Source organism: Ailuropoda melanoleuca, chromosome 19, assembly GCF_002007445.2.
Source record: "Ailuropoda melanoleuca isolate Jingjing chromosome 19, ASM200744v2, whole genome shotgun sequence".
Lineage (NCBI taxonomy): Eukaryota > Metazoa > Chordata > Mammalia > Carnivora > Ursidae > Ailuropoda > Ailuropoda melanoleuca.
In genome coordinates this window covers 12,284,156-12,356,244 of record NC_048236.1, presented here as the reverse complement: position 1 = coordinate 12,356,244, position 72,089 = coordinate 12,284,156, and positions in this window count along the sequence as shown.

Genomic DNA, 72,089 nt, shown 5'->3' with positions numbered 1-72,089 from the left:
GCAAGAAATATATGAGACATCTGGGAAAGGGAATTAAACCAGAGATGACTATCACTTCAGGTGAGACTTTTCTGCAGGCCTATTACAAGGAAGCACTAGAGATGGATAAAATAACCCATTCTATATTCAGTAGAATTTACTTTATGTATGTAAGCTTCTCCTTACGAACAAGTAGAAGTGAATAAAGCCACATAAATATTACTTTCAAAACATGGTAGCCTCCCCCTTTATGAAAGCAGGGTCTCAATTCCACCTGTTAAGTCTCTACAGGTTATTTATGGGAGTTCCTAGGGTAGTCTCTGAGGATTACTTATATTCTGCTCAATTGTCTCATTGAATCTTTCTGTGATGTTTATAAGGTTCTAAGTTAAATAACTGGACATCAAAAATGGACATACCTTATCTGTCTATAAGAGTCAAGTTCAAGTCCTTGGAATGTGCAAACCAGACCAGGTAAATACCATGTCTAATGAGATGCTGTCCTAATGAATACCATTTTTGTGGAGGTTTCAAATATTTTGGGTATCATCTGTCAATATATGTTTTATGAAGATTTTGTAATATTTTCCTATACAAGGTGTCCTATTTTTTTTTATTTGCCTGGGTTTCACCAATATTTGATAAATATTTCCTGAGCATCTTCTGTGTGCAAAACTTGCCTAAGTACATGCATTTCTGAGCCAGGTATAATCTCTGCTCTGATGTCTACTGGGAAAGGAGTACAAACAATACTAATTAAAAGAAAAAGGAGAGAAATTCCATATGAAATGTATAAAAATAAATACTTCATAGTTCAGAGAAGGAAAGTACTAGCTTAATCAGTTCTCTAAGAAGACCTCAAAGAGGAAGTGGCATTGAGATGAGCCTTAAAGAATGGGTAAAATGTTTTAAAATTACATTTATGACTTTATTCTATATCACAACTGTTTATTCAATCTAACTTAGAAAAAAATAAGTTTCAAATATATGGAAATAAAATTGCCTATAAGCCTGTCAGTCAAAATTAATTCTACAATTGTAGAGGATTGACTTACTGGTCATAATTTTTTATCCCATTTATTCTTGACCTTGCTATGTGACTTGCACATCCTCTCACCAAAGTTTGTGTATACTTCCCTGTGTCTTGATTGTGGACTTAGCCATGTGACTTTCTTTGGCTGGTGGGATATTAGCAGATGTGACACAAGCAGTGGCTTGAAATGTGCCTGCTCTCTTATACTTCACCCATTGCCATGAGGAAAAAAAAAAAAAGCTAGGTTACTGGACCCAGAGAATAAGAACTCATAAAGATGACCCACTGGACCCAACCAACAAGTTGGAGCCAAATCTACCAGAACCTTTCCTAGATTAGCCAATTCTAATTCTAAACAATCAATAGACATGCAACTGAAAATAATCCATTATTTCTGTAAACTACTGAGTTTGGGGGCTGGTTTCTTATGCAGGATAATTTTGTTAATAGTTAATATGCTGCTTTCTATACTTTCATATCATACTATAAATGCTATTGTGTAATCTGATTGTATCACTGAATATATTTTAATTAACTTAACATTCTGTTACATCATATTAATGTCTGAAGGATTTTTTTTTTTAACCAGTTCTCCCAAGTTGAAAGCTGTACTTGTTAGTTTTAGGTTTGGTTGCAAATCAAAGAAAACCAAGACTCAAAGTAGATTTAACAAGGCAGAATTTTCTTTCTTACATGCAAAAAAGAAATTCTGGACTGGTATGGTGCCACATGATGTCGAATCCCAGGACCACCTTTTTTCTCAAGTTTCGGGATGATGTAGTAAAACTAAGCAAAGGCAAAGAACATTTCCCACAAGAGGCACGTACCCACTTACTTATAGTCAAAGGATAGAACCTTGTTCCATGGCCACACCTACTGTGAGAAAATTTAAGAAAAGTATCCTGTATGTCAGATAACCAAGACCCAGCTAAAAACTAGAGGTTCTATTATCAAGTAAGAATTGGAGAAAACATCATGGATTATAACTGAAACTGTGACACCCAAGTTGTTTTTAGTCTTTGAATATAAAAAATAACATTGTGATTAAATTTATAGCTTTTGACGGGCAGAAATAAGAACATATTAGAGAAGGAAGTGCATGTAGGAAAATTTAGGGACTTGCTTAAGAACAAGTAATAGAATTCTGGGATAGCGTAAAAGTTGCATGAATACATGGAAATAAAACTTATTTTTCCAAAAGTATTTCTAATCTTTTGTGTCCATAAAGATGACAAAATCCTGAGTTCCAACGTCAGTGATAATAGACCCTCATTTCAGATGGTTATCTAATCAGCATATAAAGCATTTACGTTCCCTAAGTAAACGTTAGCCAAACAAATAAAGCCATCCTTGGAAGTTTAACTCCTAGTTAATTTTTTTATATTAAATTAGAAAAGCTTTCTTGGAATAACTGGTTATTTTAAAATGCATGTGAAAAATATGCTATATTTTTAGGTATAGTTTACATTGCTTGTTAAAATAATAACATTTGTAGAATGTTCTATAGTTCATTTTTTGCATAAATGATCTTGTATCATATTGGTAATATATCTGAAAAATGAGCAAAGAGATATTATCTTTTATGCATGAGGAAACAAAAATCTCAAGAAAAGTGTAATACCTTGCCAAAGATCACACAAATAATTAGAATAAAATCTTGGCATTAAGGCTAGAATCTAGGACTTCTGATTCATATTACATCATATTACATTGCTTTTCTATCTGAAACCATAAATGCTTAATTTAAATGTAACTGGATTTACTATGATGCATTCAATGAGAAATAAATAGCAGATCCTTAATTAGAAATTATCAATAATTTAAAATTATTATTCCAAACAGTATTAATATCTAAGTGTTATCAATACAATTCAATTTACCATTACTGATGTGATATATGATCTTGAACAAGCTAGCTAATCAATATCTCCTGATAAGAAATATTATTCTTTTAGTATTTTCTTAACATATATGGCCAAATCATGTAGTCCATCGGTTAAAAAACAAAACAAAAAGCAACAAACAGAAATTCTAAAGTGACCAAGCATTCAGATGGAGTCCAGAAAACTGTGTTGAGCCATCCTTTATCTCAAGTTCAAAACCTTTATTGTGATCTATAAAGAGTCTACATTGAGCAGAAACCAGGAGAAACTGTTATGAACCATCCAGCTCATTCCACTAGTACCTTTGTCATGACACTTTGAGTAGTAGTTCCTTTGACTGTCCCTCTCCAGGTCTTTCAAGAAGACTCTTTGTAATGACATTTTCTTTCTTCTCACATAAATGACCTTGCTTGTCTCCATATACATGTTATCCTCTTAGCATAGTTCAAACCTTTCACTTGATTTGTCAACTGCTCCACTTCTTAAAAATTTTACCCCACTGAGGTGGAAGGATCTTTAAATATATCTGATGAATGCCAGATACAATTAAAAGTAACTCTCAGGGTGAAGCATCAAGATAATTAGGCTTTTTATCTCAGTGAGAGTGAAAGTTTCTCACCCAATTACTTATTTGAAAGTAGTTGGCCTATCTTTCTAAATTTTATTTTAATCATAAAAGTCTGTCAATTACCCAAAATTATGGGTGTGACCTATTGGGGAAAAAAGATATTTCTCTACCTCTCAAGGTTCTTTTGGGTGGTCTAAGAATTGAATTGACATGAGACAGATTAACAGAAGAAAATCAAATTTAATTACCTACATTTGGGGAATTAACATAAACATCAGAGATTTCAAAGACAGTTGGGTGAATGAGGTGTATGTATCATCCTGAAATAAGAGATATGGAGGTAGGGGTCTGGGACTTCAAAGGGCAATTCATAGGAAGATGAAAAAGAGTAAATATTTGGTAAACAAATGTTTGCTGCCAGGCCCTACAGAAACAATGGGACATAAAGAGGAATTTTAAGACTTTCCAAAAGTTCCTCTCTACCACACCTAGTTCGCATTATAGCTAATCCTTGAATAACATGGGTTTGAATAGCATGGGTCCAGTTATATGTGGATTTTTTACAATGCGGTACTATAAATGTATTCTCTCTTCCTTATGATTTTCCTGATAGCATTTTCTTTTCTGTAGCTTTCTTTATTGTAAAAATACAGTATATAATACATTTAACTTACAAAATATGTTTTAATTGACTGTTCATGGTAACAGTAAAGCTTTAAATGAACAGTAGTCATAGTTTTTGGAAAGTCAAAATGCTGCTTTTCCACTGCAAGGGATGGGGGACAGCACCCCTAAACTCTACATTGCTCAAGGATCAACAATATGCAGTTGTTATCTATGGTGATAGTTTCCTTCCTGGAGCAGGTCGTCTACCTAAATTCTTTTACACAGTTAGGGGGAAGGTCAAAGGTTTTTCCTGAGCCTCTATTTCTTAAAAAACAATAAGCCTAAAATAATCCATGTGCCAAAGAGACACAGATTGGGGTGGCAAGTTTTGCTCCCTTACAAGTTCTTACCCTAATTGGATAGGAAAGAAATGAGGTATGGAGGTTTCTCAAAAAATAAAAATAGAAATACCATATGATTCCAGTAATTCCACTATTGGGAGTTTACCCAAAGAAAATGAAAACACTAAGTGGAAAGGATATAGCACCCCTACATTTATTGCAGCCTTATTTACAATAGCCAAGTGCCCTATCAGTAATAAATGGATAAAGAAGCTGTGATGTACACACACACACACACACACACACACGCAATGAAATATTACTCAGCTATAAAAAAGAATGAGATCTTGCAATTTGTGACAACATGGGTGGACATGGAGGTTATTATACTAGGTGATATAAGTCGGACAAAGAGAGACAAATACAATATGATTTCATTTATATGTAGAATCTAAAAAAATATAACAAAACCAACAAAAAACCCCAAATAGACTGAAATGCAGAAAACAAACTGTGGTTGCCAGAAGGCAGACGGGTACGGGTATGGGTGAAATAGATAAAAACGATTAAGCAGTACAAACTTCCAATTATAAAATAAATAATTAATGGAGATGAAAAGTACAGTATAAGGAATATTGTCAGTAATACTGTAATAATGTTGTATGGTGACAGATGGAGATTACACTTACCAGGGGTAAGCACTGAGTAATGTATAGAATTGTTGAATCACCATGTTGTACGCTTTAATATAACATTGTATGTCAACTATACTTCAATAATAAATAAATCGGGATTCATTCTTTTTTTTTTAAAGATTTTATTGATTTATTATTTATTTATTTATTTATTTATTTATTTATTTATTTATTTATTTATCTGAGAGAGAGAGAGGGTGCGCAGGCGAAGGGGCAGAAGGAGAGAGAGGGAAAGAATCTCAAGCAGACTCCCTGCTGGGCACAGAGTTTGATACAGGGCTCCATCTCACCACCGAGAATATGACCTGAGCCAAAATTAACAGGCAGATGTTTATCCAACTGAGCCATCCAGGTGGCCCAGGAGATTCATTCTTTGTTTTAAAGACTTTATTATTTATAGAGCAGTTTAGGTTTACAATAAAATTGAGGAGAATGTACAGAGATTCCCCATATACTCTCTGCTCTCACACATGTATCGACTCCCCAATTATCAACATTACTCACCAGAACGTTATATTCTTTACCAAAGATGAACCTACACTGACACATCATAATTACCCAAGTCCATAATTTGTCTAAGGGTTCCTCTTGGTGTTGAACATTAAATGGTTTTGTACAAATATATAATGATATATATCCAGAACTACACTATCATACATTTTCATTCATAAAAATTCTCTCTGTTCTGATAATTCACCTCTTCTGTCCCTCTCTGTTCCCCTCGCCTGGCCAGCCACTAACCTTCTCATTGTATCCATATTTTGCTTTTTCTAAAATGTCGTATTTTGATATAATATACTACCTAACCTTCTCAGATTGGCTTCTTTCTTTTAATATGCTTTTAAGTTTCCTCCATTTCTTTTAATGACTTGAGAGCTCATTTCTTTTTATTGCTGAATAATATTCCATTATCCAGATGGACCACAGTGAATTTATCCATTTACCTTCTGAAGGAGAGCTTGGTTGCTTCCAAATTTGAGGAATATGAAAAAAGCTGCTATAAATATCAATGTGCAGGTATTTGTGTTAACAGTAAGTTTTCAACTCTCTTGTGTAAATACCAAGGAACAATTATTGGATCATATGGTTAAGATACATTTGGTTTTATAAGAAGCTGCTGAATTGTTTTTCAAAGTGGCTATACCATTTTGTATTTTTCCACCAGGAATGTATGAGAGTTTCTGTTGCTCCACATACTCACTAACATTTTGCTGTTGTCTGTTTTCCAGATTTTGGTCATTCTAATACGTATGTAGTAGTATCTCATTGTTTTAACTTGAATTTCCCTAATGACATGATGCGGAACATCATAGGCTTGTCATATATATATATATATATCTTCTTTGGTAAGGTATCTTCTAATGTTTTATGTCCATTTTTAAGTGAGTTTTTTGTTTTCTTATTGTTGAGCTGTAGGAATTCTCTGTATTTTAGATAACAGCCCTTTATCAGATGTGTTTTTTGAAATATTTTTTCCAGTCTATGACTTGTCTTCTAATTCTCTTGATTCTTTTTTTCTGAGCAGTTTTTAATTTAATTTTAATTTTAATGAAGTCCAATTTTATGAATATGGATTGTGCCTTTGGTGTTGTGCCTAAAAAGGTATCACCATATCCAAGGTCATCTAGATTTTCTCCTATGTTATTTCCTAGGGGCTTTATAGTTTTGTGTTTTACATTTAGGTTATGATTATTTTGAGTTAATTTTTGTGAAGAGTGTAATATCACTGTCTAGATTCAGTTTGCCAGGATGTGAATGTCTGACTGTTCCACCACTATTTGCTGAAGAGACTATCTTTGACTCATTGTATTGCTTTTGCTCCTTTGCCAAACATCAGTGGACTATATTTATGGGAGTCTATTTTAGGATTCTCTATTTTGCTCCATTTATCTGTCTGTTCCTTCACCAATACTACACTACGTTGATTACTATAGCTTTATAGTAAGTCTTGGAATCAGTTTGCATCAATCCTCTAATTTTATACTGCTCCCTACTCTGGGCCTTTGGCCTCTCTGATTAAATTTTAGAACCAATGTGTTTATATACATAAAATAATGTGCTGTGATTTTAACTGGGATTGCACTGAATCTATAGATCAATTTGGAAAGAACTAATCCTGACCATATTTGATCTATCTATGATCATGGAATATCTCTTCATTTATTTAATTCTTTGATTTTATTCATCAGATTTTTATAGCTTTCCTCATAAAGATCTTGTATACATGTTGTTGGATTTATAGCTAATATTTCATTGTGGATTGCTAGTGTAAATGGTACTGTGTTTTTGGTTTCGAATTCTATTTGTCCATTGTTTGCATATAGGAGAGATTTATTTTTACAGTTGAAGGGTTGCAAACATTTTTCTTCCAGATGATAAGATTCTTTAGTAATAAAACTAACTAAATTTGTGTATTGATAACTGTGGCAAAAATCTGCCTGATGAATAAAAATTTTTATTCAGCAAATGTCTACTATAAATGAGCCAATATGTGTAATTTATTAATATTTGGCTAGCATAGAGAGTCAAATAAAAGTCAATTAAAAAGGTAATGATTTGTACCAATCTTGTTGGGACAAAGGAATGAATAACTTGGTCTAAACAGCTATTTTTGTTTTACAAAACAGAAACCAATGCAACTGTACATGATCAACAATACAGCTATATTATTGAGTGCCTTTTTTACAAAAATATTTATTTATTTTAGAGAGAGAGTGTGTGAGCAGAGGGGAGAGGCAGAGGGAGAGGGACAGAAGCAGATGCCCTGCAGAGCACAGAGCCTGATATGAGGCTTGATCCCAGGACCTGAGATCATGACCTAAGCCAAAATCAAGAGTCAGGTGCTTACCTGATTAAGCAACCCAGATGCTTCTATCAAGTGCCTTTTTTTTTTTTACGTAAAATTATGTAACATATTTGATGTTCTTATCGACTTTAAACCCTTGTGATAAAATTAATAATAAATATTTGTTGAGTGAGTAATCAGATACAGGTATAATTTTCATGAGTTTATAATACCAATCAAATATCTAAACTTCAATTTAAAGACCTTCCATTAAACAATATTACTCAACTTGACTTTCCTGTTATTTTCCCCTCATAAATTATCTCCACATAGGACAATATTCTGAAGAAAAAAATATTAAACATACTTCACAAAAAGTCAAATGATGTAATCTTGGAATTAGGGTTCACAAAATTAGCAAATAATAATGTAGGGTTCCCAGTTAAATATAACTTTCAGACAAACAACAAATAAGTTTTAGGTCAAGTATGTCCCAAATATCGCATATGACATACTTATACTAAAAAATTATTTTTCATCTATCTGAAGTTTAATTTAACTGGGCTTGCTATATCTTATGTAACTACTCTACTTGGCATAAAGTTCTCAGTTGGCCATGTTTAATCCAGAGAAATATGTTACAGTGTTGAAAGAATGAGTAGTAGACCGAATGGTCCATTGTTAATAACTCATTTTCCTTCTCCTGCTTATTAAAGTGAGCATTTCCTCGTGTCCATATATTAGCCATCTGCTATTTTCTGCATACATACTCAGCCTCAGAAATTCGTCTCCAATCTCCCTCCCCCTTGCACTGAAGTATAAGCTTCAAAAGGATAGTGTCATCCAGCCATATGTTTTCCAGTATATCCTTAGCTACTAGCACTGTACTTTTACATATAGAAGGCAATGAATAAACTTGTTGAATAAATAAGTAAATTGACCTTTAACTGTTTCTTCTCTGTGCATAAATCCTGAATCTAGATTTCTGTTCCTAGCATCTCTCAAAAGCTCTTCAGAAATGGCTTTCCAAGCACTTACAGGGTATATACAAATGTGTGCCCAGCCACTGATTCAAACTAAAATATCCTCAATTAACTTCTGTGATTCCATCAGTGATTTTATAGTTCCCTGAAGAAAATCTGAAGTTAAAAAAAAAAAAATTCTCTCTTCTCTTTGTTGCCCAGAAGAGCAAACAAAATCTAGGAAGACAATCATGAATAAAAATAACCAAAATGCAAAGTGATAAATACAGCTCTTGGACTATGTCCAAAATGTTATAGAAAAAGAGTAGAGAAAACAATTAATTCTGAGGAATTCAGGGAAAATTTCAGAGGAGGTGATAGTTGAGCAGGGTCTTGGAGATAAATTTTACCAGGCAGGGAAGGGAAGAGAATTACTCTAGGAGAATGGTCTCAATGACTCAAAATCTATTTATAATGTTCTCAGAACCTTCAAGAATCCACTGCAGCCGGAACACAAGTATATATGCATGTACTGGGGGAAGTGGTGGGAGCACATGAGGAACTGAAGATGAAGCTAGGAAATACTTTCACATTTTCACTTATTTACTTTAATATTATTGCTAATTAAAAAAACTTACTTTTCTAATTATAAAGCAATGCATATTTACTGCAGAAGTCTTCATAATCTACTAGCTGGACTCAAGCAGCCCCCTCCTTGTCCCACTTGCCTCTAAACTGGATTACCCTCAATCCACTCTGCATACCATCCCATGATTGCCCATGCTAACTGACTCTTCATGGCACTCTCCTAATTAATGTTACAGATAGGGTGGATGCTGTGCGACAACCTGCAGTTACCATAGCTGATGTTGTTTTTCACAACCTTGCTGCTTAATGAAAATGTCAATGCCCATATGCTTAACTACCAGAGGTTTTAATGAACTGGTCTGAGGAAGCGGACTGGGGTCAATGTAGCTTTTAAAAAACCTTCAGGTGATGCTGATGTTCAGACAGAATGAAAATCACCGAGTTAACTGATAGCTTCTTCTAGTCTCACAAACAACTGAGCATCCACATTTGGTTTGAATATTTCCATCTTCATGAAGGAAGCTAAGCTATTTTCAACCAATTCTATAAAATATTTCTTAACTACACCTAGAAATAGCCTTTGTCTATCTTTACCCACAGAACTAGTTCTACCCTGTAACACTGCAAATGAGTTTATCCTTTTTCACATGACAGCCTAATTTCTTGAACATTTGCTAACATGGTCTTCCTGGGGATTCTTTCCCCTAGCTAAATATAAAGAATTAAAAAAAAAAAAGTAAAACTGATGGTTTGCTGTTGGCTTAGCCCATCCCTGGTTGGACATAGAACTTGTCACATTTATAGCTCAGAAAGATTTACACTTCTAAATGACTTGCATTCCTGAAAGACATAGTTTACAAACAGACTCAGAGAGCCTCAGATCCTTATACAAGCCAGAAAATTCCTTTTCCTTGTTATCAAACACAGGAATGCCTGGCCTATATCAAAACAACTGGAAAAGAATGCAGCTGGAATATTTTACTTTAAATAGTGATTTGAAGGGTAAATACAGAGCAGAAGTACTATAATATACTATACTATAAGCTACAGTAAATATAAAATATAATATTTATGTTGTAACATTTATTCAGCTCTCAAAAAATATCTATGAGATTCTTCTTTGACAGTACCCAAAACTTTCCATCTTTCCATGACAAAGGTTTCCTGTTTCTTAATTATTATGTTCATTCTTTTATGGATGTGTTCCCTTACTTCAACTGTGGTCTGCTCAGTGAGGAAGAGAACGGAACTCTCAATTCTCTTGCTCCAGAGAGAGTCTCTGCCTAATTATGTAGGCTAAGTCTTTGATAACCTGTGTAAAATGTCAGCGATGAGAACAGCCCTACAGATTATGACCACACATCTCTCTTCTGGTTGACACTGGTCCATTAATCATAATCCAGCCCATTACCAATTATTCACAGAGAACAGCCCAAAGCCTGGCAGATATTTAAGATCATATAATTAGGTCCCAAGTTAACCTTTCCTCCTTTATTACCCATATCTTCCTAAAATGGATTCCTTATTAGATCAGTCTACTCATTATCTTTTTAAGTCCTGTCAGGGATATTTCTGTCTGCACAACGCAGTTATATCATTCCCCCTTTAACAGAATGAAGTCTCCTCCCATTCACAGAATCCTTTCTGCCTGTACATACTCTACTCAACATTCAAATACTGGCACAAACCCTGTCTGTACTGTGAGACTGTCCCAGGGTGCTAAAGTTCACAGAACCTTATACTTTCTTTCAACGCTTGTTGCCTTTATTGTCCATAGTGGCAGTTGTAGCAGCAATGACAACAGTAATCATTTACCATTTTATTGAGGCACTGTACTAGGCAAATTCTTATATATCTTTAATCCTGGTAGGTAGCTTTTATTTTAACTGTTTTACCAATGAGGAAACTGAGAGGCAAATAGGCTAAGCAACTTTCCCAGTATGATAAAGCTAGTAAAGAATGATTCAGTTCTTGGTCTGCCTGCTGCTGTAATACCCACTCACCTTACTTCTATGACCTGCTTGGTCCTGAATCATGCACTGACTTGTGTTATTATTTGACTTTGCCATATTTCACATTGTTTATATTTAACTTACAAGCTAATAATTGGGATCATATCAGCTTCATACTTCATACTTATATATTAAGTTTAGCTATACAAAACTCAAGAGTATTTTAAAAGCCTGAAAGAGCCCTAGGAACTCTGTGACATTTGCTACTTGAAGTAAATTTACACCTATTTCTATTCAACTTGTGTCTCTCTTTCTTTGTTGGAATTTAATTACACCTGTTCTAATTAAGGGATTTCATCCAGAGGATATCTACACCCTTTAGAAAATGAGAATTTGACAGAAATGGGTGGAATGTTAGTTGGCCATAATTCTCAGGCAACTTCTTAGAAGTTCTCTTTCCAGTGCCTTCTCTGAATGGTTGGGTTTTTCTCCTTCCATTGTCTCCATATTACCTCCCTGCTTGCTATGGCCAACTTTTATTGGGCTTCTGGCAGTCTTACCTTACCTACGTAGTGTCCTATATACCAGGCCATGCAATTGTAGTTCTGTGTCACGTTCACTCAGAGTTCTGTTCTTTTTTTAAAGTTGTGGTCAAGGGGCGCCTGGGTGGTACAGCGGTTGGGCGTCTGCCTTCAGCTCGGGGCGTGATCCCGGCATTATGGGATCGAGCCCCACATCAGGCTCCTCCGCTGTGAGCCTGCTTCTTCNTGGCACTCTCCTAATTAATGTTACAGATAGGGTGGATGCTGTGCGACAACCTGCAGTTACCATAGCTGATGTTGTTTTTCACAACCTTGCTGCTTAATGAAAATGTCAATGCCCATATGCTTAACTACCAGAGGTTTTAATGAACTGGTCTGAGGAAGCGGACTGGGGTCAATGTAGCTTTTAAAAAACCTTCAGGTGATGCTGATGTTCAGACAGAATGAAAATCACCGAGTTAACTGATAGCTTCTTCTAGTCTCACAAACAACTGAGCATCCACATTTGGTTTGAATATTTCCATCTTCATGAAGGAAGCTAAGCTATTTTCAACCAACTCTATAAAATATTTCTTATCTACACCTAGAAATAGCCTTTGTCTATCTTTACCCACAGAACTAGTTCTACCCTGTAACACTGCAAATGAGTTTATCCTTTTTCACATGACAGCCTAATTTCTTGAACATTTGCTAACATGGTCTTCCTGGGGATTCTTTCCCCTAGCTAAATATAAAGAATTAAAAAAAAAAAAGTAAAACTGATGGTTTGCTGTTGGCTTAGCCCATCCCTGGTTGGACATAGAACTTGTCACATTTATAGCTCAGAAAGATTTACACTTCTAAATGACTTGCATTCCTGAAAGACATAGTTTACAAACAGACTCAGAGAGCCTCAGATCCTTATACAAGCCAGAAAATTCCTTTTCCTTGTTATCAAACACAGGAATGCCTGGCCTATATCAAAACAACTGGAAAAGAATGCAGCTGGAATATTTTACTTTAAATAGTGATTTGAAGGGTAAATACAGAGCAGAAGTACTATAATATACTATACTATAAGCTACAGTAAATATAAAATATAATATTTATGTTGTAACATTTATTCAGCTCTCAAAAAATATCTATGAGATTCTTCTTTGACAGTACCCAAAACTTTCCATCTTTCCATGACAAAGGTTTCCTGTTTCTTAATTATTATGTTCATTCTTTTATGGATGTGTTCCCTTACTTCAACTGTGGTCTGCTCAGTGAGGAAGAGAACGGAACTCTCAATTCTCTTGCTCCAGAGAGAGTCTCTGCCTAATTATGTAGGCTAAGTCTTTGATAACCTGTTTAAAATGTCAGCGATGAGAACAGCCCTACAGATTATGACCACACATCTCTCTTCTGGTTGACACTGGTCCATTAATCATAATCCAGCCCATTACCAATTATTCACAGAGAACAGCCCAAAGCCTGGCAGATATTTAAGATCATATAATTAGGTCCCAAGTTAACCTTTCCTCCTTTATTACCCATATCTTCCTAAAATGGATTCCTTATTAGATCAGTCTACCCATTATCTTTTTAAGTCCTGTCAGCACAACGCAGTTATATCATTCCCCCTTTAACAGAATGAAGTCTCCTCCCATTCACAGAATCCTTTCTGCCTGTACATACTCTACTCAACATTCAAATACTGGCACAAACCCGGTCTGTACTGTGAGACTGTCCCAGGGTGCTAAAGTTCACAGAACCTTATACTTTCTTTCAACGCTTGTTGCCTTTATTGTCCATAGTGGCAGTTGTAGCAGCAATGACAACAGTAATCATTTACCATTTTATTGAGCACTGTACTAGGCAAATTCTTATATATCTTTAATCCTGGTAGGTAGCTTTTATTTTAACTGTTTTACCAATGAGGAAACTGAGAGGCAAATAGGCTAAGCAACTTTCCCAGTATGATAAAGCTAGTAAAGAATGATTCAGTTCTTGGTCTGCCTGCTGCTGTAATACCCACTCACCTTACTTCTATGACCTGCTTGGTCCTGAATCATGCACTGACTTGTGTTATTATTTGACTTTGCCATATTTCATATTGTTTATATTTAACTTACAAGCTAATAATTGGGATCATATCAGCTTCATGGGAACACTTATATATTAAGTTTAACTATACAAAACTCAGGAGTATTTTAAAAGCTTGAAAGAGCCCTAGGAACTCTGTGACATTTGCTACTTGAAGTAAATTTACACCTATTTTATTCAACTTGTGTCTCTCTTTCTTTGTTGGAATTTAATTACACCTGTTCTAATTAAGGGATTTCATCCAGAGGATATCTACACCCTTTAGAAAATGAGAATTTGACAGAAATGGGTGGAATGTTAGTTGGCCAGAATTCTCAGGCAACTTCTTAGAAGTTCTCTTTCCAGTGCCTTCTCTGAATGGTTGGGTTTTTCTCCTTCCATTGTCTCCATATTACCTCCCTGCTTGCTATGGCCAACTTTTATTGGGCCTCTGGCAGTCTTACCTTACCTACGTAGTGTCCTATATACCAGGCCATGCAATTATAGTTCTGTGTCATGTTCACTCAGAGTTCTGTTCTTTTTTAAAAGTTGTGGTCAAAATGTATACTAATGAGTGCTCTTTCTCCAGGTCACCTATCTTCATCACAGCAACTTGCTTGCATTTGATTAGGAGCCTGTTGGAAAGTGTGCTTGATCCAAAGAGTTGACCTGAACGCTAGCATCCCCGGCACTGTACAGATATTTCTGGCAGCAAGATTTTTCAGCCCTCTTAAATAAAGCAACATATACAGCCCCTGTCAAGTGTTCTGCTATAATGACTTAGTTTCATGACTTTTGACAGTAAATAAAGAAAAGAGTATATCTCAGCAGTACTAAAGATGTGAAGAAAGCAGTAGAAAGGCACCAAGGATTGAGATGCCTTCAGTGTTGGAACATTCCACTTTAATAGTAAGTAAAATATATAGTAGGACAGATTCTTCCTTCTCCAATCCCTTGTCAAGAAAGTCAGANACATAGTTTACAAACAGACTCAGAGAGCCTCAGATCCTTATACAAGCCAGAAAATTCCTTTTCCTTGTTATCAAACACAGGAATGCCTGGCCTATATCAAAACAACTGGAAAAGAATGCAGCTGGAATATTTTACTTTAAATAGTGATTTGAAGGGTAAATACAGAGCAGAAGTACTATAATATACTATACTATAAGCTACAGTAAATATAAAATATAATATTTATGTTGTAACATTTATTCAGCTCTCAAAAAATATCTATGAGATTCTTCTTTGACAGTACCCAAAACTTTCCATCTTTCCATGACAAAGGTTTCCTGTTTCTTAATTATTATGTTCATTCTTTTATGGATGTGTTCCCTTACTTCAACTGTGGTCTGCTCAGTGAGGAAGAGAACGGAACTCTCAATTCTCTTGCTCCAGAGAGAGTCTCTGCCTAATTATGTAGGCTAAGTCTTTGATAACCTGTGTAAAATGTCAGCGATGAGAACAGCCCTACAGATTATGACCACACATCTCTCTTCTGGTTGACACTGGTCCATTAATCATAATCCAGCCCATTACCAATTATTCACAGAGAACAGCCCAAAGCCTGGCAGATATTTAAGATCATATAATTAGGTCCCAAGTTAACCTTTCCTCCTTTATTACCCATATCTTCCTAAAATGGATTCCTTATTAGATCAGTCTACTCATTATCTTTTTAAGTCCTGTCAGGGATATTTCTGTCTGCACAACGCAGTTATATCATTCCCCCTTTAACAGAATGAAGTCTCCTCCCATTCACAGAATCCTTTCTGCCTGTACATACTCTACTCAACATTCAAATACTGGCACAAACCCGGTCTGTACTGTGAGACTGTCCCAGGGTGCTAAAGTTCACAGAACCTTATACTTTCTTTCAACGCTTGTTGCCTTTATTGTCCATAGTGGCAGTTGTAGCAGCAATGACAACAGTAATCATTTACCATTTTATTGAGCACTGTACTAGGCAAATTCTTATATATCTTTAATCCTGGTAGGTAGCTTTTATTTTAACTGTTTTACCAATGAGGAAACTGATAGAAATAGGCTAAGCAACTTTCCCAGTATGATAAAGCTAGTAAAGAATGATTCAGTTCTTGGTCTGCCTGCTGCTGTAATACCCACTCACCTTACTTCTATGACCTGCTTGGTCCTGAATCATGCACTGACTTGTGTTATTATTTGACTTTGCCATATTTCATATTGTTTATATTTAACTTACAAGCTAATAATTGGGATCATATCAGCTTCATGGGAACACTTATATATTAAGTTTAACTATACAAAACTCAGGAGTATTTTAAAAGCTTGAAAGAGCCCTAGGAACTCTGTGACATTTGCTACTTGAAGTAAATTTACACCTATTTTATTCAACTTGTGTCTCTCTTTCTTTGTTGGAATTTAATTACACCTGTTCTAATTAAGGGATTTCATCCAGAGGATATCTACACCCTTTAGAAAATGAGAATTTGACAGAAATGGGTGGAATGTTAGTTGGCCAGAATTCTCAGGCAATTTCTTAGAAGTTCTCTTTCCAGTGCCTTCTCTGAATGGTTGGGTTTTTCTCCTTCCATTGTCTCCATATTACCTCCCTGCTTGCTATGGCCAACTTTTATTGGGCCTCTGGCAGTCTTACCTTACCTACGTAGTGTCCTATATACCAGGCCATGCAATTATAGTTCTGTGTCATGTTCACTCAGAGTTCTGTTCTTTTTTAAAAGTTGTGGTCAAAATGTATACTAATGAGTGCTCTTTCTCCAGGTCACCTATCTTCATCACAGCAGCTTGCTTGCATTTGATTAGGAGCCTGTTGGAAAGTGTGCTTGATCCAAAGAGCTGACCTGAACGCTAGCATCCCCGGCACTGTACAGATATTTCTGGCAGCAAAATTTTTCAGCCCTCTTAAATAAAACAACATATACAGCCCCTGTCAAGTGTTCTGCTATAATGACTTAGTTTCATGACTTTTGACAGTAAATAAAGAAAAGAGTATATCTCAGCAGTACTAAAGATGTGAAGAAAGCAGTAGAAAGGCACCAAGGATTGAGATGCCTTCAGTGTTGGAACATTCCACTTTAATAGTAAGTAAAATATATAGTAGGACAGATTCTTCCTTCTCCAATCCCTTGTCAAGAAAGTCAGAGTAGAAGATATTGATCTTCATCATTATATATAAATATTATGTTGTGTGTGTGTGTGTGTGTGTATATATATTAATTTCCTGTGGTTTCTAAATTACATTAAGGTCATAGCCTCTTTTATTTGAAATATTATATGCATTTTAAGACAAGTAATTAGCTAATCCTCAAGCACCCTTGTAAGGCAGTGCCATATAATTAACCTCATTTTACCAAAAATAGTGCTGGGTTAGAAAATATTCTTATCCTTCAAGGTTCTTTTGGCTTGTCTAAGAATAAATTAACATAAGACAGATTAAGAAAATAAAATACAGTTTAATTATGTACATACAAGGGCTCCATAAGAATATGAGGCCTATAGGCAGTCAAGCAATTGAGGCTTATAGGCCATTTAGACCTAAGCAGGAGATAGGGTTTTGAGACTTCAAAAGGGAGGAAGACAATTCACAGGAAGATGAAAAAGAGTAAATGTTCGATAAATCAATATTTGCTGGGACATCCTAAAACAATGGACATAGAGAAGAATTTTAACAAACAGACTTTGCATTATACTGTAGTTATCTATGGTGATACATCCCTTCCTAGAGCAAGTCCTCTATCTAAATTCTTTTAGGCAGTTAGTGGGAAAGTGAAAGGTTTTTTCCTGAGCCTCTGTTTTTTAAAAATAATCACCCTAGGGACGCCTAGGTGGCTCAGTTGGTTAAGACTCTGACTCTTGGTTTCAGCTCTGGTCATGACCTCAAGGTGGTGGGATTGAGCCCACGTGGGGCTCCACACTCAGGGCAGTCTGCTCAAGTTTCTCTCTCCCTCTCCTCCCCCTGCTTATGCATGTTTTCTCTCTCTTTCTCTCTCAAATAAATACATAAATAATATCTTTTAAAAATCAGCCTAAAATAATCCACATTGCCAGACACAAATTTTGGGGTGGCAAATTTTGTTTTCCCGAAACAGTCCTATAGAAAGACCATGGAGAATAACAAAATTAGAAGAACTTCAATGAAGCAGAACTAGAAGAACTTAAATGTAATCTTTATAGTCATGATATTTTCTTTGAATAAATACTAAATCTTAATCTGTTGGTAAATTAGGGCAAGAAGTCTATACTTGGAGAGGATTTGACTCTACATATGAGGTCAATGAAATGCTTGAATGAAATAGCATTGCCAAGTGTTAAATTTGCCATCATAGGTTCTTGTAACGACCCATTGATGTCATCTTCCAGAATAACATATATCCAGAATGTAATTGACACATTCTAACTCAAATTAACCTTTACATCTTCTGATGTAAATTAACCTTCTTATTTTCTGATAAGCCAATTTTACTTTTATTGTTATCTGCAATTTTAAGGAAGGCATATCAATTTTTCTAGGACTAATATTATTACTTTCATGTATTGTATATATTCAAAAGAAAAAATACAGTCCCTCAAACTCATTAATCATTGATTAATATTAAGTTCCTCTTAGTAACATAAATTTTAAAACAATGAACCTCAATGTGATCTATGTATACAACATAGGAGATGCATATTCTTCAAGAACATTCAGCAATTAAGAAAAAACCTTTTGATTGAATGACAGAAATAGTCCTGCCTGCTTGATTCATTATGGATCACTAGTATGAGTCATAAGAACCAAAGCTCAGTTGCAGGTCCATGACATATCACATGACTATGCTGACACTCATCGCTTCCTAACCTCTAATTTCATATTTAACTTTTTCAAGGTAAGATGGATCAGGCATCTGTAGCTATAAGACTTTCAGCAAAATCCTGGAATACATGAAAAATTTTATTGGTGATTTAGAGGCTGCTGACGGTAGGTCATACAAAGTAATAATTTAATGCTGAAGAGACTATCATTTAACTTTTAAAATATTGAGATTAAGATAACCGTGTGGCCTGTCTAGACCTTACGCTTTGTTTTGGGATGGCTGACACTCCAAGAAAAGGTTAAATTCTAGTAATTTTCCATCTGGAAAATTAAAACACCTCCAGTGGTACCAATGGAAAAAGAGAATGTCAAATTTTTGCCTACATTGCATTGATAGATATGTGTGAGGAGAGAGTTGGCATATTTTCTCATTGAATTAAGTGTACTTAACTAACAGGTGAGGAAATTGAACTGTTTACAGTACATGATGTATTTCATGGAAAGACAGGTATTTTAAATAATGAATAAATTCATAAATATGTTAATGATTTTAAGTTGTATCTAATAATGTTTCGCTTTACATCTAACTGATTTTCTCTTCCTCAATCTCTCTAATAAGTTTTCTGCACCAATGGAGGAAAATGATAATATGGATAATCAGAAACAGACATGATTTTTAACGTATCTTTATATTTTGGTGTTTAATTCTGAAACTCAATAAAGGCCTATCTCATATTCTGCTTTATCATAAATCTTCAAGGGCACAGATTCTATTTTATTTGGCTGTATCTCTAGGACATAGCTTAGTGTCTGGCTTATAGCAGCTATTTAAAAATATGCGTTGAGCAAAAGAATATATTCCCCATCTTTGTGAACAGCCACACTAACAAGGTCCATGTTGGCAGAGGAGGAAAGCAGTCCATCCCAAATTACTCAGCTACTAGAGTCTCTATAGTTCACTGCATGCTAGAAACTGACTAGTGTTGGAATTTAGGTCCTCTTGTTATGTGTTTGTTTGAATATTTTACTTTTAAATTTCCAACCAGAGCTGAGAAAAGTATCAGCAGGTTCTTATGTTCTTAGTATCTGCTCTGTTCACTATATTTTACAGCAGTAGTGCTGTGGTAGTGTTTCCAGGATAGTTTTAGTTTAAGTCTTTTCTCACTTTCACTTGCAAAAATTTCCCACTTTGGAAGATCTATTATTTGTTGCACCTCTCTGTGACCTTGAATGTGATCCAAGTTCTTCTAAAGATAAAAAGAACTGAGGTATGGATTCTGATAATAAACTCCCTTAGTGCTGGCACCAAGCCAAAATCATTTCGTCATCTTCTTTCATTTTTTTTGTTTTTGTCAGATGTACATCAAATGCTTATAAATTATGTCTAATTCTATGTTCTAGACCCAATCAATGAATGATAAGCAAAGGGGTAGTAAAACAATGCTATGATATTTACTGGATTGCATTTTTATGAATAAANTAAAACAATGCTATGATATTTACTGGATTGCATTTTTATGAATAAAGACTATCCATTGAGATATTATACTGCATATGTGGTTTTAGTGGTTCACTGAGACATCATGGCTCAGTCACCGCTAGATTATCTGATTTGTAGTTTATTCATACATGATTGGGAGTTCTTTCTTCCAACCAGGAGAAAAGAACCCCATCAGCTGATAACCATATAGGGTTCAGGGCTTACTCCTGTGAGAGTCATTTTCTCCTGATCAGCAGCCACACTCTCCAGTTTAAGTTTTAAAGCATTTGAAGGTCAATTAATAGATTAGTGAGCATTTATATAATGCCTATTATGAAAAATGGAGGCTGGGAAGAAGAACAAAGGCCAAGAAGGAGAAGAGAAGGAAAAAAATGGCTCATATTCTCAAAGATTTTACAATCCAAGAGTTGAAATGAACACACCTAGTCCAAACTAAAGGACTGTTAAAAATGATAGATCAAGGGGCGCCTGGGTGGCACAGCCGGTTAAGCGTCTGCCTTCGGTTCAGGGCGTGATCCTGGCGTTATGGGATCGAGCCCCACATCAGGCTCCTCTGCTATGAGCCTGCTTCTTCCTCTCCCACTCCCCCTGCTTGTGTTCCCTCTCTCACTGGCTGTCTCTCTGTCTGTCGAATAAATAAATAAAAATCTTTAAAAAAAAATGATAGATCAAGGTACTGGGTGGTTCTTTTTATATTTGAAAATACCAAGATTTAAAGATGATAACACTAAGGGTACAAGTTCTTATATTTATCTGTGTGACTTCAGATCTTTGGCCCAGATCTAGTAAACTCTCATGTCTAGGCATTTAAGACATTTTACAATGCAATAAGATAGGTAACTAGACAGGGCAGCCATATTAACTGAGGGTTTTCAGAGTTGTTATTAAGCTAGAGGAGATGCTATGCTAAAAGGAACTTTGTTAATGAAAATGGAAGGAATGGTGACAAAACAAGTTATTTAAGAAGTGAGAGAAAAATAAAATTAGTATTTACTACAAGTCAAGAAGTGGAATCTTTCTCTGTCCAGAGGGAAAAAATGAATATCTGTGTAGACAAGTATGTTGGGCTAGAAGTAAGAGAAATACGGGAGCTCACAGCAGATGGATTTTAAAGGCATTAGCTGAGACACAGGGTTAACATGAGGGTGTAGCAGACTTGAGAGAGAGAAAGCCTGGGCAATCATTATAGTATCTTGACTAAAGAATTACCAGGTGATCCATGAACCAATTGCACAGAAGTGGAAAGGAAGGACCCAGCTGAAGTTTGGCCCATCATTTCTGCATTAGATCTAATACTGGTCGGGAGCTACAGCAACAGTAGAAGAAACAAAGGTTGGAATTTTCCAGGACTGGGATTGACAGAACAGGCAGGATAGGCATGAAGGAGTAAGCCTGGTCAGTAGAAGGGCAGCTCTGGGGGCTGCCACGGAATGTTCCTGCAGAGTCCACAGTGCATGCTGCTGTTTTTTATTTATCAGTAAGGCTAATCAAGGCTGCTTCAGTGTTTTCTCTCTGTTCTATCAGAAGATAAAAAGGGACTAATCTCTCTACTCCTGAGCATAAGCTCAGGTTTATTGGGGGTTATCCTGTTTTTATTCAAATGTTCAGCAGTATAAGTTAACATCCTTTATATATGAGTCACAAGAAAAGCAAAATGACCTAGCAGAACTCAAGAATATAGAAAAGATCGCTCACATGCCCATAGGGTAAGAATATCCAGGGTAGGTACTAACACTGATATAACCCAGGAACACAGTGTAGCACTTTAAAAAAAAATGCTCTTAAGATACCAATTGCTGAAAACAGCTGGTTTCATGAAAAATTAGGGATTTGGAGAATTATTCTGAATCAGGCACATTATAAAGTACTGTATTTGACATGAAAGAGGTAAGTAAAGATTCAACAAGTTGACTTTTCAGAAGCTTTCACCTCTATGTAATGCTATCTTCCTAATCATGTGGGAACTGATCACTAAAGGGGGTGACTCAACATGACTCCAGGATTCTTATGACATCAGAGCATGTTGCTTCAGAGTTGATATTGTTCCAATGGCATCTATCCTGAGGGCTTCTAATAACATTGTTCTTGAAAATGAATGTCCAAGCCAGTCGTATGACAATAGAAAATCTTCCATAGGGAGTATCAGTAACACAAATATTCACCAAAAAATGCATCTGGTTAGCACCAATACAAGATACTGTCTTTTTGAATGTCCACCCCACTGAGAAAAGGAGAGCACTTAATGCTTGCTGATATTATTTACAGCTATTTACATTTGTATATATTAAGAGTAATCATAGTAATTAAAGTGTCAGATATATCCTCACACCTTTCTGTTTTCAAGGTGAATGAAAATTGTGAGCAGCTTTCTGCCTTCAAACTTTACCTGCAAAGATTTCATTGTTCTTTCATCTCTGGAGATCATGTCATGGAAAAACATTCCACTTGGAACCACATTTACTGGGTTCAATTCTGACAATGACTAACTAGTGAACTTGGGCAAGTTATTTAAAGTTTCTTTTCTTTCATTCTTTCATGAACTGAGCAGGTACAACACCTTTTATGGCACCTACTGCATGTGGCTGTAAGAAGAATCAGGTAAGGTCATGGAAGGAAAGGGCTCTGAACCTGCAGTCAGTGTCTATTTGTGTGTGTGTATACATATATATTATGATATACAATATGTATTATATAATCTATTTTTATACAATATATAATTAAATTATTTATTATATATACCTATTACTATTATCAAATTAAATAAAAAGACAATAAGAACAAATTTCACAAGTGGGTTGACCTAAATATAATGATTTCCAGTATAGGTAAAATGCTCCGTACGTCATAATGAACTCCCCAGGCAATCCAGGGTCCATAGAAATATTGGGATTTTTCTATACCAAATGTTGCTTTATTTTTTTTTTAAGATTTATTTATTTATTTGAGAAAGAGTGAGAGCGAGAAAAAGTGCAAGTTGGGGGAGGGGCAGAGTGAGGAAAACACAAGCAGACTCCATGCTGAGCATGGAACCATGTGGGGCTGGATCCCATGACCCTGAGATCATGACCTGAGCAGAAACCAAGAGTCTGAGCAACCCAGGCACCACTCAAATACTGCTTTAAACACATAACCTGGAACATAACTTTTTTTTTTTTTTTTGCGGTGAAAGTGACTTTGTTGCAGTAATTGATCTAAAAAATTGATACAACTCCACACACAAAAAACCATTCACATAGGGGCGCCTGGGTGGCTCAGTTGGCTAAGTGTCTGCCTTTGACTATGATCATGATTTTGGGGTCCTGAGACTGAGGCCTGCATCCTCGTCTTCGGGCTCCACTTTCAGTGGGGAGTCTGCTTCTCTCTCTCTTTCTGCCCCTCCTCGGTGCTCCTGCACTCTCTCTTTCTCTCAAATAAATACTTTTTTTTTTTTTTAAGATTTTATGTATTTATTCGACAGAGATAGAGACAGCCAGCGAGAGAGGGATCACAACAGGGGGAGTGAGAGAGGAAGAACAGGCTCACAGCGGAGGAGCCTGATGTGGGGCTCGATCCCATAACGCCGGGATCACGCCCCGAGCCGAAGGCAGACGCTTAACCGCTGTGCCACCCAGGCGCCCCACAAATAAATAAATTCTTTAAAAAAAAAAATACACACAGTAAATTTTTTCCATAATTAGTCTTAAAAGATAGATATCACATCAGATATTTATAGTTATAAAGTTTATTAGTTGTCCAAATTTTTTTTACAAATTATAAATATTTTAACAGACCTTTCTATAATTAAATTGGCAACACAGAAGATGGGCACTGAATTACTGAAATGAGGAAGTGAATGCTTTTAGTTTTACCTTCTAATCTGAGTTTTCTGTCCTGGTTAATAAAGCGTTTAAAAGTTTGTATATAAATTCATCATTGCCTATGAAAATAAACAAATCAAATTTGAAGTCAAACAAATCATATAGACTACAAATATTTTATTTTATTGTTTATTTATTTGAGAGAGAGAGAGAGCACCAGCAGGGGGAGAGAGGCAGAGCAAGAGGGAGAAGCAGACACTTTGTTGAGCAGGGAGCACGATGTGGGACTCGATCCCAGGACCCTGGGATTATGACATGAGCCAAAGGCAGACGCTTAACCAACTGAGCTACTCAGCATGCCAACTGCAAGTATTTTAAAGGTCTACTTCTACCTCGCGGTTTTATTATTTCCTACTGTGAGGATATTTTGTTGCTGTTCATTTTTTGTGCATTTGTTTGTTTGCAGATATTTCTTTTCAAACCAGGGCCCTCTTTTGGTACTGAGACTCCTAAATGAAAAAAATAAAAATAAAAGGAAAAATAAAAAATAAACGACAACAAAAAACTCAGAAATTAATTTTGGGCTTGGTCATAATGGAAAATAAAGTATTATGCAGTATATTTAATCGATACACCAAAAGAATTGTGTCCTCAATACAAAAATTGAACTGCTAAAAGGTTAAGATTAATCCTGCATTGTAGAAGATAATTTGGATCTTTGTATTCCTATAGTTTTAAATGTGAAGATATTTTAAAAAGTAAAATAAAATTTAAGAGATAAAAATTACACTAAAAATCTAATAAGCAAATCATAGCAATTTACAATTGGGCCTTTGATACTAACAAAAGTAGAAATAAATTTGAATGGTGTTCAAATCACTTTTGCAGTGCCTTTAGTAATTCCTACAATGTCTTTCATATTCTGCTCATGACAGAAATGTGAACACGTTCAAACTAAAAATATAGAATACACTTTTCAACACATTGAAAACAAAATATTCTGAGCATCAAGAGTGAGTGAAATCAGTTTAAGAGGTAAGAAATACCTTGACATGTTTTTATAGTTCAGACATTTAAAAATATAACATACTGGGTTATTCCAGAGTATGAAATATCTATTTTATTGGGGACTAATTGACTCCTTTTTCCTTGACACATAATAGACATTCTGGTACCATTTTATCTTCACACATTAAGCATAAAATAAACTCATTGATTTCTGAAAATTTTTATAAGTACAAACTATCTAGTCTAAGTGCATGGTAAGAATATCTATAAGTATCAAGTTATACTGGTAGTTTGCCCAATAAGGTAAAAATAATTTTTCATTTCAGAAGATCTTTTGGCCTAATCCGCTGTCCTGGAGGGTGAGTGACCTTTAGGTCATCTACAGGGAAATCTGTGAATATGGCAACTGTGTGCAAATTTTTATGCGTAGGTGTTTTTTCTGGAGAGATAATTCATGACTCTCAGTAATGTGAAAGACTACATATTACACAAAGATGCAATGAAGATGTTATTCTGCCAGAGTAGATACCACTTTATGAATATTATTCAAATATTTGTTATGAATTTATTCAACAAATATGTATTGGCCACCTACACTTTTGTATTTCATTAGCCCACTCCCCAAAATTAATTAAATGAAATTTAAAAAGATAAAAACTATGCACTTCTTGCCTTCAAGAGTGCTATAGTCCAGTCAGGATATTGCCAAGTAAATAAATGTATATAGCAAAATAATTGTTAACTTTGAGGTTTGTCCACAACACTTTGATCTGACGAATGAAACTGCACTTAAGCACAAATTTAAGAAGAGCTTTAGTCTTTAAAGATTTTAATCATCCCGATAACAGAGAGGTTAAAGGTTTGTGGCAGATGGATCAGGCCTAGGGATACTTCCAGGTAGAGGAATTCATGAGTGTAGAAATGGAGAAGACTGAACAGGCCTGGTGTGTTCAGAGAACTAGAACAGAGAACTCTTACTATTGGAGCTCCCGGTTTGAGGCTAGAAGTGGGAGAAGGTGAAGCTGGGCTTGTAGGTACAGCACAGATCCCCTAGAGCCCTCATCCAAGTAGAAAAGAAAGATTTTTAATTTCAGCCTGTATTAGCAGTTCCCAAAGTGCAAAACCACAATTGTATGAAGATATTGATCTTTTCAGTCTTAAGGTGATAGGTTGGGAATCAGCATCTCCTGAGGACAAGGGCTAGTTCCCTAAGGCTATCAGTAAATCTGTAGAGTCTCGTGAGGCACGTAAATACAATGTTGTAAGTGTTTTGTAATGTGTAAAAAAGTTGGGAACTGCTGAGTATGAAGGAGATTCACTGTGAAAATATTGAGCTAAAAGTGACAGGACATTTTCTCTCTCTTGATTGATATATATTTTACTGTATCATTAATTAATGACTATATTTTTATATACTACTTATTTTACTTAAGTCAATATATGGAGATATAACAGCTAATCCTTTGGGCGGGCTTTCTCTTCTTTTCAGCTGCCTCCAAATTTTATCTATTACAATGTCATCACACAAAGGAAAGATTTTAAAATAAAAATATTATGCAGAATTTCACTTTTTAAGGTACTTGAGTCATTTTCATGTAATCTCATTTTCACTATGGTTTTAATTTCAGCATACAATTTTTTTAAACCTATGTTTTAAATTTTGATATAATTTTAAATTCACATATTATAAGAAATAATCTTATAAGAGGGATCTCAGGTACACTTTACAGTATTTTCCCGCAATGGTAACATATTGCAAAAACTGTGGTATAATATCATAATAAAGACATTGACATTAATGTAATTCACCAGCATTACTCAGATTTCTCCAGTTTTACCTGCACACGTATGTGTGTATACGCGTATGTGGGTTTAGTTCTATCCAGTTTTATCACCTATGCGGGTCCATGTATCCGCCATCATAGTCAAGATGCTGAACACCATAAAGATGCCTTGGGTTGCCCATTTATAACCACACTAATCTCCCTCCCACACCTCTGCCTTCCCCCGACCACCACCAATCCTAGTTGGTATCTCTGAAAATCACTAATTTTTCCTCTATTTCTCATATTATGTCATTTCAAAAATGCTATATAAATAAAAATTATATGCTATGTATCCATTTGAGATTGCTTTTCCACTCAGCATAATTTCCTGCAGATTCATCCAAGTGTTCACATGTATTAACAGTATGTTAATTTCTATTATTTGCATTGATTGTTAATGGTATTGTGTGTTCAATTTTGGTGTCCTCAGGCTCATTGTTATGTAGTAATGTGATTAATTTTTGTGCATTGATCTTGTATTCTGCAATCTTGCAGAACTCACATATTAATTCTAGGAACATATTAATATGTGCAAACTCACATATTAATTCTAGGAACTTTTTTATAGATGTCTTGGGTTTTCTACAAATGTAATCATGCCATCTGTAAAGAGGGAATTTTTATTTATTTATTTTTTTGTTTGGTCTATATGTCCTTTGTTTCTTTTTCTTTCCTTATTGCAGTGGCTAGAACTTTCAGTACTGTATTGAATGAGTGATGAGAATGAGTATTTTTGCACGGTTTGCATTCTTAGGGGGAAGTGTTCACTATTAAGTATGATGTTAGCTGTATAGTTATTGTATTTTTTTAAAAGCAGGTTCATATAATTCCTTCTATTCTTACCTTGCTGAGAGTTTCTACCATGAACTGGTGTTGGATTTTGTCAAATGCTTTTTCTGCGGCAGTTGATATGATCATATGATTCGTCTTCTAGCCTGTTGATATGGTGGATTACTCTGACTGAATTTCAAATGTTGAACCAGTCTTGCATACCTGGAATAAAACTCATTTGGTCATGCTATCTAGTTATTTTTCATACATTGTTGGATTTAGTGTACTAATATTTTGTTAACAATGTTTGTTCTTAAGTACATGACAGATATTGATCTGCAGTTTCTTTTCTTTCTTTTTCTGTTTCTTTTTTCTTTCTTTCTTTCTTTTTTTGGAATTGTCTTTGTACTGGTCAGTATCAGGGTTGTACTGGCTCATAAAATGAGTTTCTTCCCCTTTCACTGTCTAGAAGAGGTTGTATAAAGTTATTAATTCCTCCTTAAGTAATTTGATAGAATTCTCCAGTGAAACCAGCTGGGCCTAGAGATTTCTTTTTCAGGAGATTTTTAATTAAAAATTCAATTTCTTTAATGGTTATAGGACTATTTAAATTACAGTTTCATATTAAGTAAGTTTAGTTTATGGTTTTTGAGCAATTGGTCTCTTTCTTCTAAGTTGTCAAATTTATAAGTAAAAATGTGTTCATTCCATTTCCTTATTATCCTTTCCAAGGCTGTCAGATCTCTGGTGATATTTTCCATTTCATGCCTGGTATTGGTAATTTGCATCTTCTCTCTTCATTTCTGTCACACTAGCTAGAGGCTTATCAATTGTACTGATTTTTCAAAGAGCCATATTTTTGTTTCATTTATTTTCTCTACGGTTTTTCTGCTTACGTTTTATTGATTTCTGCTTTCATCTTTATTTTATTCTCTTTGCTTTGAATTTATCTTGCTCTTCTATTTCCAGTTTCTTGAGGTAAGATTTTTAATTTGAGAAATTTCCTCTTTTTTGTTATAAGCATTTATATATTGTTACAAACTTACCTCTCAGCACCACTTTAGCTATATCCCTCTTATTTTTATATGCTATATTTTCATTTTCATTCGGTTCTGTATATTACATAACTACTTTAAGACTTCTTTGGCTCATGAATTTTTAGAAGTGTGTTGTTAAATAACCTAGTGTGTAAGATACTTTCTTGCTATCTTTGTTATTAATTTCTAATTTGGCTTAAAAACATACACTTTATTATTTAAATTCTTCTAAGTTTGTTGCGGTTTGTGTGATGGCCCGGGATATGATACATCTGGGTAAATATCCCATGGGCACTTGAAAAATGAATGTATATTCTGGTGTTTTAACGTGGAGTGTTCAAAAAATGGTCTATTAGATTCTGTTGGTTAATGATGTTATTTAGGTCTTATATAAACACTTGTTGATTTTCTGCCTAACAGTCATTTCAGACTGAGAGGGAGGTATTTAGGTCCTCAACTACAATTACAGATTTGTTTGTTTTTCTTTCAGCTCTTATTGGCATTTGCTCAATGTCTTTTGAGGCTTTGCTTTTTGGTACTAGTTTAGGGTTATTATGTCTTCTTGGGGGATGGGTCTTCTATTATTTCGTGATGTCTTCCTTTGTGTCTAATAATTTTCTTTCATTGAAGTCTACTTTATCTGATATAAATATACCCACTCTTCCTTTCTTAAAATTAATGTTTGTGTGGCATATCTCTTTTCATCCTTTTACTTTCAACCTATGTAATTCAGTTTGATGTGTTTTTTTTTTTTAACAATATATAGTTGGATTGTGTTTCTTTTTCTCCATTCTTCTAATCTTTTTGATGGTATATTTAGATCATTTACATTTATGATTATTCATATGCTAGTGTATATAATATGGTTACTATTATATGTAAGCCTGTCATTTATTATTTGTGTGCCGTTTATTCCATTTCTCATTTTCTATTTCTGCTTTCTTTTGCCTTCCTGTGGATAACTTAAATATTTTAAAAATTCCATCTTGACTTATTTATAGGGTTTTTTAATATGCCTCTTTATATTACTTTTTTAGTGTTTGCTTGGGGTATTGTAATATGCATATGTGTCCTGTCATAGTTTCTTTTATCAATATTTTACCACTTAAGTGTTCAAACTTAAATTCTATTTAGATCCTTTTATTTTCCCTACTTTTAAACATCATTTTCTTGAGTATTAGATAGTATTTAAATTTTTGTTTCAATCATCAAATAGGATTCATAAAACTCAGGAAAAGTACAAACAATTGTATTTATCCATATTTCTGCTTTTCTTCTGCTCTTTCTTTCTCACATGCTCAAAAATTCCTTCCTTTATCATTTTCCTTCTGCTTCATGGACTTCCTATAGCCAATTTTTAAGGGTAGGTCCGTTAGTAAAGATTCTTTTTCTTTTTCTTTGTCTGAGAAAGTGTTTATTTCTCTTCATCCTAAAGTATAGCTTCAGCAGATGTAGAATTTGCAGTTAACAGTTCTTTCCTTTCAGCACTTGAAAATGATGTGCCACTCTGTCCTGCCCTCTATGGTTTGAGACAAAAAAATCTACCATCATTTCAGTTGATCTTCCACTCTAGATAATGTATTATTTCCCTCTGAGTGCTTTTAAAGATTTTTTCTTTGTTTTTAGATATTACAAGTTTAATTATGATGTGCTGTGACATGGATGTTTTTTAGGGCTAATCCTACTTGGGGTTTACTCAGCTTCTTGAATGCGTAGGCTTATATCTTCCACCAAATTTAGGACATTTCAGCCATTATTTCTTTAAATGCTCTTTCAGCCCCAGGGTCTTGTTTCCTTTTAGGATTACAGTGATACAAATGATGAATCTTTTCTTATTTCCCCCTCAGCTCCCCAAGCCTCCTTTTCTCCTTCTGTCTGTCATTTCTTTCTTTCTTCTACTCTATTCTCTCCCTGTTGTACAAATTAGGCAAAGTCTATTGATTGTCTCCAAGCTCACTGATTCTGCCCTTTGTCATCTCTACTCCACTGCTGACCCATCCAGCAAGTTTTCATTTTCATTATTGGATCTTTCAGTTATGTTATTTACATTTGGATCTTTTTGTTACTTCTAGTTCTTTGCTGAGATTTTCTATTTTTTCTTTTGTTTCAAGAATATTTATAGTGGCTTCTAGAAGAATTTTTAATATGACTGCATTAAAACTCTTGTCATACAATTCCAACATCTGATTAATTTGTGTTGGCACTATTTGATTGTCTTTTCTGAGTCAAGTCACAATATTCCTGGTTCTTGCTGTGATGAGTTGTTTTCTATTGTATCCTGGACATTTTGGATGTAATATTAGGGGATTCTAGGTACTATTTAGACATTTTATTATGGTATGCAATCCTCCTGTTCAGGTTGAGCCTACAGTTCCATGCTATCTTTGCTGACTGTGATTCCAAAGGTAGTTTAATTTTCAGAGATTTTATCTTATTAGTTTGGTATGCTTAGTTTAGTTGGTGAGGCTGAGACTCTTTGCTGTCCTTGCCTGGTACGGCAAAAGGAGTTTCTTCTTGCTGGGTCATGTGATGCATCTAGGTGGGGAAAGGGTGTCTCTGGCCTCTAAGGACAAAAATCACATCCAAGGCCAGGCAGCTTGTTGTGGCAGAATGCTGGACCACTTGGTGTCTCGCAGTATGGGAGGGTAATCTCCATCTCGTGGAAAAGGAGAGCACTGGCCCTAGTTGTTCCTTCCTAACATGGCTCCAGATCAATTCCCCTTAACCGTGGTGTTGGGCTTACCTGGTTTTGTTGGCAGGATTCTTGTTTGGTCCAAGAGAGAATGGGCCTCCTTGGACCACTTTGTGTTGCTAGTTTGGGCTCTGAGAAATGCTGGCCTCTGTTATTTTCTTCTATTGGGTGGAGGGTAGTAAGATGCCCAGTCATTGCCCTATGTTGTTTCTCTCCTCCTGAGGTTCCTAACCAGTTTGCCTTCTTTCCCATTTTTACAGTTATACTTTGGCTTCCTAATGCATTTTTTTCCAGGGCTTATAGATGTACTTAGCAGGTAAAAGCTGGACAAAATGAGTTTAAAAATCATGCCTTATTTTTCATTAAAGAGATAATTTTGGTAGCTGCGTAGAGGTAAGGGGATTGTTAGTGAAATTAAGGAACCAATAAATAACTATTGCAATAGTCAAGGGTTAAGATCTGGTGAGATGTCCCACTGCAGATGAAAAGCATACAATAATCCAAGAGAAACTTCAATGGTTAAATGAAATGAACTCGTGCCCAATAACCTAATGCTTCACTTAAAATACATATTTAGAACTTTTTTGAAAAAGAAAAGCAAAATGCTTCCCCTTTAACTTTAAAATAATAATAGCAATATAATGATGATGTAATAAAATTATTAATAATTAAGATGTTACTTTGTGATCAATATTGTACTAATGCCTCAAATGAACACTGTCACTTAATCTAATAGTAATAATTGTATCAGTTGGTTATTTTTAGTAATAGTATTTTGAAATTGAGTCTGCCATGGTTTACAGAAGTTGAGAAGCTTGCCTGAGTTCACCCAACTAGTAAGTAATAAAGCTGTGACTTGAAGTCAGTTCCTACACTGTGTGGTTACCTGCCTCTGTGTTAAATTGACACATAATTTATTAAATCTAATTGGTTAGTGACTTGAGGTTCAATTTTCAAAACCAGAAAAAGTATTTACTTACTAATATTTTGATATCTGCTGTTAAGGGTCAAATATATTTAAACTGTTTAAATGCTCCTGGGTGGCTCAGCTGGTTAGGCATCTGCCCTTGGTGCAGGTCATGATCCTGGGGTCCTGGGATTGAGCCCTGCATGGCCTGCTCAGTGGGTAGTCTGCTTCTCCCTCTCCCTCTGCTGCTCCCTCTGCTTGTGATCTCTCTCTCTCTCTCAAATAAATTAAAAAAATCTTAAAAATAAATTAACTGTTTAAATCTGTAGGCCTACATTGAAACAAGACTTTTTTCTCATAATTTAAAACAAGAACATAATATCCATAAGAAACAATAAATTTGACCATGTTTTTATTATAACTTTTGTCACTGACTCTTGCATAACTAATAAGTGTGTTACTGGCATAAGTAGAAGGGTTTTGTGCCCATGAAGAAGTTATATTTACACCAATTTGCTGCCATCCTTACCCCTGCCCACAAACCAAGAAGGATCAGGAGGGAAAAAAGCACAATACTATAATCACTGAACATGTTACAAATGAGCAATTACTACTGTTCCCTCCTCTTAACTATTCTTCAGGCTAAACAGGCTTGCAGATGTAAAAAAATGGCACAAAATTTTCCACTGTGTAAAATTTGGCAAAAATTAGCTCTTCTATGGTGTATGGTATAGTCTGAATTAGTCATTAAATTGCTTTGCTAGATAGAATACATTTCTTATGGTGGTTAATGATGCCTAATGATGTCTCAAAATGAGACTCTGAAATTTCAATTCCATTTGCATTATTCCGAAAAAATGTTTTGGAATATTAATGGTATGTTCCATTATTAGGTTTCAAAATCTGTTCCAATTATTTTCATAGGGGAGGGGATGGGTAAAGAATCATGTAATCTGTCATAACAGACCAAAGAGAAAGCACTGCATTTTCAGTTAGGTGAATTTTGATTAATATGTTTCCAAAATGTTAATTTTTCTAGCTATAAAATGGAGCAAGTGTTGACTACACCATTAACTTTCTTTTAAAATTCCACAGAGGAATGTTTGGAAGACATATCAAAAAAATGGTCAGATTAAGCTCTTTTGTATAATTACATCTATAAGGGATCATTTGGTAATTATTAATTTAAATATATTAAGATATCATTTACATTGTTATAATTTATGTAAATAGAAAGTTATTTTGGGTATTGTATAAAATTTCATCTTAAGAATTATTTCACTAGCTCATAATGCATCTTAAGTAATTTAAAACATATAACTAGTCTACATTTATCAGAATTATTAGGATTTAAAAGTTGAATTTAAAAATTAAGTAAACAGATTTGTCAAGAATTTGGAAGATTTGTTCAAGGTTAGGTTTGTAGTGTAAGTAGAACTGCACTTAATCATATGTTAATTAAATAAAAAATATGATTGATGGCAATAACACTTTCCTTCAAGCACCTTTCTTTTTTTTTTTTTTAAAGATTTTTTATTTATTTATTCGACAGAGAGACAGCCAGCGAGAGAGGGAACACAAGCAGGGGGAGAGGGAGAGGAAGAAGCAGGCTCATAGCAGAGGAGCCTGACGTGGCTCGATCCCACAACACCGGGATCACGCCCTGAGCCGAAGGCAGACGCTTAACCGCTGTGCCACCCAGGCGCCCCTCAAGCACCTTTCTTTAATCACCAGAGTACCTATTACTCCACCATGCACTAATTTATGATTATGTTTAGTGTTTTTGAAAGAGTAAAATCATTTGTGAGGATTTTTCCATTCAGCAACTCTGTAGATGTTTGAGATTCTAAGAATCAAACACCTGAATAATTTTTAAAGCAGCTACTTGTCATCAGCCTAAAGCACATCTTTATTGAGCACTCATAAGGTGCCAGGCATTGTAAGCACACAATGAAACAGATAAGAAACTTCCTGAGTCTCACAATTGACAAGCACCAGTGCAGAAGGCAATCTTCAGTTTACTGGGCTCCAAGCCCACATTCTAATGATCCACCATGCCTAGGGATCTTTCTATTTTCCTTCAAAAATACACATATGGTAATCCATATCTCTTATTATTTATCTTCACATTTGTTTGTGAGAAAGGCATTTTCATCATTTTTCAGATGGAGAAATAAAGGTACAATGCAATTCAAGAACTTATCTCAGATTGCTAGACAAGTCTTTGTGGAGGCAAAAATACTACAACATGACAGGGATGATAATAAACACTATCCTGAGGACCTGAATGGTCTTATTCACATAAGTCTGTGTCAGCGGAAAAGAGGCAAAAAAAAACAAAAAACAAAAAACAAAAGAACCCCAAAAATCAACCCTGTACTAGGAGATAGGAAACCAGGCTCTCTCGGGGTCCTTTGCTATTGCACACTAGCGAATACCTGGTAGTAGGAGCTGTTGACTTCTCTTGGGAGTTTGGTTGCCTCATCTATGAAATGAAGATAGTGGCTCAGGAGACCTCACTCATCACCCAACTCCCCATGTATACGATTCTATAATTTCAGAAATATATGCATTGAAAAATGCGACTTCAACCACTGAGAAACACTTGAAGTAAACATACTTATGACCCAACTTTTACTTGGAGAAGGCAGGGTTTTCTTATCCACATTTTTCAGTTAAAGATTTGGATTTTCAATGCTTGTCTAACATATGCGTATTGCTGCATCTTTAGTGACAATGAAATCTGCACTTATCAAATTATTTATTAGTATTCCATATTCATAATTTAATAAGAAATGCATCTAATTTAAAGAATAAAATGATATTCTTATGTGCTCACACTGTTTAATATCATAATACACATTTAAAAGATAGCAATGATAATGATGAAATTAATAGTGAGAGGATTTATAATTTATATGGTAGGCAAAAATACATGAGATTTTGAGCCAAAAGTTAAATAAAATATATATACTATAGAAACAACGTAATTTTATTTTTAAAATTAGATGTCTAATTTCTAGTTATTAAGGGGCGTGGGGCTCCCAATCAGGATAAAGTGTTCACACTGACATAAAGATGAGTCAATATAATCTCCAACTATTTTTGAATTTAGTCTTTCCTTTCCTGACTTTTTTTGATGTCTTCTTGTTTCAGCATGACTATTAAATTTACTCTACAAACTTTTTTTTAAAGACACAAACAGGAGGGTAGTATAGGGAATATACATTGCTCTTTTTTTGAATATTTATCTCATATTATAAGATTTTGTTCAGTGGGAATGGTATCATATTCCTTATGTGTTAAATGTACCAGGAATGTGAATGAATAATTATACATCAACCTGAAACTGTTAAATCATCTTTTAGTTAAACCACTCCTTATTTTGTGAACATTTAAAAACAATCCGTGACTCCTTAAGTACAGAGTATAGAATTGCGTCCATGTCTTAAATTCACTACAATTCCTACCCTTACCTGATGTGTTTTAAAATTAGGAACTTGTTCTATACATGAGAAGAATAATAAGGACCTAATTTCTGTTTGTTTCTTTTTAAATAACAATTTTTGACTAATGTTGACCAGGTCATTTGGTATCATAATAGGAAGGTAAATCAAAATGCCACATAGAATGTTTTCTTTTTAAAATGTTTTGTAACATATGTTAAAGCAACAATTTTTGTGATCAAATCATGCCATATTGGAATCAGATAACCAGTTACGCTCTTCAAATTTTGTTTTACTAACATTAGTTTTTCTTGAGTACATTTTTATTCTGGTACTTCTGTGGCTCAGAAACCTAAACGCCTTGCTGTCTCCTAGCACACTCAGTGACTAAATCTTTATACTCAGGCTCCTTCATTTCTGGTCCCATCCATTTTCCCAATGGATAACTCCAGTGTTGACTTCATCTCCATTCTGGTCAGGCTAGACTGACCAGAACTCATCACTCCTCATACAACACAGACAGTTGGACTGTGGACAATTCTCATTGCTGCCTTTGATCTTCTGCCCATACTCTCTCCCTTCTCTTTCTGTGCATAAGTGCGGATTCATCTTTGTGCTTGCACCACGACCCTCCTGGGAATCTTATTTGGACTGTACTTATTCCCATTACTTTCTCCCTCTTCTCAATAAGTCATTGGAATTTTTAATTTGGTGTCTATAAAGGCAGAAACATTCAGTTCTATGTATTTTGTTCTATTTTACTTATGTAAAACTATTATCTCAGGAATAAAATGTGAAGAGTTCCTTGGTACTGTTTCCAATCATCACAGTAACTATGACAAGTAACGCTGTCTCTCCAACTAGATCGGAAGACTGCAGTGGGTAGCTACTACCCTTTATTAAACAAAAAATACTTAGGTAATAAGGATAAACACAGATGAAGTGAGTATCTGCCTTAGAATCCCTTATGATTCAGTGTTTTANTCAGTTCTATGTATTTTGTTCTATTTTACTTATGTAAAACTATTATCTCAGGAATAAAACGTGAAGAGTTCCTTGGTACTGTTTCCAATCATCACAGTAACTATGACAAGTAACGCTGTCTCTCCAACTAGATCGGAAGACTGCAGTGGGTAGCTACTACCCTTTATTAAACAAAAAATACTTAGGTAATAAGGATAAACACAGATGAAGTGAGTATCTGCCTTAGAATCCCTTATGATTCAGTGTTTTATTATTCATGTGACCTGTGCAAAGAATGTAGGGGGCAGGAATTTATCAGTTGATAAGAAAGAAGATTTTTAGCAGAGAGGGAAAAAGGAAATAGCTTGTGTAAAGTTACAAGGATATGGATGGGTTTTGTGCTTTGCATAGGTAATAACTCCTTAGGAATAAAGATGTGAGTGTGAACATGTGTGTATGTGTGCGTGTTATGTGTTCTTTGGTATGTGGCACAAGTAACAATATAGCTTGCACCACATGTGTTCTATGAACCAGCATCATCATTATCACTTGGGAGCTTGTCAGAAATGAGAAACCTTTAGCCACACTTCAGACCTAATTGAATCAGAATTCTCATTTTTAACAACACTCCCACCCTGCCCCCACTCCCTGACCCACTACAACCCAGTGAAGCTCAAGCACATTAACATTTGAAAACTTCTCATCTAAGATATGTGTAGTATAGGTCATGTGGTCAATGCTGCAGAGAAGGCTGGATGTGTGACTGGAACAGAATATTAAGACATATTTGCTCTACTAAGCAATTTGATAAAGCTAGGGACATCCATCCACACAATTTGACATAAAATTTGGGGGAATTTCAAAGACCTCCAAGAGCCCAGAAATGAAGTGCAACTGTTAGTTGTCACACAGGGAAGTGGCAAGATCAGATCTGTGTTATGGAAAAAGAAAAGGCAGTGGTTTGACGGAAGGACAAAAATAGAGGCCGACAAAAGTTAGAGGCTATCTCTAGGATCCAGATGAAAGGAATGTAATTTCCCAACATATATTAAGGACCTTCCATATGCAAAATCCAGGAAAGAACATGCAGAGTTTAGACTAGTTCTAAACACTCAAACTGATGACTGAGGACCAGAAGGATCTAGCTAGTTGCAAGGCAGACCTCTGCAGATTTTATTGAATCCAGTTTTCTTGCTCCGGATTTGAATAGAATACCTTCTTCCGACACAACAGAAGTCATCGTGGTTTTGCCCTGCTCTAGAGAGCTGCAGCTTCACGTGCTAGCGACCCCTCTGCAGCTGTGTTCACATCACAGGCATCAGCTCCGCTAATGCTACAGCCTGTTCATTCCGGCCTCCAGCCCTGCCCCTCTGCCTGTGTCCAACTCCCCTTCACTCTTGAAGGTTGAAAAACTGTCATTCCTACTGACAAGCCAGGGGGCTCTGCTTACTCTTCTGAAGGGTGAAATCAAGTTTCTAGCCACTTTTTCTTTTCCTTCCAAAATTTTTATAGGCAACCTCTTTCCATCCTTTGCTGTGTAGCTACCTAGTCTGATTTAAAAAAAAAAAAGAAAGAAAGAAAGAAAAAGAAGTATAAAGCAACTCCTGAAAGTGACATTTGAAGCCAAATCTTGTCAGAAGGGCCACTGTCCCCTCAGGCAATTTTGCAGCCTCTACTGGCTGCAGTTGTGTGGCTTCTATCTTCCATCTTGACCTTCTCTTTTCTTTAAGTCCATATTTAGAAGTGGTTTTCAATGTCCACTCAATGTTCTTGAGCGCTTGGTCTGTGCCAGTGTCCTTAAGTACTTTAAGTGAATTCACTCATGTAGTCCCGACAATAACTCTGACAGGCATAATTATTATCTCCATTTCATAGAGGATACAAGTGAAACACAGGGAGGCTTGATAACTTTTAGGACAGCACACACATTTTTAAAATGTGGGAGGCAAGATCTCTATGAAAGCAACATGGTTCCAGAGCCAGGGTCTTAGCCCTCACAGGACTGTCTCTCAGAGGATAGACTCAGTGCTACACCAGTTACCTTACTGTCTTTCTGCCCTGCTGCCCCCCAAAGGGGCTCCTCCTCCTAGATTTCCTCTTTGTCTTAATGACACCACTGTCACCTAGTTATCCAAACCAAAAGGCACAGAGTCATCTTCAACTTTCCTTCCCAACCCCTTGCATCTTTACCTCAGCAACATTTACTCATTGTCTTTAACAACATTATTTTTATTTTAATATATTAACCTTTTAATATGAGAACTATCATACAGAGCAAAGAAAATAAGTGGAAAGTTTTAGAGTAGGTTTTAATTTTCTATCTTCTTAAGAAAGCTGCTTCATATAAGTAGTGAATGAAAAATCTGAAAATAAAACCTCAGGTCACTAGATATTCCATACAGGCGGTGTAAGAATGAACAAATGATGGCCACATACTATTTCCTGGAGACTTCTTAATGGTTATAAAATATCTCCCAAGGATTTGGCTACTTTGAATGGCAATACTTTCAAGTTTGCAAGGTAAAACAATCGAAGCTCATTCCATTTCTTAGGAATTTATGATGCAGGACAATGTCAAGCACTGAAGACTCATTTTGTTTGAAAGAATCAACAAGTTTCAGTAGATCTTAACATTACAAAAAATACTAAATCAAAGACCATACTTCTCCTTGGAGTCATAGTTTCCTAAATAGCAATGCAGTAGCTGAAAAGCATCTGCAAATAAGAATAGCGTTGTGAATCTTATTTAAACTTTTAGGCCAGTTTTGCCATGATACGTTGTTCACCATCTGTCAGGGTGTTGGCACGTGAAAGATCTCCAGGGAGTAAAGAGTATTTGGCTGCAGTTTCCTCCAATTTTCTCTTCAAATAATGACTTGGGTCAAAATCATTCTTACTAGGTCACTGGTAAATAATATTTCGGATACGTTTGACACATTACTCTGCATTACATCAAACCGAATTTTGATCTCACTTTGTAACACTTCTGCTATGTGTAATACAATGGCTTTCTCCCAGCAAGCACTCAGCTGCGGCAATTAATGATGCCCACGACCACTTATCATTTTAGTCTGCTTTAAATTTTCCATGGTTAAAAATTTTCCTCCAGACCTTGACATTGTGCCACAATTTACTAGTGAGTGTGATCAGTTACTTAATTTCCTTATCTGTAAAACGGAAATACAACAGTACCTACATTACAGGGTTATTTTGAAGATAAAATGAGTTAGTAAGTGTAAGCGCTTATAACAGTTTTACCATTAAAATATGAGGTTCAAAATAAATTTACTTCTCTAACTAGGACAGGAATGCTAACATAAGGGGAATTATTTAAGTTTTTCCATACTTTTATCCACACACTTCAGGAAAATAGGAGCATGTTAAACTACCAGCATTACTTAATCCAATCCTCTTGTTGGCCTCAGTGATGTGCACAATTCTTCTGATACATTTTTCCTGTATTTATAGGTTGTTTCCTCTCCCTTCGTATATTGCTTTACATTTGTTCACATCATACTTCCGCCTCTATGATATGCATTGAAAACATAAAGGTTTTTGTTCTTTTAAGCAATTCAACAAAAATTTTGTAATATGAAAAAGTAATAGGTAGCCACTTAAATATTTATAGGCAAAGATATTGAACACCGCCAGTTATAGGCAGACCATCCACCCCCAATCCTCTGTCCCCAAACAGGAGAAATAATCAATCTTTCCTCTAATTCCATGTTCTTTTCCTCAGTGGTAGACTGTTCTAGATCTTATCAGTCCACCTTGCTACTCTAATCTCCACCTGGAACAGAATCAATTCTTACTGAAGCCCAGAGATGACGTCATGAGCATACATTTTATTAGTCTAACGTAATTGTTCTCCGTGTAATCTTTTCATTTATGGAGAGGGGAGATAGTTGTCATTAGTGCACTAATCCAAGGTTCCCTCCCTCCATCCTATGTAAAGAGCAGCACCTTGATGCATTGCCTTAGTGATAGCTACCATATGCCCTACCCCAAATGATACAGCTCTTAAATCACCCTCCTTTTCTCTTCGAAGGGAGTTGAAATAAAATGAAAACTCCATGCTGCTGCTGCAGCTACAGTGAGATTTCTAAAAGCCCATCTGATCATGTTGTTTGCATCCTTAAAATCCTTCACTGCTTTCCCACTGCTTCTAGGGTACGGTAAATCTCCCTTACACAGTACCACAGCCCTCCCTGGGGTGGCTATGCCTGCCTATCCCGCCCCAGCCCACCTCCCCCTGACACACACCCTGGACTCCATGTGGGTCACGGTGCTTGCATTGTCTGGAATGTAACATTCTCTCTGCTTGTTCTTACTATTGTTTTGTTTTGTTTGTTTGCTTGTTTTTGTCGTTGGTGGTTTTTTGGTTTGTTTTACCTCCCTAGACTTTCTGGAGAAATAGCATAAATATCACTCCCCTTCACACTTCTAAGTAAGAAAACTTCACTGACCTTTCAGGTCAGAAGAGACTCTCATATTTTTACTGTGTAGCATTTTGTCATTATTTGTTTCATGTCTCCTTCTGGGACTGGTATGAGCCCTGAAGAGAGGGCTCCAGGTTCTTGGTCAGAGTCACTAATAATGCTAAATTATTTTTCTCTACAGATTACTTCAAAGAACAAAAGGAGTTTTTGAAAATTTTAGAAATAAAGAAACCCACTTTTGGATTTTTATCATATTATGAAATAGAGCAAGGATAATAATGAGCAAATCTGGGGAAATGCTAAGATGAATTAAGGTACGATCTAAGGACACTAGTTGGCTAATTAACATTTATTGAGCACCTCTTATGTGTCGGGCATTTTCCTGGAATCTTTTTTATGAGTCAACTCAAACAATAAATAGGGTTATAAAGAACTTCCAAAATAACAAAGCTTGACCATTAAATAAAAGAGAAAGTAGTTCAAGTCACTAATTTCTCAAGTGAAAAAACTTGTAACTGTGTCATCTCTGTCCTCACCAGATATTCAAAGAAATAAAGCATAGAGAGAATGCAATTGTTAACATGTAACTCTTGTGTTTAATTTAGCTCCCAAGACTCAAGCCTAATGGTTTAGAAGTTTGTTGATCGAGATAGAGGCACAGTAGAAACCATCTCAGTGTGCATACATTATTAAATCATTTGTGTCTTTTTTTTTTTTTTGAGAGAGAGAGAGAGAGAGAGAGAGAGAGAGAATCTTAGGCAGGCTCCACCCCCAGCGCAGAGCCTGACGCGGAGCTCAATCTCTCAACCCTGAGATCCTGACCTGAGCCGCAATCAAGAGTCAGATGCTTAACCGACTGAGCTTCTCAGGTGCCCCAGGTTTTCTGTGAGCAGAGTAAGTATATAAATAGTGAATTCTCATCCAAATTTAGCATTGTCAACTAGTATCTAAATCCAAAATGTATGCTAATTAATTAATTCAGGTTAATTATAATCTGAATATAATTGTAAATATAACTTGATGTAAGACTGATATGTATATGTAATCAGGCTAATTATTTACATATTATGTATAAATTTTATGAATCTATCTGTGCATATGTGGGCAAAGAATCCACCCAGCATTCAGCACAGTGTGAGCCACAGATTCTTATCCCCTAACAAACTGACTTGTAAGAATGGACATACTATAAAGTACTGTTATTCAGCAGATCGGAAGGATAGCGATCTGTCGAAATTCAATATCCTGACCTGTAAATATAGAATTAAATCTTAAGGTCTAGAAATGAATTATGTAGTTAAGATGTCACCCTAGATTCAGAATCAGGACGTCTTTCCAGGTAGAATTCATTTCAAGTCAGTGACACGCATATGGAAATTGGTAAGACCTGATTTGCTCCATTTTGACTTGAGTGCTAAATACAATATGTAAATAATTATTTGAATGGCCAGTTGTATGAGAAGATACCAGAATGGTTGTCCTTCAGAGTTCTCTTGTTTGCATAGTTCTAAATAGTAGTGCTTTTACTCAATAAATATTAAGCTACTATATACATTGCCATTGTCAAAGCATGTTTCCCGTCCCTTTATTCTACAATAAAAATATATGAAAATTTAACAAATAATTCTATCTCCAACCCTGTAGTAAATATCACACAACAATTACTGTGTGACATCAGACCCTTTGGGTCAATTGTAATATTAACAAAAAGGAAAAATATTTTTACCTGAGGAAACAAAGGTCATTTTTGAAATGAAATATTCTGTTCAATAAAATTTAATTAGATGCTTGCTTTTATGTAGAAAAACACTTGAATTTCAAGCCAAACATGTGTATAAACTGTAGAATTTTAAATGAATTAACATATGCCATCTCAATTTAATTCATCTGACACATATTAATCGTCAGTGTATTTTTTTTCATTCTGGGCATATTCTCTAGAGCTAATGTTAATGAAGGTAAGATTAAAGTAAATTGTGTACAGCTACCGAAATAGAGAATCCTATACTTCAATCATTATTTTGGAATGTATTTCTGCAGACACCAGTAACACAAGACTTTGCCTTTTTAATTTGATTGCCCAAAGACTGTTGCGGGAAAACAACACATATTTGAACTCGGTCAAAATGTAGAATGAAGCTCTGCCAATATCAAGTTGTCTAAGAGCTTCAACGGCTATGCAGACTTTGATGATGAAAATTTAAGAATCTAATAATTGCATTATTGGTATTCTAAAATGTTCACACAATTTCCACATTTCTACATGGATAAAATGCTGGTATTGTCAGTTCACTTTCATACTATGTATCCATACACTAAACATGGTTTCCATAGGCTACTGCTGTTGCTTATTCTATCCAAATGTTTGCTCTTCAATCAACTTCAATCAAATCACATCTTTTCTTATGGAATTTCCATTCCTCCCCTCTCTATATGCATATCCTCACTATCATGAAGGTTTCCCTGGTCCCACGATGGAGGTAATCGCTTTCCTAATCTTGCAACAAGTATCTGAACATGTACATGAACCTCTCTTTTTGCACTCACCACATTTTGACTAGCATTAGAAAATATTATGTGTATATCAACACCTCTGGTACAGGCTGACTGTCTTCATGTCCACACAAGTGCATGTTTATACTTGGTTATTTATGCCTCAACTATATAAAAAAATATTGGCGAATATTGCAAAGGAGCTGCTGTACTAGTTAATATAGATATTGTGACTGAGTTAAAATTGGATTTTTGAAGGAAAATTGATAAATTATATTATTCATTTCAGAAAGGAAGCTGCAAGAACTTCCTCAGGGAAATAAAGCTCTCAGCACTAAATTTTAGTGAAAATTTTAATATGGGGTATCATACACAATTTTGCAATGGACAACCACATTTGTTTTCCAGCAAATGTAGAAGATATGTTGGTCATTGTTCTACAGTAAAAATAGCATGGACTTGGATCTGACTTCTGGCTCTGACATTTCTATACCTCTGGAATAAACATTTAACTCTCTTTTTTATTTGGCCTCAGTTTCATTCATTATAAAATAGCGATGCTTACCCAAAGAGCTTAGATTTGAATGAGGTAATGCATATCAGGCATCTGGCACATGATAAATTTAAGCAAATCTAAATGAACATAAATTCTCTTTTTATAATTTTCAATAAGTTTGAGGGTATACCATTAAGGTTACCTTGGTGAGGACAAGTCCACAATGGACAAAAAAGGTTATATTCACTAATAATTACAGCTCATATTTAATCATTGCTTACTTTGTGTAAAAAAAAAAAACCACTATTCTAATTTATATCATTTAATTCTTACCGTTATTTATGAGAAAATTACTAATGTCATTCCTATTATAGATATGGAAAGACTGAGGGCCAGAGAGGCAATTAACTTAGCTACTAAATATAAAAGTCAGGACTTGAACTCAAGCAATCTATTCCCAAGTCTGTGCTTGTAACCAGAACAATATATTGCCTTCTGGTTATAGCCTGTAATGTTGGAATCTCCTTTATGGTAGGATCTTGATCCCATAACATCTTGCATATTATTCATTCTCTATTCATTCATCATCCATTCATTCATCAGCAAATATACGGAGCAAGTACCTAGCACTTTCTCCAGCAGCTACTTAAAATATATCCCATAAATAAACAAATAATAGATATATAATCATATGAGACTTATCTGATATTATGGTACCTATGTCATACCTCACCCAAACCACAGCTTCAGGGATGGATTTCAGAGACAACAAAAAAGCAGGTGGGGGCCTAGTATTTTCCATCAGACAATAGAAACACAGTAGTACACAAAATAGATCTGATCTGTAACTTCATAGACCTTATAATTCAAGGGTGGAAATAGACATCAAATAAAAAATAACACTAATGTATGGAACAGTTGTAACTGCTCTGAAAACAAATAGGAATAGAGCTATGAGATCTTCTAACAAAGAAATCTAATCTAGACTGTTGTCTCGGAAACATTTTGCATGATAAAGTGCTGCTTGTGTTGAGATCTACTACAGAAAGAGCAGCAACTAATTTGAGTTCAGGGACAAGGTGGGACTATGGATTTAACATTTTGTGCATATGGGTAAGACAGTATCTATAATGGCCATGTGACCAGTTTAAGACACTTAAAGAAAGCTTATGTGGTTGGAGTGCAGAGAGGGAGGGAGAGAATATAGCAAAATGAGTTTGGAGAATTACGACCTTGTGTGCCACGTTGATTTTTTTTTTCCTTTTAAATCTTAGAAGCAATGGTAGATTTTTGAAGAGTTTCAGTGATGATGACATGATCATATTTGCCCTTTTAAAGATCACTCTGACTGTGGTGTGGGCAATAGATTGGAGGAGGGCAGAATGGATGAGAGAAAGCTAGTTAAAGGCTATTACAATAGTTCAGGTGAGACACTACTATGGTTTGGAATTTGATGGCAGTAAAATAGGGGAAAAAAGGACGGATTCAAGAGATAATTAGAGATAAAAATGGCAGCTTTAGTAACAAGTTGGGTACAGGTTTTGTGGAAAAGAGATAACTTAGAGATTCTAATATTTCCGGTTTGCATAATTTCATGGACACTGGTGCCACTGAGTGAGATAGGAGCTTCTGGAAAAGGACAAGGTCAGGAAAGTGAATATCATAGATTTGCTCTTGGGAACAATGAGGGTGATGTGATTTTAATAGCAGTTATGTGGACTAGGTAATTGGTCTAGATTGGAGTGGTCCAATCATAGTCATTGGTCCTACAATGCCCTCTGCTTGTTTGATATTATCTGGGAAAAGAGTATAAGGAAATAGTGCCAAAAGAACAGGAATTAGGATTAAAGTTTGAGGAACTCAGATAGTTAATGGCTGAAATAGGAAAATAAAATTGTACAGGAGACTCTGAAGAAAGGGCCAGAAAAATGATTTTAAAAATCAGGAAAAAAGGGAGTGTGCACATTAAGATAAGAGAATAGTATAGGAAGTAGAAAAAATTCCTCTGGGCAAGATGTAGCAGATTTCCAGGTGACATAAAGGTAGAGGTAGGCTCTATCAAAGATGTATAGTTACATCTCAGGTAAAAGTCGCAGCTCATGGTTGTAATCCACCTCCTCAAGAAAACGCATATGATTAGAATTATAATCAGAATATAAAGACTGATTCTGCAATAAAAGTAAATGAGTCACAGATGCCCAACAGAATGTAAAACTATTTCCTAATGTCTATAGCCATTGTTAATGTTAATAGCCAACTATTGTTAGAAAGACAGGATCAGTGAGTCCAAGTAATAATCAATATTTTAGAGTCATGTAAGAAATTGTCATTATTTTGGATACATACTTATTGTAATAGTAAGTGTCTTGGAGTATGGGAAAAACAAGAACTAGAAGTTGCTGAGCTGGGTGGTGGTAGAAGGAGCTGGCTACCAGCCAATGGACTGATGTTGAGATGAAGACATCTTTTTGGTGTTCAAAGTGTTCAGTTTTCAGTTATTGCTGAAATTCACTCTTTCCTTGTTTTCTGGTCAAATTATTTCTCTATGATCTTCTTAGCCTCTGTTTCTGACTACTGGGCCTCAGAATTTAATACCTACCACTCTCTGTAAAATATTTCCACCAATATTTCACAGACACCTAAAACAATATATACAACTTAAACCAATCCCCTTGTTTTCTCATTTCCTTTAAATGGCATGCACCAATTTCTTGCCATGAAGGCTTGCTCCAGAACTGGCATACTTTATTTTTTCACCCTGCTGAAACAAATATCTATAATTATGAAAATTGTTTTTGAGCAAAAATAAGTATGAAGGTAAAGGAGGTTGGCTGTTTGAAACTTATTAAGAGGATATGTGAATTTTGTTCCTCTTTCTTTTATCAGCCTGAAACCATAATCAGCCTCCCTACCTTCTTGGTATCTCTTCCTTATTTATGATGCCCTGTGAACATTTTTATTTTTTATCTCCTTCTTATTCCTTTCATGATCTCTTACCAGCTACCATTCCCCCATCACTTCCAAAATGGTCTCCTTATTTGCAGACACAGCCTATAGTATTTGTGGAGCCTAATAAGAAACTTCCATATCTGTGTTATCAAAAGGATAAAGAGTCTGCATGTCTGCTCAAGTCAAAGTGTTTAAGGGCATCGGGAATTTTGATCTCTATTATTAGACATATAAATCAAATTTTGCAGAAATTTTCTTCTGGGTCATCAGAATTGAAGTATTATTCTATTGGCATTAACAAAGATGTTGATATACTTTGTTGAACAATGTTCCAAATATAAAGCTGGAACTCTGAGTGAACAAAACATTTCTTATTCTTTACTTTCTCACCGTTGTTCCTAAGGAGAATCAGTTAACGAGCCCATTAAATGTGAGGATCTTGGGGCTTTCACTTTCATTATGCATGGGTATTCTATTGCTATTTTACTGTGATCTTTTGTTGTTCTAATAAATGCTCTCCTCCTCCTCCTCCTCCCCCTCCTCCTCCTTCTTTTTGAAAAGAGGGAATGATACCATTACTTTCATTTTCAACAGCGCAAGCGAAAGACAGGAGAATGGGAAATGACCAGTATGCACTGGCTACAATTTAGTCCCTTGACGACCACAAGCTGGAGGAAGAATTGTACCTCCCTTAGTTGTGTATTATGAAACAAGGTAAAACACATCAGAGATGGAACCTAATTTCTCAACAGCAATACATAGATTAACATTGCTATACTTCAAATTATGGATTGAAGAAAAAAACAAAACCCATGTTTCTTCAAATGAGAACTTCATTGTTTAGGTCTCCTGGGTCTCTTAGTATTTGTGTTAGTTACACTAAAACTAACCTGCCCCCTTAATTCTGAAGTTCCAATAGACCCCTCTAATTCTGAGTAGGACAGACTAGAAATTGAGTTGACTGTTTATGGTAGCAATCAGTACATGTTACCAATCAGTAAGAGCTCTTTTTCATGCTGAAAATGGCTAGTGAAACAGAGTGACTGCCAAGTCAGAAAAATGACTGTCATCATAGTTATTTTCCTTCGATTCTTGCACGACACCCTTCCATTTCTATCCCAGTCAATCCTAAACTGTGCACAATTACTGAACATGACATGTGTGTTGTCATCAAAGTAGACTGCCTTGTGCTCTAAATACCTTCGGTATTCATTCCCTCTTTTTCATCCTCCCCGATAAAATTATAAGGTTCTCCTCATTTTCAGGTTCTAGTCATTTTTCATCTGAAGTATTTCAAAAGCCTCATAAATGTTCTAAATCTTATCTTGTCCTTGCATAACCCATTCTTCACACTGCCTTGTCAGATTGATCTTTCTAAAATATAAATTGGATCAATTACTGTTCTTCTTAAAAACTTGTAATGGCTCTACAATGCTTACAGCATAAAATTCAAATTCTATTTCATGGCCCAGACAATCTTTAGGATACTGCAAACCATGTTCTCCAAAGTCACCTTTTATTATTCCCTTTCTTCTCACTCCTTATCAAACCACTCTCAGTTCACCCAATATGTTAAGAGATTTCATACACTTATAACTTTGCTGTTTCTTCCATTTAGATAGTTTTGCGTTTCCCTCTTCCCTCTAGTTTCTTTGACAAATTTCTACTCATCATTTCAGATAAAACTCAAATATTATATTCTCTTTGAAGCATGTGAGACCATCACATTTATGTATCTATTTTTCCTTCTGGTCCACCATGGAATAGTGCACAAGTTATTAAATACAATAATCATTTGAACTTGATCCCTATTTTCAACCAAGAATTTGTTAAGGAAACTGAGGTACACAGCACAAGCAAACTTGACACATAATCGATATTCAATGAGTTATCCTACCATCATTTCCAACTTAATATGTCCAAATCAGAACTCTCTACCTCCCACCTAAGGTTGTCCAATCTCTTGCTGTCAGTGGTGGTGCTATCACTCTTCTGTTATTTAGGATTGAAATCTTAGAGTCTGCCCTAACTCAGCCTTCTCCTTCATCTGGGACATCCAATCAGGAAATATGCTCACTCTGAACAACAGAATGCAGAGCCTCCAGGGTCTCTCTCTCAAAGGACAGCCTCGTGATGGAGGTTCCAACTATCTCTGACTTTTATTTTCAGTAGCTTCAGTTACCAGACAACAAAATGCTGCTGGACACAGAGAAGGATGTACAGCTTCCTTTTAACAATGTGTCCTAAACACCACATACATCCTTCTGATTCCATTTTGAGCAATTTTCAAAAGATTCAACCAGTTGCCAACTTAAACGACAAGAATAGACCTAGTAATTAGAAAACATATAAACACTGTATGCTATTCACAGCCCCTATTTCTGCTTTCTAACACATTTCCTCCCCATACCTGTCAGTTCTGTCATATTTTACATTCAGTCTTAAAAGAGTTCTATCAAACCCAATGGGTTGGTATCACTTTGTAGACAACTGGCTTCTGAGTTCCAGCATGCTTTGGGTGTAGGGTACCATCTTATCACATGCTGTCAAGGAGTTACTGTTAGTTATTTTGACCAAGAAATCTTTTCTACAGTCCATTTAGGTCTTTTTCTACATATTCCATCTTATCCATGGGGCCCCAGTCCTTCAGTCAACACAAATGGTAAATGCACTTTATGTGAGAATCCCACTACTGTTCAAATATCACTTCTGCTCACATTACATGATTCTAAACCAGTCATATGGTGTCATATTATTTCAAGAGCACCAGATGTCCAGTCTTCTTGTGTGTTCAGGAGAGACAGAAGAAACACATGTGAGTATACACTAGTAATTTCTCTAACTTGAACTGATTTGGTTTAGTAGGGCTTAAAATATAGCTCCAGAAGCCAACAATTTTAATAATTGTGTTTCTATGGGGAAATGCGGTCAAGTCTGAAGTAAATGACTTACTCAACTCTTATAACTCAATCTTTTGGGGGAAGGGCATCTTTTCTCCCTATAATATTGTAAGTCTTTTAAAGGCAGGGACTTTTCTTATACTCCCATTACATTTAGAAAAGTTTTTTTGAAGCTGAAGATGTTTATTTATTAATTCATAAATCAATAAATTCTAAATAAATAACTGCCTGACCACATATGTATATAAGAGTTTACTTCTACTTAAATATATTTGCAAACAGCTATATAAAGATTAAGCAGTAATGTACAATTCATTGAATCATCAGCCCATTGAATTACAATCCAATAAAGTCAGGTGTTTTTGTATAAGTTTAACTGATAGTGTGATTCTACTTTTTAGTAATTTTAGTTGTATGTGCATAGCCAGTAATTGTTCCCCCCCAGTGAGCATCGTTTCAAGTTTACATATTATGATTAGACACCACTCATTCATGAATCAGTACAGGACAAAACCAAGGCATATTACAGCCTGAGACAAAAGGAAAAATCAATAACACTATCCTATCTTTATTTTCATTTTGATATTTTTATCATCATAGGTTTTTGCATTAATTTTTATTCCTTGATATACTGCATTAAAATGTTATTTCTTGGGGTGTCTGGGTGGCTCAGTTGGCTAAGCATCTGGTCATGATCCCAGGGTCCTGGGACTGAGTCCTGCATTGGACTCCCTGTTCAGCGGGGAGTCTGCTTCTCCCTCTGCCCTTCACCCAGTTCTCTCTCTCTCTCTCTCAAATAAATGAAATCTTTAAAATACATTATTTTTCTTGATTACTGAGTTTCTTTGGCACCTCCATTAACCTTCGTGCAAGAAGTGAGTGCCTCCTTCACCTCACCCTAGTCCCAGTCCTGTAGCCATATCTAACTTCTAAGTGCAATTCTCTGTTTTACACTAAAGAAAGAGAAATAGGGGGAAAAGGTAGGTGGTGCCAATGACTAATATGTCCAGGTAAAGTAACTGGTTCTAATGCAGAATTGGCTGATTAAGGAAAAATGATAGAGCAAAACTCAGGGGATCATTTTATTCTTCATTCAAATAATAAAATATTCCTTATCAAATAATTAGCATATGTAATTATCCAGATATATGATTTATAGTCCTATCATTAATAAACATCTTTTTTTCCCCACTAGAAGTCTGAATGGATTATTTTACTCTGATAAAATTCTCTATATAAAAGTCAGAGTCAGATGCTTTTTTTCTCAATCGAGATGTGATAATTGCATTGCTGTTACCTAAAAACTCCCTGTGGATTTTTAATGTTTAGTACTTTTAAAAATTGACTTCTTCCAGTACTCAAAAATGTTTACCTTAACTCTGTTTTGTGTTTAGCATATTTGGATTTGTTATTCCTACCGCACCATGCTTTTTCTCTAACAAAAACTAACAGCCAAGGAATAGCAAAAAAAGAAGTGCATAGAATTTATAAAATATCTGGGCTTTAAAGAACATCAACAATCATCTCAACAATGCCCATTCAATGTTCTCTAGGACTGTGTATTAAAATGCTCTAGAAACGTTCTATTCCATAATATGCATGTAGTTTATTTTGTTTCTGAAGAACTATCTTGGACGTGTGTTGTAAGGCACTTGTTTCAGCAATGCCAGTTATTACAAATTGTGTTTGGTTACCAAATTTTTTTTAAAAATGTAAAAATGTTAACGAACACAGCCCTTACACATTTCATCAGCTTTATCAATATGGCTGGCTATTCTACATGAAACTCCGAGGTCTAGTAGTAGCTTTAATGACAGAAAAGAAAAAAAAAAAATCCCTCTCAACTATAAGCCAGCTTGATTCCCTACAGAAAATACAAAATCTCAGAAGACATTTTTCTGTGTAATCTTTGCTGCCTGTGTAACTGGTGAACTGGTCTGGGTGCTGAGTTTCTTAGTCTACCACAGCCTTTACATAGGCAACAGCAGTTCCCACTAAAAGGCTAAAAAAATCTTAACTTCATCATAACATTAATTTATTCTCTAAGCTTCTGAATCCAAAGTAGAAACATGAATGTTCAACCATAACTTGTGTGGCCTTTTCTACTTCCTAGGAGGCTCTGAGAGAGAGATGGTGTCAAGGGAGATGCTTTTTTTGAACACTTCGAAATTCCATGCCTTGACAGGCAACAGACTTGAGAAACACTCCCCCAAAGTAATTCTATTGCAATCTAAATGTTTATTCTGATTTGCATAGAACATTTTTTTGAGTGTGTTATGACTAGGATTAGGTCGAGATAGTTCAGAAAATACGTGAGGCACTCCCTTTTATTTTATTAATTTATCATATCATGTGTATATAAAATAATTCATTTTGTAAGTAAAATTTGAGATAATTTGAGACTATGTTGTCTTAGGACACCACATAAAAATTTTATCTGCAATATGTTGTCCTGAACAATTGTATTAATTCAGCATAATAAATGGAATATTTTTTATCCCATGATTCATTTTCTAAATGGAGTACAATGAACTTTCATCTGGCAGGAGGTCTAAAAGGATATTGCTTGACCTGAAAGCCACTGACTGGGGAGTATAAGATTTATTTGGGTGCTCACTTAATTTATTTTATGGACAAATAATAGTCAATATATTTTTAATTAATGGTTTGGCATATCTTCAAGGCAGTAGAATTACATATTTATTTTTAAATGCAAAATTCTGTGAATGTGACTTTCAAAAAGAAAAGCTAAGTTAAAGTAAATGCTACAATAGTTAAAGCAAAATTTTTAAAGTGTGATCCCAAATGATTTTACCCTTAAGTGTAAGAACAAAATTCTATAATAGTATAGGTGATTATTTACAGAAAGGTGGTGTTGTTATTGTTGTTTTGGCTCTTTTTTTTTTTTTTTTTTGAGTACAGACTAACCCATAGACTTATCTGTTGATATTCAATCAAAAACATTCGAAAGCTTGGGATAGGCTTGTTTTTTCTATTAAATACTCAAGGTAAATTATGTTTCATTTTTTTTTAGCTTAAAATTTGTATGTAATTACATTTCTTCCAGAAAAAAGAAGAAATAAATCTAAATGGTTGTTTGCATTGATAAAAAGAAAGGAAAGTTTTAGTGAATTTATTTTGTTTTAGTTAATTTTTGACACTACTTTAAAACACAATCTCTGTTACCCAAAGTTTTTAATGCTTTCCATGGCATTAATGTAACACTTAGGTGAAAATGCTTTATTTAAGTATAAATGAAAGAAGCAGAAAGAACCAAAAGTGTTTCTACAATATGTAGTTCTTTGAAACTAAAGCTTACCTCTCCTATTTATCTTTCCTTTTCTTCTAGCTCTTTCTTTTGAATAAGGTCAGCTAATGATAGAATAAAATGAGGATTGATAGAATGTAAGTACCGATGATACTCTTTTATTGTGCTTTACGGTTTATACCATACTTTTAGATGCATTGTCCCTTTTCGTCTTCATAACAACCTATGAAGAGGTAATTATTTCCATTTTATGAATGAGGACACAGAAGAACAAGTTAATCTTTCCTAAGCGCAATTAATGATTCAATTTCTCTCTCAGGACGATGGGGGTGAGGAAGTGCTGAGTTAGGAACTGGAGCCCTCGTATTCTGGCTCAGAGTACAGCGTCCTAAAACTGTAGCAGCATTTGAGATTTGACAAGGACATTACATTACTCTGTCAGCTTATCTCAGTATTTTCTAAGCTTGAGTGTGGAATTTTTTTTTTTTTTTTTTTTTTTTTTTTTGGTACCAATGTTTTCCAGGAGAATTTTATTTTAGTGGAAAAACAAATGAACCTCTTCTGGCTGAGTTGTATGCTAGCCTTACACCAAGCACTGTCCTATGATGTCAGTGCTTTTGTTTGTGTTGCTGGTGTTGCTGGTTACGACTGCAATGTCACCAATTAGTTCTTGTGCAATGGCTCCAGAGAAATTAAAGAAGTGTAAATAATGTATTACCACTAAATGAAGTCCAAATGGCACTAAGGCACATTGTAGAAATGAAGGTTTTATCAGAGTTCAAACAGAGAATAACAGATGAGCAATGAGCACCCGTAAGCACATGAAGGACAGCAGGTAAAACAGAATTTGCTCTGTAGCAGTCTGCTCCATATATATATTGTGAACACTTAAAATCAGGAAATTGTCATTTTTTAAAAGGATTTTTAAATTTTATTTATTTATTTTACAGAGAGAGAGAGAAAGCGCGCATGTGCATGCAAGTGTGGGGGGAGGGGCAAAGGGAGAGGTAGAGAGAGAGAATCCTCAAGCAGAGTCCCCACTGAGCACAGAGCCCAACATAGGGCTTGATCCCACAACCCTGAGATCACGACCTGAGCCGAAATCAAGAGTCAGCTGCTCAATCGACTGAGCCACCCGGGCGCCCCTCTATTGTATTAAATCAGCATTGTATATTTGAATTTTTCTAGATTTTTTTTTGTTTTTAAATACAAATTTATATTGGTGTTATAACTAAATAATACTCATAAGCTTAAACATTAGATTTATGCTCTGTCTACACATACACACACACACACACACAAATATGATATAAATAATTTAACCTCCGAGATATTTTATCACATTGTTAGGCAAAGGGAGAAATTGAAATCAAGAAATATTTTGTTCAAGGAAATTTGGTAGTAACTGATCACCCTAACAGAATGCATGTTTCCTGCTTCAAGTCAAGAGTTTTCTGATACTAACTTCATTTATAGAGAGGGGTTGTATATAAAGAGGGACAGAAAAGTTAAGACCATAGGATAAACTATTGGCAGAGAAGGAATTATACTTGAGCCCAAATCCTCTGATTCCCAATTCAGTGACCAATACAGGGGACTATTACTTTCCTTTCTCAATAACCATGGATGCTCTAAGACATTATATCTATGGAGGCATTGCCAGTTGAGATCTCTGGTAGTCAGTGTCAAGATGAAACAGAGACTTTTCACTCTGTTGTTTTAAAGAACCCCCTCTCAGCTTTAGGGAACCCCTTGGGAAATATGGAGGAAAACAACCAATGGGTCAGTATCTCATCCCCTTCATCCAATCAGAGTACCTTTACTCTATTTGCTTTATATGCTGAACTTATAGTTAAGATCTCATTTAATAAAAATATTTTGAAGCTTATTAATGTTTGCAAACTACTGACTTAGGGGAATACATCTGGTGGAGATATTTTGCCTAAGGTAAAATAATTTAGATCATTCTGTTACTGATGTCTTCATCATGAAATCTTTGTTGCATATTTGATATGTTGACATATCGGTGGTCTTAATTTTGATGAGTCCTAATTATCTAAAAAGTAAAGGAAAATGGGATGCTTGGGTGGCTCAGTCAGTTAAGCCTCTGTTTTCAGCTCAGGTCATGATCCTAGGGTCCTGGGATCAAGTCCTACATTAGGCTCCTTGCTCAAGTGGGGAGCCTGCTTCTCCCTCTGCCTGCCACTCCCCCTGCTTGTGTGCTTTCTCTCTGTCTCTTTCCCTCTGACAAATAAATAAATAAAATCTTAAAAAAAAAAGTAAAGGAAAAATTCACCTTGTGCCTGCACAAAAACTGTGGGCTAAAAGAAACTAAAGATGCCTTCTCAGATTTCATATAACATTTGTTTAGATTTATCTTCCTGGGAATTAAACGTAGTTAAATGATATTAAGATGGCTTAAAAATGAAAAAGTAGTAACATGACAGGCTCAGATTGGAAACGATTCAGTGTGTTATTATGACAACCATGTGAAAATTACCTCGACCTCTGCTGTTATTGACTGTAGAGACCTCCATCCTATAGAGAAGGAAATGGTCATGTAAAAATTGATCTTCACATATTATTTTTAATGAAAGGCATCATCTCTTCTTTCCTATGTTTATAATAATATGAATGCTCAAGAAACATGAAGCCATTCATCATAACTCTATGGAAAACTGAGAAATAACTACTGATAATCTATTTTTTTATTAAGATACAGAAAAACAAAGCAGGGTGCATACTTAAAATACATATATTACCGTTACATATAACTAGATCACACAGTATTTTTATATATTATTTTCACTAATTTTTATATTTGAATGGCAACATTGTGCAATTATTTTGAAAAAGCAATAGCATTAACCAAATCTAAACTGATTGAAATAGGTATTCTTTCTAAGAAAGATTAGATTATATAACATTGTTTGGTTCATATATCATCTCTCTACCTACACTGTTAGTTTTATGACTTTCCTACAACAAGTTCCTAAAATCCAATATAAATCAGCAGTTTACTGGTATTTAAAATTACCTACTCGGAACTTCAGATTTAGGTGAATTTCAGGTGTCAGTGCCATTTGTTATCATGACTTAAGCTTTTATAGAAATGTAACTGTGGCTCAAAACTCACACCCAGTGCATTCACTATGTATATTTTTATACTGATCTCATTGGTGATGCATACCAGGAAATTGTATTTCTATTCTAATGACACCTACTCCTTATCATTAAATCAGCTATCATTATACAGCTGGACAAATATCTCTATCATGTTTACTATCAACCAGCAATAAAATTAAATTTCAATGAAATTGCAATGATTTGATCAATCTTCTGTTGTACATGAATTAATGGATTGAATATCTGCAATATAAGAAATACATATCAAGTACAAAGAAGTGGTTTCTTTCTTGTTATTGAAATTCTGATATAGCTTATATAAATGATATCTTTTTTTTAAGATTTTTTTTTATTTGACACAGAGAGAGAGAGAGCACAAGGTGGGGGGGCGCAGCAGAAGGAGAGGGAGAAGAAGGATCTCCACTAAGCAGGGAGCCCGATGTGAGACTCGATCCCAGGACCCTGGGATCATGACCTGAGCCAAAGGCAGACGCTTAACCGACTGAGCCACCCAGGTGCCCCAATATCTTTTTTCTTTTTAATTGATATAATAAGGAGAGGATCATTAGGTCACGTATTTGTGACCACTTCTGCCTCAGACGCAACGAGCTGTTGGACACAAGAGAGTCACAAAACAACTCTCTTGCTCAGCATAATTTATGGGTCTTCATCCAAAAGTGATCCCCCTGGTTCAAAGTGGATTGTTGAGCTATCCCTCTGTTGCTCTTGAAACGCCTGTATGCCCTGCCATTTGTTTTCCACTTAGAGTATTTGCTGTCAGGATGTAGCTCTTGGATTTGTCATTGACACTACTGGTGGCTGCCGATCTAACCAACAGCTGACAACACTGGTACCACTGCAGATTCCCCTCCAGTCTGTCCAGTCTCGCGTGTGTGCAATGCTCTACTTCTGCTGTGCACTGTTCCTTATTGGGACAAGACAGCACAGGGATCAGGAGATAGAAAGTCAAACATACGTAGGATTAAATTAATCCCTTCATTCACCATTTAACCTCTGACAAGTTATATAACCTCTCCCAAGTCTGAAATTTGGGATATTAACATAGATCTCATAAGATTGATAAACATTAAATGAGAGAATGTACAATAACATGGTTCTCTCTGGCACACATTTACATGCTACATAAATAGTGGTTATGATTATTTTCATGAATGTCAAAATCATATACTACCTTAAGAAGTCGATTTCCTTTTATTCTCCCAATAACAGAGTTCTCAATTTTCCCTCTATCATGGCTCTTCTCTCTAGGCCCCTTGGAAAGAAATCCTAAGGGGGCTGGGCCAGAAAATTATTTGAGACTATTGTTTCTCTGCTCTAATTCTAACCATTGTCTCAATGCCTTGATTCTCCCTTTATGCTAACAAATGTCTTCCCCATCAAGTACAAATAGTGACTTAAAAGCAGCCTTTAACCTCAGAAGTTTTTCTTACTGTTTCTGCTTTGAGGGTCCGAAGTCCTTCATACAAATAGTTTCCCAGTTATCTTGATTTCTGTGGACTGAATTGAGTCTCCTTAAAGTTCATATGTTGAAGTCTTAATCCCCCAATGTGACTGTATTTGAAAACAGGGCCTAGAAGGAGATAATTAAAGTAAATGAGGGCCCAAGGGTGGGGCCCAAGCCACTAGGCCTGGTATGCTGAGAGGAAGAAGGTGACTAGGAAGGCAGTTCTTACCAGGAACTCAAAAAGTTGGCTCCTTGAGCGTAGATTTCCCCACTTCTAGAACACTAAAGAGACGTCTGTTGTTTAAGCCACCCAGTCTATGGTATTTTGTTATAGCAGCCCCAGGGGACTAAGACGTTGACCACACACCTCACTCAAAAGGCATTACATTTTTTAATTTAGCTTTGTTTATGTGGCTAAAGCCCTACTGTATAAACAATCGGTCAGACAGGAAATTCAGGTCACATACAGTATCTTTAACATTACCAAATTATTTTCTCATGAACCTAAAAGCCATTGGTAAATTCAGGCTTATTTCCTGACTTTCATATCAGATTTCCTACCTTTCATATCCCCCTCCAGCATCTCTTTACTCCTGATCACCCTGTAAACTATGGCTAGATTAAATTTTCCTAAAATGTCATTTTCATTAATCATTATATTACCTCTAGTGAATCTTAAACATATATTGGCCATATTCAGATTCTTCATTCGGGCACTCTAAGTCTGCTTTCAAATGGCCCTCCAGAAAGAGCTAGCCTTATTTTTTATGCTTTTCTTTATATATTCTTCAACAAGGCTGATGGCCTCATCTAGAAAAAAAAATATTTATTCTCACAATGATGCCTTGAAGATCTAATGAGATGTTGTATGTAGGACACTCATTACTGGTGTCTGGGATATAAGACATATCAGTTAATAGTTATTCTAATTATTTATTCTGACCCTTGTACATGTATTTTTGTTTTCTAATTATAATAACTGATATTTGTTGACAACTTAATATGTACTAAAATTTAGGGCATCTGGGTGGCTCAGTTGGTTAAGCACCTGACTCTTGGTTCAGGTACAGGTCATGATCTCAAGGTCATGAGATCAGGCCCCAGCTGGGCTCCATGCTCAGCAGGAAGTCTGCTTGAAGATTCTCTCCATTTGCCCCTCCCCCCTTTCTTTCTAAAATAAATAGAAAAATCTTTTTAAAAATGTACTAAAATTTAGTTCCAATTTTAATCCTGTCAAAAGGTAGCTAATAGTTACTTTTGTCTTCTCATTTTACACGTTAGGACACAAGCTGAGGAAAGGTTATGTAACCTGCCTACGGTCGCAGAAAACGAATAGCAGAGCAAAAATCTGAGTCCAAGCAGTGTGGTTCCAGAGTCTGCATGCTTAATTACTACTTACACTGTCCCCTTCTTCTATATCCACTTATTCTATGTTCTTGGTCACATTCTTTTTCTGGAATATTCCTGAATATTCTGCCTTCTCTTTTTATAAAACCGAATTTTAAATGTTAGCTAAAACTCATCTCTTTCACCATATCTCAACACACTGGGTTTTCCCATTTGCCTCACACAGCATCTAAACCCTAGCACCACTCCATACTTACCTATATATCATATTCTTTCAAATACAAATTAAGCTTCCTCAATTTGGATGTAAACTCTAAATGGCATGTGTGTGCCACTTTATGTTTTGGAAGTTCCTGAAAGCCTAAGCCACAAAAATTCCACTGGAGTACATCAAAATAAAGAATTTCTGTTTATCAAAAGATATCATCAAAAGAATAGATAAGGGAAGCCAGAGTGTAAGAATAAAATATTTTCAACACATGTAATTGACAAAACAGCCATGTCAGGAATATGCCAACCAATAAGAAAAATACAAATAACAGGAAATTGAGTGACAGATTTCAGTAGGTACTTTGCAAAAGAGAATATCCTATGTCCAACAAACATATGAAAAGCTGATCAAGGGTGCCTGGGTGACTCGGTTAAGCAACTGCCTTCCACTCAGGTCATGATCCTGGAGTCCCAGGATCAAGTCCGCCTCGGAATCCCTGATCAGTGGGGAGTCTACTTCTCCCTCTGACCCTGTCCCCTCTTGTGTACTCTCTCTCTCTCACTCTCTCAAATGAATAAATAAAATCTTAAAAAAGAAAAAAAAGCTGGTCAACTCATTAGTCATCATGAAAATGCAAATTAAAACCACAATAAAATAGTACTACATGCCTGTCGGAATGGTCAAAATTTTAAAAGCTGATAAAATCAAATATTGCTGAGGATGTGGGACAAATAGAACTCTCAAAATCTTCCGGAAGCAATTTTATTTCTAGGTGTATGTATATTTTACACACACACACACACACGCACACACACACACTTTACATATAAATGTGTGCAACAACATCCATAAATGACACTTGCAAATAAAGCACAAAAAGACATATACAAGGAGAATAGCTGTAGCAGCATTATTTAAATAATACCAAATTAAAAGCAACCTTACTGTCCATTAATAGTAGAATGGATAAATAATTTGTGGTATATTTAAGCTGCATAAATTCACATAAGAATGAAACAAACTACAGGTGTGTGCAAAAAACAGGAAAAATTTTACAAATATAATATGCAATAAAAGAAGACTGATTCCAAAGAAGATATGCTGTATGACTCCATTTGTACAAACTAAGTTTTTTAAAAGATTAAATCAATCTATTGTTGAGAGTCAAGAGCCTGCTTCCTTTGGGTGAGGAGAGTGAGTCGTACTGAGATGGGACACTGGGGTTTCTGGGGGACTGGCAGTATTTTCTTTCATGATCTGGACAGTGCTTACATGGGTGTTTGCCCTGTGAGTTGTGCATTTATACATTGTGTGCTTTTATGTATGCATAGTTTACTTAAAATAGTTCAAAACTGGTACAAAAATAAAATTTAGCTAATGATGTTAAACAAAACTTATAACTCCAGAATGGCAGGTGATACGAAGGAATAGAGTTGTGTAAAGAAGGAAGCAAATTATAAGTAATTCTTAGAAATGTAGATTTACCTGTAAGCAGAAATAACTAGAGTTCTATCATCACAGAATATCTTGTTAAGAATATAATAATTTAATTACAATTTGGGATTCAAGTACTCAACTGTATTAACCAAAACTTGGTAATTAGTCAGTCATAAAGGAGAAATTCAAAATATTCTACTTGCAAAATTCCTTATCCTACTTGTCATGTGCGTAATCATGTGAAGTGAGGTCAAAGTGGCTACTAATTGTTTAATTGGTTATTATGGGCTAAAGGATGCTTCTGAGAAAGATGTAGAAACATGGATTTTGCAGTAGAACTGTCAAACATATATATCCATGATGAATTATTATGGAAGACAAAATACACAAAAACCAAAAACTGTTCATATTAAAATAGAAAAAGTTAAAAAGGAAATTTTAAAAAACACTGAAAGGAGAAAAAGGTTGGGTGGGTGGGTAGGTGGGGCACAAACAGGGAGAATAAACAAAATCACCATTTCCAATAACAAAAAGTAAACCAAAATAAAGTATGAAAGAATAAAGGACAGACCAAAGCAAGTACGTCTGCTAATACAGTGACTGTTATATGTAAGGCTAGATTCTATAAATGTAAAGATATTCAGATCACATAAAAAGTAAAAATACTGGGGTTCCTGGGTGGCTTGGTTGGTTAAGTGTCTGCCTTTGGCTCAGGTCATGATCCCAAGGTCCTGGGATTGAGTCCCACATCAGGCTCCCTGCTCAGCAGGGAGTCTGCTTCTCTCGCTCCTGTTTCCCCTGCCTGTACTTTCTCTCTCTCCCTCTGTCAAATAAACAAATAAAATCTTTAATAGAAGTAAAAATACCGAATTTGTTCTCTACTGACAAAACATAAACAGAATAACACATAAAACAGAATAACAGAAGAGTAAAAGACAGGCAAAAATATTTAACATAAAGAAATGAAAATGAAGTTGGTGTCGTTATACCATTTTATACAAAATTACTCCCAGGATAAATAATTAAAAAGACTAAGAGAATACTTTTAAATTAGTAAGGCCGACAAGGTCAAAAGAAAATGTAGTAGTCGGGAACTTTATGTACAGACCGACATAATCATCAATAAGTATACGGAGCAGCAACTGTGAGAAATCGCATTAACGGAAATTTTAAAGAAACAGAGTGAATGTGGGAGACTTTACAATTTCTGTCAGCCTTTTAATAATAAGAGAGCAGCAGAAGAGTATATGAAAAGTATAACTATTAAAGTTGGTGAGTGGATACATAGCAAAGGATATGGGAAAAAACACATAGAAAATCACATATTACTAAAGATACCAAAGTGAGATCAAACTCCTCTGCCAAAAGGCAACATGCCTAGAGACTTTCCAAGTGAATTTTTTTTTTAGATTTTTTATTATTTATTTGACAGAGACAGAGACAGCCAGTGAGAGAGGGAACACAAGCAAGGGGAGTGGGAGAGGGAGAAGCAGGCTCCCAGCGGAGGAGCCTGATGTGGGACTCAATCCCAGAACACCGGGATCACGCCCTGAGCCCAAGGCAGACGCTTAACGACTGCGCCACCCAGGCGCCCCCCCCAGTGAATTTTTTACAAACCTCCAATGGTAACCAATATTTTTTTAATTTCTCCTATTATCTGGAACAAAGACACATAAGCAAAATTAAAGATGAAACATATATGTATGACAAGTAATGTACTTGAAGATGGTTCGGTACAATATAAACAGTTTTGTTTTATTCTAGAAAGTCTACTAATGTAATACATCAATAAAAATAAAACCCACACTCATTTGTCATAAAAAAAGTTCTTATTATGAAAACTTCACTGGATTACTCTACTTATAAAAAAACATAAGTAACCATCATCCTCAATGGTAAAATTTTAGTCCCATTTTTTACTAAATTAAGGAATAAGACAAGGATGTCAATGAAATCGCTTCTATTCAACCTACTATCATGTGCCATAGCTAGTGAAATAAACAAGAAAATGAGTTATAAATCTCTCCATATTTGTAGATGATATATAATTGTCCACTGATAAAAGAATCCATTTGAATTCACAATTTATGGGAACTATAAAGAGTATTCATTAATATTAGTACATACAAGAACACTGTACAAAAATCCATGGCTTTCTTTACATCAATTAGGGCTACTTAAAAAATGTAAAAGAGTCCAAGAAGATGTCGTAAATGTACTTTTCCTGCGAAGTACAACTGTTCCTTCCACTAAGTACAAGCAACAATTCTGGATATCATATATAACACAAACGTAAGAAGACTTTGAAAGCTGGAGGGAAGTCAGACCCACTCGAAACATCATGACCTAAAGAAGAACATGGCAGTGAGTTCCCGGGAATTTCTTCTTGCCTCATTTATCCTAGACTTTGAGCTCAAGAAGCCAGTGATCTGGAAACACCAATAGGGGCAGACAAAATGTTCCAAGAAAAATCTCTTTCTAGCTAAAAGTCCATGAGAGCAGGAATGTAGCATGACAGGACACTTTTAAACAACTGCTCTACTTCAGCCAAACCCCACAGAAAAACTGTGGCTCCAACTCCACCTATGCCAGCAACCTGAATAGGAAGCCTTGACTTACATCTTTGCAAGGTAGTAGAAAAGTGACTCAACACTCTTGCTGGGATCATGTCAGAGAAGACTGAGTACTGAGCCAGGACTTCATCCCTGCCTGCTGGAAACAAAGCCCCCTCTTTCTGCTATGGCCTTGGAGACCACATGGGAAATTTGAACTTCCATCTCTACCTGGCCATAAAGAGGCACTCCTTCCCCTCCACACTGGCCTGTTGGAGAGTGAGGACTTGTACCACTGCCCTGCAAAAACGATAACCACTGTGGTGGGAGTGGAGACCATGCAGGGAACTGGAATGACCCTCTCCACACCCTTGTCCCTGCAGGAGTAATGCGGTCATAATGAGCTGAACGGTAAGATTCATTAGGAAGAGCCAAAGCCAAAACAACCTGGGAAAAGGAAACAGATGGCAGAAGTTGAACTATCAGAGAATAACTTTTTATTTTAAAGTTTTAATAATTGGGGGTGCCTGGGTGGCACAGCGGTTAAGCATCTGCCTTCGGCTCAGGGCATGATCCCAGTGTTCTAGGATCGAGCCCCACGTCAGGCTCTTCCACTATGAGCCTGCTTCTTCCTCTCCCACTCCCCCTGCTTGTGTTCCCTCTCTCGCTGGCTGTCTCTCTCTGTCAAATGAATAAATAAATAAAATCTTTAAAAAAAATAAATAAATAACGTTTTAATAATTGATGTAGTGCGCAGTATCAAAAACAGGATAAATGAGGTAACCCCCCTCTCTGGTGATGTGCTACAATCCCCACTGACGCTGCAGAATATTTCGAATGTTCGCAAGTTTTCCAAGCTTGATCTGTGTTAAAACTGAGTAATGGACACACTATTTTAAAAATGGTACTAAGAAAATAGGTTACCTACAGGGAAAAATATAAAATTAATTCCAACATTATGCCATACCAAACAAAATCAATTCCATGTGGAACAAAGACTTATATGTAAAAGGTACAACTTTGGAATCTTGAAAGAAATTATAGAATATCATAACATTGAGACAACAAAGAATTTCTTAATATAAATTGAGTATACCATATTTCTTTAAATATTTAAATTTGAAATATTTACAATTAAGACCATGTTCTAGATGCCTAAAACATTATAAATATTGTATAAAAATAAGCCATGCTCCTTTATACATATAGCATTAACCAAAAAAGCATACATATTAACAAAAACATTATATTCAAGAAGTATAAAGAACTCCAAAAACTCAGTAAGGAAAATAAACAGTCCAATAGGAAAATGCAGGAAAAAGGAGCAGACAATTCAGAAAAGAGGAAATATGAATGGCCATTAGTATATGGAATATATTGATATATAAAATATATTGACATAGGAAGACATAAGGAAAATGAAAATAGAGGTAATAAGAAAGTACCATTATGCACTTATCAGATTAGCAAAAAATTAAATAATTATACAATACCAATCTTGCAGATAAAATGGAGAAATTATAACTCTCAAATACTACAGGTTGGGCTGTCAATTGAGATAACCACTTCAAAGAGGTATCTTATAAATTTAAAGCCTGTAAACCCCAAAAGTATATACTTTAGGCCCACAAATTCATCTGTGCCCACAGCACTGCTTATTCACCCTAGATTGGAAACAAACTAAATTTCGGTTCGTAGGAAAATAAATAAATAAATTGTAATCTATTCAGACAGAAGACTACCCTGACAGCTAAAAAACTGAGTTAGAGCTACCTCTCTGACAATTGATATATAGCAAACATAATTTTGAGTAAGAAAAACTTGTGTTAGTACTCTGTATAAAGTTCAAAAGCATGTAAACCACTGCTAAAAACTACTACATTTGGTTTACAGAAATATAAAGTACACTTATAAAACTGTGCATAGGAATGATAAATTATGTCTATAGATAGAAGGAGGGAGGGCAATGAAATTGGGAAAGTATACACAGTAGGCTTCAAATGAATCTCTAAGGCTTCTTTCAGAATTAAAATATGTGAAACAAATTTGACAAATAATAAGTATCAAACCAGTTGGCAGGTACATGTATGTTTATTATATGATTCCTTATACTTTACCATGCTTTGCCACTGGCATAATAAAAAAGTTAAAATGCTTAACAACCAATGTGATAAAACAGTGAAAAAAATAACTATTGTAAGTTGTAAAATATTTTTAAAGTAATTCTTAAAAACGTCTATTGTTTTCATGCTTCTCCAAATCCATTGCCAAACTAAAAAAATTGAAAACTGGTTTGCATATAGGATTATTTTAGATCTCTTCTCTACACATAGTAATGTGATGTTACAGGGCATTTTATTTTATTTTTTTAATTTTTTTATTATATTATGTTTGTCGCCATACAGTACATCCCTGGTTTCTGATGCAAAGTTCGATGATTCATTAGTTGTGTATAACACCCAGTGCACCATGCAATACGTGCCCTCCTTACTACCCATCACCAGCCTATCCCATTCCCCCACCCCCTCCCCTCTGAAGTCCTCAGTTTGTTTCCCAGAGTCCATAGTCTCTCGTGCTTCATTCCTCCTTCTGATTACCCCCCCTTTCTTTATCCCTTTCTTCCCCTACCGATCTTCCTAGTTCTTACGTTCCATAGATGAGAGAAATCATATGATAATTGTCTTTCTCTGCTTGACTTATTTCACTTAGCATTATCTCCTCCAGTCCCGTCCATGTTGCAGCAAATGTTGAGAACTCGTTCTTTCTGATAGCTGAGTAATATTCCATTGTATATATGGACCACAGCTTCTTAATCCAGTCATCTGTTGAAGGGCATCTCGGTTCCTTCAACGATTTAGCTATTGTGGACAATGATGCTATGAACATTGGCGTGCATATGGCCCTTCTCTTCACTACGTCTGTATCTTTGGGGTAAACACCCAGTAGTGCAATGGCTGGGTCATAGGGTAGCTCAATTTTTAACTTTTTAAGGGACCTCCACACTGTTTTCCAGAGTGGCTGTACCAACTTGCATTCCCACCAACAATGTAGGAGGGATCCCCTTTCTCCACATCCTCTCCAACAATTGTTNCATCCTCTCCAGCAATTGTTGTTTCCTGCCTTGTTAATTTTTGCCATTCTAACTGGCATAAGGTGGTATCTTAGTGTGGTTTTGATTTGAATTTCCCTGATGGCTAATGTTTGAACATTTTTTCATGTGTCTGTTGGCCATTTGTATGTCATCATTGGAAAAGTGTTCATATCTTCTGCCCATTTTATGATTTGTTTATTTGCTTCTCACGTATTGTGTTACAGGGCATTTTAACACAATGTAATTAAATGCTTGAATTTTACAACAACAACAAAAAAACCCTACTCACATTGTGATGGGGTGTATGACTGAGCATACCATGTCAGAATTGTCTACACTTGGTCTGCGTGGAATAGGAGTCACTGGCAAAAAAGTAATGATAATACTTTAGAATAGCTTAAATGTATTAGATTGTACTGATTGATTTTAATGCTTGCTTTCTAGCTGGATACATTATGTTTATAATATACTTTCAGGTAGTGGTTATTTTGAAAATTATATGATTTAATTATGTTAAATGTCTGTCTTTTTAAAGTAATACTCAATATAATGTAAGCGAAATTATTTCAGATAAAAGTTCATTTTTAAAACCATATCAATATCTTAACACTTAATACCTGACAGTAAACATTGATGTTAATAAATACTTGGTGCTTAATAAATACTTGATAAAAAAAAGTACTATATATATATATATATATATTTCACATTAGCTGTCCTATTAGGTGTGATATCATTATGGTTTGATCTACATTGTCTGGAGAGCTAATGATAGTGAACGTCTTTCTGTGTGCTCATCTGCTTGCTTGTCTACCACCCACATCTCTTTTTTGGTAGAATGGGTTTTTGCTCATTTTTTAAATTGGGAATTTTTTTTTTTACCATTGAGTTTTGAGAGTTCTTTATATGTTAATATAAGACTGTTGGTTTGAAAACAGGCCCCTGTACATGAAAGGCAAAGGGAGACCAAAGAGGCAGACTACCTCTGTTTGGTATTGGCAGGTGGAACTTATATAGGAGGACTGTCTTGGGTGGCTGGAAGACTAGTAGACAACTGCCTGCCTGAATCTTAGAAATTTATATAAAGGTGATAACGGTTCAGTCACATATACCATCCAGATGGCCTCAACATCACCTTGCTCTCTCAAGACAGTGTCCTTAGAATGGGCCCCAGTGCTGTAGTGTTAGCAGAATGTACTTTCTAAGGATAGGGGAGAGGGCGAGGAGCCTCTAGTTTCCTGGGTTCAGCTCCTGGGTCAACTGGCAGTCATGTCCTCTTGATGACTTTCTCCAACAAAGAATTTTGCTAGATATGTTATTTGCTAATATTTCCTCCCAATGCATAGTTTGTTTTCTCATCCTGTTAATAGGATCTTTCACATATCAGAAGTTTTTAATTTCAGTGAGGCCTAATATATCAATTTCTCCTTTTATGGATTATGTTTAGTGTCAAATTTGAGAACTGTTTCCCTAGATCCCTCCAAATTCCTTCTGGTTTTTTTTTTTCTAGAGGTTTCATAGTTTTGTGTTTTATATTTTAGTTCATGATCCATTTTGAGTTAATTTTTTTAGAAGGTGTGAATTTAGGTCAATTCCATCTTTTTTGCTTCTGAGCATCCAATTATTTCATCACCATTTATTGAAAATGCTATTCTTCCTCCATTGGATTGCAGTAAAATCACAAAAATAATGATTTCCACATTGATCAAGCTAATGGTGATCTTTTGATCTTCATCTTACCTTTCAGCTGTATTTGACATGATTAATCTTGTCCTTTCTGAAGTACACTGTTCCTCTTTCTTCCACAAGTATTATCGTCCTCTGCAGATTTTACTGACTTCTCTATTCTTTCAACCTGTTTCCAGTTTACCTTCCTTTACTTGTCCTTTAAATATTCTTTCCCTCTTTACATGATGAAACACGTAGCTTCAATTACCATCTATATACTGATGCTGCAGAAAAAAATGTTTCTAAAAACCCTCTGCTCACACTGTCTTGTTATTTTTTAAAGATGTCAAGCTCATTCTTGGCCTCCCTGCCTTTGAACTTGATGTTTCCTCTGCCTGAGATTCACTTTAAACAGAGTCCTCGTCTCACTGCCTCGTTGCATCCAGATATTCTCTAAATTACCACCTTCTCATACATGCCTTGCTTGATTAGCTCTTTCATAGATTACCAACCCCCTAACCCTGTTGCTGTTTCCTTTTTATTTCTTCACAGCAGTTCTCTCTAACTCATATTTTATTATAGATTTGTTTACTTGCCTTTCTAGATGGTGGAACTCATGATGAGTGGGAGATCATTGCCTTGCTCAGTAGTACGTTTCCAGCGCCTCGCACATAGTAGGCACTCAGTAAATATTTGTTGACCAAGTACTTGTGACACAGCAGAGAAATAGGAGCATTGATATCTGTAGACCGATCCTGGATCTGTTTCTTCATGCCCAGGTTGACTTGAATAAGTTTCCTATTTTTATATTTCACATCTGCAACAGAGTTACTATGAGGAATAAAGGAAATGACTTTTGTAAAAGCTCAGAGTGCCTAATACCCAATAAGCACATGATAATCCTTTTTAAAATTCTTCTCACTGAATAAACATTTGTCCCTTCCTTCTATTAACAGTGATTCCAAGAAAAATAAGGTTATGGTTCCCTTTCTCATGGAGAACATCTTAGCTTTGATTCATTGTGGTATATGGCTCTTAATATTCTTCATGAGTCTCTGAATGTTGTCAGTCTGTGCAACTCTGAGGGTGTAGAGAACTCTTGAACTGAAAGAACCCTTTTTTAAATTGTCCTAATTCTTCCTTTTTAAGGCTGTAGAGTACTCCAGGGGTTGACTCAGGTATGCCAAGTAACAAACAAGTCCTCAGGCATGTTAGCCATGCCCTTTAGAATTTTATGATTAAGTAGTAGATATTTTGATCCTTTATTTTCTGCGATTGAAGCTTTCTGATCTTTTTGGTCCCTTTCACTCACATTATCTGTCCTTCTTTGGAAGTTACCTTTTTTCTCTGCTTCGATATATCTTTCTAGTGTTGTGATGAGAGCTGCATGGAACGTTCTCTTGTGGAAGCTTTTGTTTTATATAAGTTATTTTCAAATAGAAGTAGGGTGGGAGTGAGAGAAAGAGCAGGGCATGGTTTTTATTTTCTAAAAAATTGTTATAAATATGACCTCCTTCTATAGCCCCACTCCTACTTCCTTCTCTTTGAGAATACCTGTTTTGAAGTAAAGAATTTCTTTTCTCCTTCTGGGTAATCTCCATGTCCCTTATCCGACAAATATTTGGGGAAAGTCTTTGAGCTGAAGCAGGCTATTGCTTCATTGCCTTTCAAGTCACTTTCCCCAGATGGCAACTGGGAGCTCAGAGGTTCCATCAGGTACATAGGGTTTGGATTATGTTCCTCACTGTAAAATTATCTATTTTTCTGTCCCACTAACAACCATATAATATCTCTCCACTGTCGAAATAGAGATTAGGGCCAAGCCTGTAGGTACTGACAGATGAATCCCTCTGATCTTTGCAAATGCATCATTTGATTATCTCAACACCATGGTTTAATAGCTGCAGTGGCTCTGCATTTTATTCTAGTTCAAGTGCAAACCGATAGGCTCATATTAAAAACCTTCCACACCTAATTACAGACCAAACTGACCAAGCTTAGGCCCTATATTCTACTTCATATTATTAGCTAAACAAGATTAGTATTTGCTTACAAACAACACTATATCCTCCTCCCTTTTTATACCTTTACGTGTTTTGCTAAACATCTGCTTTATATTCCTTCATCTTTACTATTAGGCTCTTCTCCATCCTTTGAGGCCCAACCCAAGCACCACTGCCTCTAAATACTTCTGCTTATTTTAATATACTTCGCTATTGTGTGATTCTCTTCTGGTATTTATTATCCATATTTAAGTGTTTAGATAGTTTCTCTATTCAATTCTAAGTTTCCTGAGAAAATAGATGTATGGCACTTATGTGGTAGATATTTGTTGAATGAATAAATGAAACAGCCCTTAGAGTTGGAATTCATTGTGTCAAAGAAAGAAGGGAAATAAAATAATCCAGTGGCTTGATAATCATTTTTGATGGAACACCAATTTGACATTTGGTATATGGGCCCCACACTTACAGTCCTCGAGCACATGGTGGAGGGCTAGGTTGGTTGGTTTTCCAACAGCTTTGGCAGGAACCCTATCTATATAAACTTTACAAAAGGAAATGTATTCTTTAATCATGACCAGCACTTTTAATCATATTTCTTCACTTTCCATGACTGCCAGTTTCCATTTCCTTTCATATTTTCATGCAGAAACACCGCTCTCCACAACTTGCCACTAGTATTTCGGTAAGCAACTTTTAATATAGACTATTAAAAATAATTTACAGACTAGGTCATAGTACAAGTATTTCCAAGAGACTGTAATCCTTCCTGTTAGTAGGATAAAATCAATAGAAATATTGACATCATAATCTTTCATTCCGGAGCCCTCTCCTTGTAATGCTTAAGCTTTTCATCGAAATTCAAAGTTATTTTAAGAAAAGCAGAGGAAACTCTTCAAGATGTTCAGACAGGCTATTAAAAGAATATATCCCAACAGAGATATTTTTGTTATTTTTAAGGGAAAAGAAAACATTAAGCAAGAAGGTGAAATTTCCTAACAACAGAGGTGCTTTGGTATAAAAATTCTCCTTAAATTTATAGCATATTATAGTGTCCAAAGCACTTTCACAAGTATTATTTCATTCGAGTCTCAAGAAACCCAGGAGGCAGGTAGGAAAATTATTGTCCTCACTTTGCAGCTGAAGAAATTGATGCTATGAAATGCTTAACTAATTTTCAAATGCCACATGGTCACTTAGTTTAGTGGCAGGTCGTATTTCGGTAAGAAGAATCATTTACAGATACTTCCAGAGATCTGCAGACTCTCCCATCCCAAAGAATTGGCTGGGTAACCATTCTCAGATTAATGAAAACTATCACTGTCTGGTAGTATCATTCAACGAGCAGTTATATATTCCTATAACCCATACCCAGTTCTGCAGACCTGTCATTCACTCGTGGTCATCCCTTCAGGGGACAACCATGGGTCAGCATTCTCTTTTCTGTTAATAATATATAATAATATATTCAGTGAATTATTTATTGAATGAAAAATCTAAGACCTTATAATCACCTCAAAGTCTAGATTAGGGAATATATATTCATCTGCTTCCATCAATTTCATTAAGCGTCTCAGATATTAGTCCCAGCCCTGCCACCAACTTTACTGGACTTCATTTTTCTCATGTGTAAAATGAGGAGTTTGACCCTATCAATAATTACGGAAACTTGTCATTTCTCAATGTTTTTAGAAACATTATATCATGGGTTATCCATAATAATTCTATGAGGTAAATGAAATTTATTATAAATTGCACTTGACAGAAAGGAAAAATTAGACTTAGAGAGGTTATGTGACTACCCAAGGTCATACAACTAATAAATGGAGACACAAGACCAGACCAGAGATTTCCAACACAAATTTCTAGCTCTAAAAATCCCAAATCTATTCAGCATTGCAGTTTTCCATCAATGCAATTACATAAA